The following is a 72,089-nucleotide window of genomic DNA, read 5'->3' on the forward strand; positions in this document are numbered from 1 at the left end:
GCGATTTTGTTCAGTTTAAAATATATACGGAGCACTTGTGCCCAAATAAGAAAAAAAAAGTAATCATTTTTTTTCTACTAAAAAACACCAAAACCAACCATCCGGCTCTTAACAGCTACCATAAATCAAACAGTACTGATACTTTCAACAGACCCAAGCTCACATGAAGGCGTAGCTGCCGCTTTGTCCCAGGTGGTTTACTGATTTGAATTGGACAACCGATTTACATCAAAGATCTGAGCACATCGGTCTGCAAGCACTGGATCGGTAAATGTAACACAAATCGATCAATGCAGCAGCTTTAGTGTCAGAAATCAGTTCACTGAGGCTCTGCTGCTTGTTAGCCTAGCTTGTTCTGCCATGCTCTGGTTTCAATCTTGCGCAGCCCAACTGCATTATCCCGTCAAAATAGGCTCACAGCACCTCAAAAAGGTTTGATAGTCAACTTTTGTTTCCCAGGACCACAGTTTTCTATTAAGTCCTTCAGTCATGTCCAAAGGGGAGGTACTGATTGCACCATGGTTTTATCTGAGACAGTGGAATTTTGGTGCTTGAATATGTGAAGTTTTGAAACTTTGTGCTATCTTTAGCTAAATCTCTGTTCTCATTGCCATGTAAATTAGCAATACAGCGATCCCACTGAAAACTGAAACTTGCACTGCACTTGTAAAGGCATTTGGGAGTAGGTGCACTACAACAGCAAGGGCTTACGTAAAAGTGCTGTTTGTGCCACTCACTCCCAGTTGATATTTTCTTGAAATTGGTTACTAATTAATGGCATGTTACCATTTAAATGGGTGTTTTCTGTGTTTTCTGGCAGTGAAACATCATGACTACCCTCCTGGACCTGAAGAGTAGTGTGCTGAGACAGGTGCAGAGGAGCCAGTCACTGAGAAGCAGAAGGGAGGCTCCGCCCACTGCCAGCAGTCCACTCACACACACTCCTGAGCCTTTACCTCGCAGGTGAGTCACTTTTTCTCACACGCGCAGTTCAACATGATGTGAAGTTCTGTACCTTTTTGTCAGTCAGTTTTCTTGACAGTAAGAGAGATTCATCTATTCATGATATTTTTAGTCAGGTTATAATGCAGCTCTCTGCTCTGGCTTTTGATTTCCTACAAGTAGAAACAAAAAAGGCCATGCATGAGCAAGCTGTGAATATATTACTGTTTCTAGAAACACAGTTCATTGCTGGAGTTAGGATTTGCTTGCTTATTACAGTTGAGCACAAGTAGAGCTTGGGAAATTAGACTGCAGTCAGCGTAGCTGCTGAAAGATAATAACAGCCTGTTGGACAACAGCAGCACACACTTACAAGCAATAATTCATATGTGTTTTTGTGTTTGTTTTCCACTGGTCAACCAGCTGAAGCCACAGGTCATCATTTCTTGTCAACTTGGTGTTTTAATGCGGTTGGCATTTATTCCAGAGCTGTGACTTCCTTCGAGCCAGCCATGCACAAGCTGCGTTACCCCCAAAGGACACATCAACCGCACTATTACATGCACAGTCAGGCTCGGCCTCGGATCACAAATTCTGCTTTCTTGTACTACAGTTTGCACCTCATGACTCCGTCTTCACAGGAGTGTCCATTTATTCCAGTCCATTTATTTGCTGTTTGTCTGAACTTGTTAAAAAATTTAATGGGTTATGTTGTGTGTGTTTGTATATGTATTTATATGTGCGTGTACATGTACGTTTTTGTGTCATTAAATGTGCTTATGTTTTCAGTCATACATAAACAAATATCAAAACATCACTTTTACAAAAATAAGAAATCAAACTACAGTAAATAAATCTTTTCTTCAAGCCTACTTTGGGGATTCCCTCCACCAGTCGTAAGATGCATTTTCAATTTAGGTGATAAAAGAACTCTGTGGAAATGCTGCAAAAACCTTCAACATAGTAAAAATATTTGATTTTTTAATTCTCGGATGAAGTGGTACAACTTTGATATAAGGAACAGCCAAAAGGAGAGATGTACCGTGTGCTCTTGTTGTGTGTTATTGTTATTCCAGAAAATTATTTTTTTTTTAAAAACCCATACAGACATTGATAATTATAAAGTTATTGGGAGGTGAACCCCAGTCCCATAAATGATAGCCAGCTATTTTACCACTGAACTATTGGACAAGCTGATGGCATAGACATAGCTTACATACAAACCTAAGACGACAGTAAATAATGTCTGCCTGTGTATAGCTGAGGCAGAAACAGTCAGGATGCTTCATGGGAGTTTGTTATTTTCTTGTCAGCACCAGTAGCTTATCTTAGTCTTGTTAAGGTGGTTATGTTATCCTGGAGTCTAATGCTAAAGCTAATGCACCAACACACTTATAATGATGTCATTAAATCCCATCAGGGAAGGGCCCATTCACTGGACTTTTCAAAGGCCCAGCCTTTTCTTTGGACAGGCCCGGTTATGGATGGAAACTAGTAATGTGCCATATCATACCATCCATGGTGATACTGTACCTGCTTAAATGCACTGTATGTAAAATTCTGCTGCCTGGGGACTCTCAGTCAAAACAATAACACCCTGTGAAGAATGCAAACCAGCGTTGCCCATCTCAATGGTTTACTTTTTGTACTAAACTGAGGACTCAATTCATAAAAATGGGACCTCATGATGCATTTTTACTAAACAGAGAACTGATGTTCTGTTTTGATTCATACATTTCCCAGAAGAAGAAAGAAATGCACTTAAAAGTGAGCCCAATGGGGGGGGGGGGGGGGGTGGCGCTGAGCAACACTGACCTCAACTTGCTGTAAATACAGAGTGGCGGGGGTTTCCATGTTACGGAGGTGAGTTTGAGTGGTGCTCACTGTGGTAACAGCCTCATCTCATATGCACATTTAGACTCACTAATCTATTAACTGTAAATTAAATCACTACAGATGAATACCTCACCTCATATGCACATTTGCACTTAACAATCTACTTACTGTACTAATTACTACTTTTATCTATTAACTGTACTCAAACGTATTTAATGTATCCGATGTAACTTAAACTCTGTAAGAAGGCTGTCTGTGGTAAAATGCCTCACTTCTTATAAAAACATTTGCACTAATTCATCTAGTTACCGTACTAATTACTAATTTCATTAATTTTCCATACTCAAATGTTGTAATGAATCTATTCACTGTAAACCAATGCTGTAAAGCTCTCTGTGGTAAAATACTTTATCTCATGTTGTGTTGCCTTAATTAACCTACTTAAAGTACTACTACTACTACTACTAATACATTTTATTTATAAAGCACTTTTCAAAACACTAAGACACTGCACAATAATAATAACAAGATATTACACAAAAAAGGACATCCCTCCCAAACAAACAAGCAAGCAAGCAATTAAAGTGACAAGACAGCAACATTAAAAGCCGGTTTAAAAAGGTGAGTTTTCAGCTTTGATTTGAATGAGATATGTTTAGGGACTGAGTTCCAGAGGGAGGGGGCAGCTTTGGAGAAGGCTCTGCCCCCCCAGGTTCAGCGCTGGGTTCTTATTGGTGGAGAGAGGAGATTAAGAACACTAACTAATAACTAACTTAATCAATTTACCATATTCAAATAATGGAAATTAATTTTTACACAGGGCCCCCTTAACCTGTTGGCCAAGCAACAAATGTTTTACGAATATATATGCATTTTAATGTATTTTGAACCAGAATTTTCCCATTTGTGAACAGTATTTTTACTATGGTTAAATTAAATCTACTTGCATTATTTTGCAGTGCTGGACTACACCATTTGGACATTTTAAAGGGATACTTCAACATTTTGGCAAATTTGCCCATTGCAGTAATTCCTATAGTCTTAGTAATAGGTTTGTTTCCTTTAGTTGTTGGTGCAAGCTTTTTCTAGATCTGGGGGGACCGATATACCAGCTGCACAGCTAATGCTATGTAAGCAGACAGTATTTTTTTGCTTTCCCTCGTCAAACTCATCAAATACACAATCCAACAACTCCAAAACACTCTCGTGGACAAGTTGTGACCTGTACATTCACCATGCTATGAAATAATAACATATAATTATGTAACATTACGACTCATGAAGCAAATACTCTGAACTACTTTCTTGAGTAAACCACTGGGCGGAGTGACACAGTGCAGCAGCCATGTCTGGAGTGTAGTTCTGGCTTTGCATTTAACTTTAAAACATCTCTGTCTCGTGATGTTCCATGATTATTTCATAGCATGGTGAATGTACAGGTCACAACTTGTCCACGAGAGTGTTTTGGAGTTGTTGGATTGTGTATTTGATGAGTTTGATGAGGGAAAGCAAAAAATACTGTCTGCTTACATAGCATTAGCTGTGCAGCTGGTATATCGGTCCCCCCAGATCTAGAAAAAGCTTGCACCGACAACTAACAGAAACAAACCTATTACTAAGACTATATGAATTATGGCAATGGGCAAATTTGCCAAAATGTTGAAGTATCCTTTTAAAGGAGGAGCAGGGGCCCCTGGGTATTCTATTTTACTCTATTTGATACAAATGTCAGTCTGTCAACTGATTCGTTAAGTTGATTTGATTCAATAATCACACTAATTACTAAATAAATAAATAAAAACACACTTTTCATTGCAGGCTTCTCAAGGGCCCCTCCCTACTGTCAGTATTCTTTTTTCCCATTGTGCTACACCCATGCTCTGATCAAGTTTAGACAGCATCCTTTCATCCTTTGCACACCTTGCAACCATACTATCAATGCACATGAACTTGTTAGAAAAAATACCGACAAGAGCTTATACATATTTGAATCGTAATTTTTATACTTTTTCAGTTGATTCCTTTTTTGTATTTAATGTTTATTTCCTGTACACTGAAAACAAAGCTAACCAGAGTCAGATTCCTTGTTGCGTAAGCATTCTTGGTCAATAAAGCTGATTTGCTGTTGGTGAAAACTGTACCCAAATCACTCTTTCAAATTCAATTTGGGTCAAAAAACCCTCTATGATGAAATAAACTTTATGTAAGGTCTTAACAGTGGCTTTATCTCAGAATTTTTTGACCTCATTACAACATCATTATCTATCAGATGTGGAAAAAGTACAGTAAAAAAAATATACTTTTAATCATCTAGCCATAGTTTTCATGTAATAAAATACAAATCTACTGAGGATATAAAGTTGTACCCCTCTAAGATTAATGATAACAAACAGAATTCTGTTTATATTTTATTATAATGAATGCCCATGGTTAATGAACACCAGATGTTTCCCTAAGCTGGCATCTGTACTTGTGTCGACATTAATTCTTAAAATACCAAACATGACCTTTATTCCTATTTTCATAGATTATGTGTTAATTTGATGTTATTGAATATTCTTTGTAAATAAATGTTAATACATATGTTTGTATGTTTTGTCATCATGCTCTGTATCTTATTTACTCTATGTATGTGTGTGTACATGTTTGTATGTAGCTTCAGTATGAATACAATCTATGTGTATAGTTTAAAGTCTTGTTCTCTGTTGTACTGTCTTTATTCGTCTTTAGATGTCTGATGTCGAGAATAAACAAAGTCTTTGTGGATTTCTGTCTTCACAGCTGCTCTTTTTGCCTTTTTCTCTCCTTTGAACACCGCACTGAAAAGTGTATGTATGTGGGTTTTCCTTTTGTTTTTCATGTTTTTCTAGTTTTCCTCGCCTGCTTCAAAGAAACTAATAAAGTTGCACAGGTAAAATCAGACATTTTCCCCCGCTTGGCTTGAAGCTTCATCTGGAGCCAAAAGTAATAGTATGAACCTGAGGTTTCTATAGCAACCTAAACACAGGCGGCAGCCACTGTGTGAACTTATACTTGTAATGACGATGGAGTCTATTTTTAACGTGAAAGATAACCTCAGATGTTGTTTTGAACACTGACCGATTTTGAAAATCCGACCTAAAGACATTTTCTCTGAGTTTATTTTGACGCGTATTCTTTAATGCTATCCATCTTTTTGCATTTTTGTGATATTCATTAAAGAGTGATCTTGTCTGTCAGAATCTCACCTTTTCCTCATTCCCTATGCCAGCTCCCTGGTGTTAAAGCCCCCCCGATGAGCAGTGCACACACCCGTAGTGCTCATCATTAGAGGCAGGCTGTTGATCTTTGTTATCCATTCACACTGCTGCCGGCCTGCCTGCACTCTCGCTTTAATTGAGAATTTGCAAATGAGGCCAGGTGGATTTGGGCTGCTCCGTCCCCAGTTGTTGACCCAGTGGCACAGTCGGCAGATCAGTCGCTGCATATTGGAGATGAACCTTTTAATTAAGTCAAGTAAATTATGCTTTTGCCTCTTTGTGAGGTGGCTGTAGTGCTCAAGACACTGAGCTGAGCTTGACTGGGTGGTGTACTGCCTAAAAACCCACAGGGACACTGAATTAAATTAGCCTTTTGCCTTGTTATTATTTGTTAATTCTCTTCTTGTCATCAGCAGAACACTCCACTGTGTTTTCACAAGTGAGCTCGCTACTGTGCCTTTAATGAATTTGACTCCTGTGGCACTATATCACATCCTCTTTTTTTAATTAATTGAGAATAACACAATCCATTTTGAATAGCATTAAAAGAGACCTATAATGTCAAGTAATTATATATCTAGATTATATATGTGCTCCACATTTAAAGGAGTAGTGTGTTGTTTTCTTTCACACCAAATGAGGGCTTCTTTTAAAACTTTTTCTATAAAAGGCTCCATATTTAACCAAAAAAACTAGAACACTTTGGCTTTATGCAAATGAAACATTTACTTGGGACTATTTTTAGTAGTAATGCCCAGTGTTTTTGCCACTTAACCCTTCATGGAGCAAGGAACCGTATATGGTTGCTTTGGTCAACTTCCTACATGGCCTTCCCCCAACTCTTTGTGGTACTATAGAGAGGTGCAGGAATGAGTCTGAAAACACACAAGTGAGTTGGCATTTTAGCACTTCTGGTCCTCGTCTGAAAGTCTATGGGATTTTTGAAAATATAAATGCCTGAAATAAGGTCTGTGGTGAACACAAGCTCAATAGAGTTTAAAGTTTTATCCTACAACATAAAATACATCTGAAACAGGCCCCACCTTTGAATTGTGTATCTTTTCACGTCTTAATAAAGGCGGTTGCTAAAAGACAGCTAACAACGACTAAAGCGTGTTTGGGGGAAGACTGTACGTCATCATCCAAAGCACGGCAAATGAGCCTGCGATTTGCTTGTATCCGCGGGTGATGACGTTAAATTCAGTTGACCGCGTTGTAGTTCAATATAGCATTACATTAGCTTTTTACTTTCATCAGTTAGATTAACAAACCAGATATGATGCTTATATTATCAATTTATGAAGAGTATCTTTATGAACAAAACATGTAAGTTTCATAAACTTTATTAGGCACAGATCTTACTTTTAGCAATAATCCAAAAACCCATTGAAAAATCCCACAGGCTTGACGCCGAGGGAACCCATGTGATGCTAACTTCCAGGTTTGCCTACAAAATTATGTCACGACTACATCACCCTATAGAACCAGAATGATTTTTCTTAGGCAATCAGTAGAGATCAGTCAACATCACAGAAAGTGACATTGCACAAGCCGACCTATCAGAGGTGGCTCAGAGCGTCTCAAACTTCCTGTTTCTTCCAGAACTTGAAAAATGCAGTTTTACATCCCTTTTGGTCCCAAAAAAATGGCTCTAAAATTATAACTAACCACACACAACTACACATTTTAAAGTTGAATGTAAAGACTAAATGTCATGATATGTTTTGTTAACAATTACTGACATTTTTTTTTACATGAAAATCGGAGGAACTCTATTGGACATATGCCTACAATACCTATGGCCAACTCATTTAGCAACCATACAAAGGGTATTTTCTTGACAAATAACTTATAATAATGTAGGATAACAGTACTCTACAGTGTTGGTGGAAGCGGTCAATTATTTAATGGCCATTTTTACTAATCTATAGAAATTTTATGGTATAAATGGGAGAATAGGTGTGAGTTTTGGTCATTTTTATAACTTTATAACTTGATTACAGTTTTATTATACTCATGTGGTTTATATCAGTTTATATTTTCACTGTGAGCAATATTTCTGCTTGGATTATTGCAAACATGTACTAATGATGATTTTTCATACATTTTATGGGAAAGTTATAAAGAAAAATAAATCGTATGAATAGTGAAATGCATGTGATTTTTGTCTGTTTACAACAATAAACTGATTAAGACTGATTTTATTATGCTTAAATGGAATGAATCTTTTTTTTATTGTGAGCCTCATCGCTGCTTCAATTTGCTTAAAGATAAAACTGGTGGTGCCACCATTACTTATACAGTAATCTGAAGCTTGTCATGTCTTACCTTTAAAAGAGGTCAAAATCTAAAGATATGTCTTGTAAAATGAATATTTTCTATTTAAATAAATTTTAAATGTGCAAGTAAATACTCATCAGACTCTATATAAGTCTATTAAAGAGATCCTTGATGAGATTTTTCCCCTAAACATATAAAGCATATAAAAACATCCTTCAAACACAAGGATTGATTTTTTTGTTGCATAACTTTGCTGTTTCATTTGTTTACCACCTTGTAACTCAGTGAGATCCATTATTATGTCACTGGCTGACAACAGAAACCTAAGAGCATTTTTTCAAGAAGAATGGTGCATGTGTTGCTGACTTTGAGTCAACAATAGTTCCCATGTTAATTGTGACAAACGAAACCATCTGTAAGTTCAATTGTGGCTCATTTATGTTGTTCTTTATGGATGTTGCACAGCAGTAGAGCTCAGGGGAATAAGCAACAATCGCCTTTGATTACATGGAAAGCATGGATCAATTCATTGTTCTGTCATTTCATTATTAACCTCATGCACTTACAGTTCTGGTCATCAATGATAGATCTGCTTTACATCTGTTCCCTGTGGAAGGAATACCCATAATGCTCCGACAACAGCTCTTTCCCTGTAGATCAGGTCAAATATTCCTTCTTTAATGAATCAAATCAAAGGAATTCCTCTGCGCTGACTTATCTGTCTTACAGTCTGTAATGATGTGGGAGCTTCTGAGCATTTGAGCTGCCCTTTGCCTCTTTATTAAAACCTTCCTCAGCTATTGACCCGCACAGTGAGGAAGCAAAAACTGTGAAACACAATTGTGAAGCCCCCAAGAAGACCCGATCTGGATGTCATTTCACACCAGGCTGCTGCTCTGTCTGCCGGTTGCTGGAGCTGGGAGACTGCTGTTTCACGGGTTATTGAATGGGGAGATTGTATCAGAGCTGTTGTACTCATATCTCCACGTTTGATCCTTTTCACATGTGACGTTTTGTAGCTTAATCGAATGTGTGATTAGTGTAAAACAAACAGTGCAGTGTTGGTATTAAGGGGCTGAATATATGCACTGACAATTGTGACGAACCTCATTTAAAAAGCAGTGACTTCCATTAGAATGCATAGGTATCACATTGTCTTTAACGCTGCAGACAACAGCAATGTCTGCACTATTAATTACCATGCATGCAACGCCATATTACATTGAAGTTTGAAGTGTGGGCTGCAGTAACCTTCACACTCCCAATTAGTCATGTTTAAACACATACTGTGGCAGATGGAAGAAGTTCAGAGTGTTCATGCTGTTATTTATGTTTTCCTCCTGATTTACTCTCCAGACAGGAAATTGCAATTGAATGAATTCTGAAAATAAATTAGGATAAAATGACAGTGTAAAAAATGGACCTGTTTCCTAGCAACATCAAATCAGTTTGTTATTCTTCCCGCGCATGTGTGTGTGTGTGTGTGTGTGTGTGTGAGCATGTCTGTGTGAAAGAAAGGGAAAGGTTAAAAGACATGAGAATTTTTCCTAGGATGTAACAAACCATTTAATTTGATTTGCATCTTTTGGGGAATTAACTCTGCTCAAAAACATGCAGTCCCAAAGCTCAAAACAAAAAGATCCCAAACTGTCTTGACAAATCCTCAAGCTGTGTGACTGACAGAGGAAGAGACAGATTTCTGGATATGAGAAAGCCCTGGATGATTGAAGATGAATGTGGAGAGAATTGAGTGTCTCACATGTATCACGATCAAATAAAGCCTGTTTGTACTATGTGAGCAAACTGTAAAAGTAAAGCCTCCCTTGCCTTGTCATTGGAACGGGATTTGTTTGGGGAGGCATTCATAGATTGTAGACTTAATTTGTAGTGAATTCTCACACGTGATAGTGAGGCTAAAAGCATCAGATTGACTTTGTTACCTAAAAATTCTACTACCAAATAATGAAATATTTGGTGTGCATAAATATTCACCCTATTTAGAGGGACTGACCTCATTCAACAGAGGTCCAACCAACTGGGGCTCACAGTCCCACAGTTAGTGAAAAGGGGATCACCTGTGCGGTGAATGTGTCTCAAATGATTGTAGTATAAAGACGCCTTTGTCTAGGTCCAGTCAGTGGTTAAACAGTATTCCTGGCCACCATTACACCATGAAGACAAAAGAACACTTCAAGCAACTCAGAGAAAAGGGTATTGAAAAGTAAAGTCAGGGGATGTATACAAAAGTTTCCAAGGCACTGAACAACCCCCAGAGTTCAGTCAAATCCATCATCAAGAAATGGTGGAAATATAGCGTATGTGTAAATCTGCCTCGATCAGGCCATCACACATGACTACTCTGAAGGAGTCACAAGCTTCAGCAGGTGAAGTTAGAGAGACTCTGCATACAGCTACTGTTGCCCAGGTTCTTCACCTATCAAAGCGTTATGGGAGGGACTAAAACTCTCATTGAATCTCAGCTCGAGTTTGTCAAAAGGCATGTGGGAGATTCCATGGTCTAGCAGAAGAAAGTTCTTTGGTCTGATGAGACCAAAATGGTGCTTTTTGGCCATCAGACACAACGCTATGTCTTGAAAACACCAAACACACCATCACCACTGTGAAGCACCATGGTGGCAGCATCATGCTGTGGGAATGCTTTTCAGCCCGGCCCAGGAAGGCTTGTAAAGTAGAGAGTAAAATAAATGTACAAAAAACTATTGGAAAATCCTGGAGTAAAATGTATTCAGTGTGCAAGAGAACTGCAGTTTGGGAGAAAATGTATTTTCCATCAAGACAACGACCCAAAGACTCTGAAAGCCACTGAGAAATGGTTTAAAAACAACAAGGTGAATGTTCTGGAGTGGCCAAGTCAAAGCCCAGACCTGAATTCAAGAGAGAATTTGTGGCTAGACTTGAAAAGGGCTGTTTATGCCTGATCCCCGTGCTACCTGACAGACATAGACAGACATATTTTTATTTTATTGACATTACTTTGTAGAAATTTGTTTACTTTGACATTTAAGAGGTTCTTTTTGTATTTTTGAGGAAAAGCTACCAGTCACTAGACAAAAAAAAGTCTTTATAAACCAATACACCTGGAACATAGAAAATACTGGAGAAACAAAGCCAACAGTGCTGATCTGAGCTGACCTGTGGGATTTATATTTATTATATTGGTTTTGTGCTTAGAAAAATCACTATATTTACTGCCTGAGAATTATCTTCCAGTAACAGCTTACACATACAAATACATGTATTATACTGTCATGCATAATATTGCATTATTTTGTGTTATATTGTAGGAAAACAGGCAAAGGGTCCATTTCAAAATTAAATTAAATGTTAGTTGCAACAGTTCCTTCAATCTGATTTGTTTGTAAAAACCTGTGTGTTGTGGGATATGGTTGCCTTTTTTCATAGAATAGTCAATGTTTAACAGTTAGTCAGCGTTTATAAAAGATTTTAACCTTTTTATTTACTGAATATGTCATAATTTCATTTTTGCAAAGTTTGATTTTGCTGTAAACTCAGCAAGACTGTCATTAGTCCCCATCAATATCTCAGGGGTTTGCCATCTACTCCCCACCACGTTGAGAGTCAGTGGGTGCTGGGATGTGCTGCCACATGCCTGCTGCGATGTGATGACGCTAATAAAGGAGCGTGACGGGGGCCTCTGCGGACGGCTCTTCTGCATAATGTGACAAGGGATGGCTGGGAAATGAGGAGGAAGACGGAAGCTGGAGATGCTGGGGTTACAGGCAGACAGCATGGCTGTTCCCAACGGCTCCGCTACAGCTCACATCAGAGCTGCTGCCTGCTCCACTGATTTCCATACAGGCCAGGAGAAAGATGCCCACTGAGAGATTTGAAAGGGGGGGTGGGGGTGAGAGGTGGTGGGGATTCCCAAGGTGTTCAGCCAGTTACTTCCCTTGTGAGTGTGCCTATATCACCATGACAACTGAGACCAGCAAGAGACCGGGGGTTTCACTCACACCTGTAGGAAACAGAGAACATAATTTGCATTTTTTCATGCAGCCAAGCTCATCATAGTAGATTAACATGCTTCATACAGAGTGCAGACATGTTGTTTCCCTGAGAACTAGGGTCTGCCCTTGCTAAGATAACATGGTGCCTAACTGTAGCTGATGGAGTCAAGTAGTTCAATGTTAATAGGAAGATTATTTTGATTTGCAACAAGGGTATAAGTGTGGCTAGTGGCATCATTCTGCTGCCATTTCCACGCTAGGGGGCTTAAATGCTGTAATTATCATGGCAAGGAATTTAAACATTTCATATCATAATATGGAATACCACCAACACAATATTGTGTGGTGTAACACAAAAACGATAAAGCTTAATCTACCACTTCTTAGCTAACATTACAGTAGCAATTTTACACCTTTCCTATGGAATCATGTTAGTTTACTACCAAAACAGAAGCTTTTTGCCACTTAGCAATCAAACACTATAGGTTATATTACATCAGACATTTATTGATGCCTTTCCTATCGTGTTATTGCGAAAACTATAAGCTTACCTACTGTGTGGTACAACACCAAAACGATAAAAAAAAATACACCACTTCTTAGCCAACATTAGCAAGGTATTGATAAATTAGTATTGATTCATGTTACTAGCAAAAAATATAAGCTTTTACCTACTGTGTGGAGTAACAACAAAATTATATAAGCTACCATTACTTAGCTAGCATTACATTAGCAATTTCTTACACCCTTCCTATTGATTTATGATAAAATGATATGGGCATTCTGCCACAAATGAATAGCTAATATTTTCATGGCAAGGAATTTACACGTTTCACATGATAATACTGAATTTTACCGAAACAATATAAGCTTATACCTACTGTGTGGTGTAACACCAAAATGATAAAGCCAAACTTTTAAGCCCATGACCACCCAAAAAACAGCATCAGAGATCGGGGACCCCCATCTTCCCTTGAGGGGGATAAAGAGCACCATATTGCACAAAGCATCATGTACATAACTTGCATTAGTTTTTATAACTTTTACAACCACAATTATCACTTAATAACTACATTTTGATTTTAATTTGAACTCATTTTAACAATATTTTGTAAAATGATAGATACAATTTATGTTTTTTAATCATATGAAATTTCTCTGAGTTTTATGGAAAGCATAAAACCCCCCTTCACCGTCTCACGACCCCCACTTTGGGAACCACTGGCCTAAGGACCACTTCTTAGCTAACATTACAGCAGCAATTTATTGACACCTTTTCTATTAATTGATGGTAGCCTACTACTTTTAAAATATAGCTTTCTACTACTTAGCAAACAAAGACTTAGCTAAAGGTTATATTACATTAGCAATTTAATGACACCTTCCCTATTTATTTATGCTATTACCAAATTGATATAAGCTTTTACCCTCTGTATGGAGTAGAACCAAAATGATATGTTACCTCTTCTTAGCTAACAGTACATTAGCAATTTTTACATCTTTGCTACTAATTTATACTACTACCAAAATTACACAGGCTTTCTGACACATATTACTTGCTATTAATATTATGTCAAGGAATTTACACATTTTACTTTATAATAAGGAAAACTGCAAGAATAATAGGCCTGTAAGATCTCTGCTAATTCTTACTACTTGAGCTATTCATTTATACCTTCCTACTGGGTTAGGTAGGCTAATATGTACCATGTTTTTTGTCCAGTTCCTTGCTAGAGTTGACATTAGCTTGTGAATACCTGATGCTGATGACAGCCATTGTCTTCCCAAGCTTACCAAATGTTGTCCTAGTTGTGATGTTAACAGTTTTTCTATTATTGAAACACTCCAATGACTTATACTCTGATAGTTAGTCTGAAATTCTCTTGTGACAGAATAATGGTCGCCCCTCAACAGATATGATCAATTTCTAAATATTTTTGTTCTTTTCATAAAACAAATGTATTCACCCAAGTTTCAGCATCATTATAGAAATTATTTTTTATCTGTTTCCTCGTCTCGGCAGGATTTCTGAGGAGAGCATGGAGTTCTTTGAGCGAGTGAATGCCATCCTGCAGAAACAGGAGAACATGCTACGGGCTGCCCGGGCTGAGGTAACCTACTCACCTTCTACTTTTCCATCTGCTGCCCCTCTTTACGTGTTCAGAAGGACTCAGCGCTGTTACTCAGCCCTCCGTTGTGGCCAGTGTGACGTTTGTAGACAGAAGGGCCGTGTTGAGTAAGGTGATCAGAAGAATGTAAGCTCTGCTCTGACAAGCTGGTGTTCTGCTTCTGCTGCTGCCATTACTAATGAGGCAATCATGCTTTTCAGATCTTTATGATGAGCAATTTAATGTTTGTCGCAGAAAGAGAGAATGCACAGTATATATTTAAGGATATAAAGAAAGAGAGCGACAACAGTATCAGCTGCTGTTAGCCATACATTTTTTCACAGTGCCAGTAGTAATTGTAATCTCTATTATTAGCAGGAACAGCAATGTAATTATGATAAACTGATCATAATAATAAAGACAGCAGGTCTAAAATTAATGTTATCACAGTTATGATAATAGGAGTAGGACTAAGAATAAATTATAGCAGTTGGAGCAGCTTGTATAACCACAGTAGCATTATAATTGAAGTAAGACTAGTTGTTAGAGCCAGGCAGGTTCACAGCAGAGGACCATTTGTAGCAACAATCCACTGGGACTATTGAGACAAAGGAGCCAAAAAAAGCTCCCAGAAGATACATGGCTAGTGACATAAATGGGACATTAAGATTTAAAGTTACTAATATACAGACACTAAGAAAGAGAGAGAGAGAGAAAAGCTCACTGTGCCAGGTCCCCTGGCAGTCTAGGCAATATCAACATAAGTCAAGGGTGGACCCAGAGGCTGGTGTGCCCTAGTGCCCTAATATTTGAAAAAACACCACAATGTGCCCTCTTGGATGCCTGTATGGTACATGAAACATGATGAAGTGGCTTCCAGGGTGTCCTTCAAGCACACAAAATATGACAGAGTACAGTGGGCAATACATAATAAAGTGTCCTCCAGCGTGCCCTACCAGTGGGCAATAATTCATCACATGCCCTCTAGGATGCCCTTTCAATGTACAAAATGTGATAAAGTTCCCTCTAGGGTGCTATTCTAGTGGACAAAGTATGTTATAGTACCCTTCTAGGTAGCCTTCCAGTGGTCGAAAAGGAGATAAAGTACCCTCTTGTCAGAAACAATGAGCTGTCATTCTTCAAACTGGACTAATAAAGTAGAACTGTAAAAGCCAGTTAGTAAACCTTACTTAAAAAATCATGCAAACTGATTGCCTTAAAAAACTAAGTTAATTAACTTTTTGACCAGCAAAGTTCATTAGATATTGTGTGTTGCATTTACACATTTTTTAGAACGGTGTCCTTTCACTTGAGTTTAAATAACTCAAGATAATTGAATTATATCACTGAAAAACATGTCTTAAGTAGCAGATGCTAAGCTATGTTAAGTTACATATAATTTTTACACATTTAGGTTTCTACCTTACCTGTGTCATCCATTGTAATTTTCACTTAAATCTTTCACACATCTTAATTTCAAATATTAGCGCCAGTCAAATTAGTTTAACTACTGTTTCTTGAAAGGTGCTCACTAAACCAGAAAATGCTTTTCCATGATGTTTAGTACACCAGCCCCACCATATTGGTGTCTCTAACCAAGTTGGTAACTTCACTCATGGTGCAAAAGTGTTTCATGTCCAAAGGCATTCTGAGAAAAGCCTACTTGTCCTCTTTTAGTTTGAAATTATGATTGAAAAGTGCACTTTAAATCAGAATGAATTCTCACATCAGGCCTACTGTTACTTCATCCATGGTGCAAAAGTGTCTAATGTACAAAGGAATTCTGGGAAAACAGATGATTATCAAACAATTTAATTTAAATGACACAAAATACTTACCCACCCCTGTATCTAGGCCTCAACTTATAATTTAAAAAACATCAGTAGAGTCACACAAAAGTTGAACTTGCAGAAATTTTGTGTTTTCCTCATTTCCTTTTACAGTGCTCAAGCACATGCTCAGATGGCTCAGACTAATACATTTCTTCTTTTTCCCTTTGTTTGAGTGTTGCTTTGTTTTGGTTACTGCCACCTACTGGACACTGGTGTAAATCAGCAGATTGGCAGACCAGCCATGCTTGTTTACTTTTTGTTGACTTTACTTGAAACAACAGTAAAATGGTTTCCCTCACCCTGCAATTAAACATACTCGATTAAAGCTAGTAACGAGTACATACACTTGCCACAACTTTTCTTTGGATACTTTGGTTTTGCTTTGCTTGTTGTACCTCCATCTTTAATTTAGGTCCTGAAACTGAAGGGGTTTTTACATTATTGATTGTCAGAGTCTACAGAGAGGGAGTCTTTGTTTGGGATTAGGTTCTTCTGTTCTCTTGCAGTGCCAAAGAGGAGCCTGCACGGTGCCGCCGCCCCAAGAGCATGTGGACCAGTCCTTCATCCTCGACAGAATCAGCAGAACAGAGGTGTGTCAGCTCTGCTTTTATCCAATTTCTGCAGGGACCAGAAAAATGTAAAAGTCGCCAAAGCAGAAGGGTGTTTTTTTATTTCTTTCTTTTATCTCTCCCCTGATGTGCACCAGAGCAGAAAGCATGAAGGAAAAGAAACACAAGACTTGTTATTAAGTGGAGTGTTTTTTTCTGTAGCTGGACCTGCTTTATGAGGAAGCAGTGTACACGGTGGTCAACCGGGTGGGAGTGCCTCAACAGGAGCATGTGAAAAGTGATGAAGAACTATTTGATTATCTTCGAAAGGTATCTATCTATCCATCTATGAAAAACAGACTCTAAGCTCCATTAAATCTCTGTTAGTAACACCGCTGCAGCCTCATAAAAGGTGTTATTGTTATTATTTGTAGTGTTATGTGTTGTGAGCAGGCTGTTAGAATGGGAGCAGATGCTCTTGGCTCAAATCTGATTAAACATCAAAGCCCTTACGCTGCGTGCTGAAATTCATCTGTGATATTACATCCATTCAGATGATCCAATGCCAATGACTCAAGCTTCTTTAGTTCAGATGGTTTTATAGCTTTGCTGTCTTTTTTAGCTCAAGTGCTGGACACTCTAAATGATCCAAATGTTTTCTAGAGGAATTTAGTAGTAGTAGTAGTTTAGAAGTGGTATTTACTGTCAGGTAAAGAGGGTATTGATTAAGTCAATTCAGTTTTATTCTCTATTGCAGCTGGGATTTAGGATGTTTATGTAGAAATATAGACCATATTATTAAGTCTAGTTATTTTTATTTTATACTTTGTTTTTTTTGTCTCTTCAAGGTGTTTGATATGGGTGAGGAAGAGCATGACATCATTCTCCAAAAGGTTCAAGAATCCAAGGTGAGACCGTCTCCAGTCAAACATTTTTTGTAACAGTATCCCTCAAGTATTTTGTACTACTCAAGTAAAAGTAAAAGTTTTTAACTGAAAGTTTACTTTAAGTGCTGAGTACTGAGTAAATACTGAGGATTTTATAGTGAAATATGATCTTTGCTTATTGGCAGTAACAAAAGAATACTAGTACATCTTAACCCAGGTTGTTCAGGTAAAGTCACACCTCTATAACAAAGTAAAATTCAAAGCAAAATTGGTACCGTCAATTTAACTAATATGGAGTTAAATTAAAAACCGTAAAAATGTCTTTGTTGGACTGTCCTTTAGGAACACGTAAAATCACAAGGTGGAACTCTTACTTGGTGGATAACTTCACTCATGGTGCAACTGTGTGTCTTACATTTAAAACATCAATTCGCCATAAACATGAGCAAATGAACCCCAGCATGGATCAATGTACAACAGGCATCCACAACATCCAAAAACAATGTAAACATTTAGAACACATCTTAACACTGCCCAAGGGCATGACAGAGAACTCCGCTGTCAAATAACTCCATCACTGAAGATAAAAATGCTATTATAGGCTGTCATATGATTAACCCTCTGAGACCAGCATTGTTGTATACAGGAGAGACACATATTATACAAAGTTAAATCACTTTTGAACCATAAAGGGTATCCACGTACTTCCATGTCTTCCTAGCAATTACAAAACATCCTTAAAGATTAAATCCACATTAGTAATTCTGGTATTGAATGTCTTTTATCCATTTTACAATCCATTTTGATTGTTTCTGCAGCTAGCAGCTATTGCTGTCCCCCATTTTGTTTGTTTCTCACAATACATTGTGACTGGGCTGTGACAACCAGCAAGCTGTCTTGTCCTCACATCATTGCCAAACAGCTCATGTGCACACTTAGAAACTGAGAAGCTGTAATGTGTCCCTCTGTGTCAGTGCAGACGGAAATTACTTTGAATATTGAGTCAAATTCCCAAAAGATTACACAAGGACTTTTTTTTATTAAAAATGTGAATATTTTCAAGACTTTTTGACACAGATTGATTATCTTTTTTCACTTTTTGGTTCCGAAGAGATGGGAGAAAATGTTTGTGCAAAAAAAAGCCTTAGTAATTCTTGTTTAGTGTTTTAAATCTATAAAAATCGTTGAGCTTTAATTACTGTATTGTTTTTTTTTTTTTTCTTTTGCCTTTATAGTCCTAACACTTTTTAAAATGTAGGTTGCATTGATGCAGCACACATATTCTTAAAACCCAGGTTGTCCTGAATAGATCTTGACTGTGCAACACAGGGTTGATGTTTGACAAACTGTTTTGGACAGCAAGTCCAAGAAACACAAAACAGTAAATTAAATAATAATAATGATAATAATAATAATAATAATAATAATAATAATAATAATAATAATAATAGTTATAGTATATAGTTATATATAGTTATGAGGAACTTGAAGTAGATCAAAACTTAAACACAGTGGATTTTAAGAGGAAATCAGGGGCAATAATGAGTGAAATGTCTGATAACACAGGGTGCAGATGGGTTTTGACTTGTTCACTGAGCAGAAACAAGACATTTAGCCTTAGTGGTGCTCCTATATTCATCACTGACTATTGAGACAAAAAATGTTCCAAATTTGAGTTTTTATTTCACTACATTAATTTGAAGTGGATGTTTGTGTAGGTGAAGGATCAAATTTTAATCAAAAAATGCTTTTTTACCCATCATTTCTTGATTTTCCACTCCCTCAGACACACCAAAATGTATTTAATTTTAATTCTACTTATTCGAGATGAGTGTCATGTTTTCTGTTATCTAGTATTATATTCAGTAATGATGTTTAGAAATAGTATGCATTATTTTCACTTTTTAATTTATTTACTATCTGAAGTATCTCATCTCTGAATTTTGTTATTTTGTAATAGATTCATTTAGCTTGATGATTAACACTGGTGTAATCTTGGCATTGTAAGTGTATAAAACAGCTTGCAAAATGCACTCATCAGTGAGAATTTGGATTTAAAGGTACTACTAGAAAGGTATTGCATCAGTGCTTTTACTGACATTTTCTAGTGCTTAAAGTTAGATTAGAGAAAGCCCGACCTGCAGAGACACGGCTGGAGTGCCCTGCTGCCTTGGAGAGTCGTGGGATGAAAGACCTTCACATTTTTAAAGCCTTATTTGGACAGCTTTCTGTCGTCCTTGACTGTGAGGGACCTTTAAAATACCTGATGATCGACTCCTGCTCTCATGCTGTGACCACGGGGCAAAGATTTTGCTAAATTAAAGTATTCACAGTTGTTTTTCCTTCTGTTGAGCATTGAGCTTTCTGCCCTGTGAATCATGAAGAAGTGAGGAACTGATGAAGCATAAGGGGATTCGTTTTTCACAGTCTTACACAATGATGCATGCCAATGTTTATTCAAGTAGGAGAGTCACGTAAAGAAAAATAGTTTGTCATGATCTTAACATATAACCTTGTTGTTTTGTGTTGACAGTCTTGTACAGAGCTGATTGTAAACCATTGTTTTCATTTTCCACAGCGAGCCAGTTTTTCATTAAGGGTGTCTGTCATGAAAGCAAAGAATCTGATGGCAAAGGATGCAAATGGTGAGAGTGAATTGTTTAGATGAGCAAACGATGATAAGAAAAAATGAAATTCACATGTTCACTTTCTTCCATCTTGTTCACTGTTTTCATGGCACTGTGAGGACTGCTATCATGTTTTTATTATGTGTAATTTGAATGTGAATATTTCCTTATTGAGTAATTGGAAAAAGCTCCAGCAAGGCTTACATGAAGCTGTTATTGGGAAAGTTTTAACCAAATGTCTTTATATTAATCTGACAAATACATGTATACAGCAAAATACACAGTAGTTTTACATACTGTGGCACAAAAAATACGTTTTCTTGTCTGACATTTTAACATGATTATCCACGAAAGATTCATAGTTGAATCATGTTTCAATATTTTTGCCCAGAAAACACTAAACAGAGTTAATAAAAACAGCCTGTCCACAGAGGGCGCCAAAATTGACATGAATTGACAAAAAAGGAGTTTCAGTTTGAACTCCAAAAAAGACTACTGATTCGTTTCTAAATAAAAGCACCAAAAATTTTCTTCTTAGTGCTTTTACAGTGTCCCGTAACTATTCCAAATCTTTTTTCATCCTTGTTTACCTTTTCTGTGCCTTACCATTTGGTCAATCAGGGTACAGTGACCCCTACTGCATGCTGGGAATCCTGCTGGGCCAGAGCCCACGGGAACAGGACGACAAGAAGGAAAGGAAGTTCAGCTTCAGGAAGAGAAAGGAGAAGCTGGAGAAACGCTCCAGCACCAAGGAGGCATTACCCGCTCGGTGTATTCAAGTGACTGAGGTCAAACCAGAGACTCTAAACCCGGTGTGGGACGAGCACTTTGTATTGTGAGTACAGAATTTTAGCCTTTATCAGAGAAGCAAACATGGTGACATGGATTTCTAGAGCTGTTTGTAATATGAGCACTGCAGCACATTTTCATCTTGTATCAGAATCATTGAAAAATCCAACTTTCTATCGCTATTTGTATTCATAAAGTAAAATCAAGGGAATTATTTCTTTTAATTATTCATTTGTTTTATCCACAGTGAAATAGATGATGTTCACAATGACCTCCTACATCTTGACATATGGTAAGATCAGTAGGCATCAACTACTTTTTAAATTTATTTAATAGTGATTGCATCATAGGAAACACAATCACCAGTTAAACAAATCACAATTACACAGTGCATTCTGAAAGTATTCAGACCCCCTTTACTTCTTTCAACAATTACAGCCTCAAGTCTTTTTCAACATGACACAACAACAGCTGGACTGGGAGATTTTCTGCCATTCTTCTTTGCAAATCCTTCAAAAATGCAGTCATGTTAGGAGGCTGTTGGTGGACAGCAATTTTCAGGTCTCTCCAGAGACGTTAAATCGGGTTCAAGTCAGGGCTCTGGCTGGGCCACTCTAGGACATTCACAGAGTTGTCCCTAAGCCACTCCTGTTTTGTCTTGGCTGTTTGCTTTGGCTCATTGTCATGTTAGAAGGTAAACCTGAGCACTGCAGAAAATGTCTCATTGAGGATATCGCTGTACTCTGCTCCATTCAGCTTTCCATCAATCCTGATTAGTCTCCCAGTCCCTGCTGGTGCACCCCCACAGCATGTTGCTGCCACCATACTTCACTGTTGGGATAGTACTGGGCAGGTGATGACTGGTGCCTGGCTCCCCCCAGACATAACATTTAGAATTGAGGCCAAGTTCAGGCTTGGTTTCATCAGACCACAGAATCTTGCTTAGAACAGTGAAGGCCTGAAATTATGGTTGTCCTTATGAAACTTTGTCCCATCTCCACACAGGACCTCTGGAGTTTACTCAGAGGGACCATTAGGTTCTTGGTCACCTCTTTTGCTAAGGCCCTTTTCCAATTGCTCAGTTTAACCGGGTGACCAGCTCTTTAAAGAGTCCTGGTTGTGCAAAACTTCTTCCATTTGAGAAATATGGAGGCCACTGTGCTCATTGGACCCTTCAGTGCAGCAGAATGTTCTTTGTAACTTTTCCAAGATCTGTGCCTTGCAGCAATCCTGACTCAGAGCTCTGCAGGCGGTTCCTTGCACTTCATGGCTTTGTTTTTGCTCTGATAGGCATTGTCAGCTGTGAGGCCCTCTAAAGATGTGTGTGCCTTTCCAAATCATACCCAGTCAATTTAATTTACCACAAGTGGACTCCAATCAAGGCGTAGAAACATCTCAGCAAAGTTGAGAGCAATGGGAGGCACCTGAGGAAACTTGGAAGTGTTATAAATTTCCAAAAAATCCTAAATTCTGTTTTTATTTTGTCATTATGGGGTACTGAGTGTAGCTTAATGAGAGAAAATTATGAATTTAAATAACTGTAGCATCAGGATGCAGTGTAACAAAATTGAACAATAGTGAAGGGGGTGTGGGTATTTTTTGGATACACTGAAGGAAGCAGTTTGCAGTAGATTCGCAAATTTACACAAAAAAAAAAAACGCTGAGGATATGTACATGTAGTGCTAGATGGTGTGGTACAAAATTCTCAACTGTACATGCTTTGGATTTTTCTTTGTCATCACTGTGCTCATAAACCATATTTTTTTCCTGTAGGGATCATGATGATGATGTGTCTGTTGCTGAAGCCTGCAAAAAGCTCAACGAAGTCAGCGGACTACGAGGAATGGGAAGGTAGAAGAAGATGTTGTGTAATCTTTAATTAACATGGACGCATCAAAGTGTGATGATGGTACTTACTGAGCCACATCTGAGGTTGAAAATTCCCTTTTCTGCAGGGAAGATAAATGACATTGCAATTTTGGGCAAAATTGGCCATGTATTTCATAGCAGGGAAGCTCATATGGTGTCATTTTTGTCTCTCCTGGATTGATATTGTGTAAGCTTAAGCTATTGATGATCAATGCTTACACTGCATTTGAACTGATTAGAAAATCTGACTGTAAATCTATTCACTCCATAGGACAGGTATGTAATGACAGCATCCTTCCTAAGCTTGAAAGGTCTACAAATGGCACCCAAGCTGAATCCCCAGCTTCTGCAGTCTCATGCCAAGACACTGAACTTAAAATTCCCAAGTAGTATCGACAGTGGTGTTCAATGTGTTTCAATAGGATTAGGTAGCACTGATGGACACTCTGCAGTGCAGCCTAGCTCTCAGTGTGTGATTGTGGTATAAATGAATGAAGGTGACATGTAGCATAAAAGTTTGTTTTGCTTCATGTGGTCAAGGGACTGGAAAATCACTGTACAAGTTAAAGAACATTTATCAAGATAAGACTTTGGTGTAAGCCAATATAATCTGCCATCTTTAAGCATCAACCACTAGCATTGAAATGAAAAGCCAACGTAGAAGTACAAAGGACTGCAGTTCCTTGGGTGACCACTTGAGGCTGGCTGCAAAAAATGCTGATGTCCCATATCACCCATTCAAAATGCCCACACCGACAGCAGGGATAAATCTTATTTAAAGCCTGACAAGAAAACCAATTTTGGTTTGAATGGCTCATTTCTTTGGTACGAACTGTATGAATGGTTTCTTTCAACTCATCTGTTTTAATTATATTACAAGAGTTAATCATTATTAGAGGCTTGGCTGATCTGACTGATATGCAGATGAGTTGTAACTGTTCACCCTGGTTTATACTTCTTCATTCAAACTATGCTGTAGCTACACCAAAGTGTACTTAAGTAGATTTGATGATGTAATTTGTACTATGTAGCCATTTATCTCACATAAGAATATCCTTTTACATTATTCAGAGACTTGCATTCACCTAATGCTAACCTGTGGACCAACCACAGGGCTTGAGGTCTGCATTTTTCCAAAACTTGTGAGGAGTTGCACATCGGGCTATGTGCACAGTCTTCTGCCTGGATTTATGGCTACCTACAGTGTATAGTGTGGTGTAAATTCTATGCAGATGAATAAATTAGGCTTTCTTTGGGAGGCTTAGGGCCTGCCTAAGCTCCACCTCTTTGTCTGCTACTACATTGACAGAATCTTAGTTCAAGACAACTCTTCAAGTACAGTGGTGATTATTGATAGGCCTCAACACTATGCTTCCTATGGGGGGGGGGGGGGGGGGGGTAAGACCAACTGTGTAAGTTTTGCTACCTGTTGTCTTTCCTGTTGTTAAATATGCAACTGCTATGAAAAAAAGCAACATTTTAACAGTGTTTCAGCTTCCCAATCTGAGCGTGACATTATGTTAAAGTGTGCACAAGCAGTAAATAGTTCATTCATCCAGTGGCAGTAGATAGCCTGTCCATCAAAATCACATTTTCAACTATACATAAGTGTTTGTCTGCATTTATGAAAAAAGTTGATACCAACTGGTTTTTAATTACTAGACATCATTTGGGATTTTTAACCTTTACACGACTGACATAAAGAAATCCCAGTGCCAATAAAGCTGTGCACACATAAAGTTCAGCTGCAAAAGAGAGTAAATTGTAGACATGTTTTAATGAAAGCCTGGAAATGTCAGTCATAACCCAGGAACAAGAGAAGAGGTGCAATTTGAAGGATGTGAATAATGGACAAGTTTCAAACTCTGCTGGTGCTGTAATTATAATGTAAATCACAGTGGATGGAGGTTTTGGCATAACACACTTTAATTGAAAATGTTAGATAACAGCTCCAACTGCATTCAACATTTTATAAGAGAGGCTCATTTTTCTGTGTTTTCTTGCCAGGTATTTCAAACAGATTGCAAAGTCAGTGCGGGCCAATGGATCAGCATCTTCTGGCTCTGAGGAGAACGCGGATGACTTCCTCGGATGCATCAACATCCCTTTGAATGTGAGCAAGTTTGACTTTACAGTACATGTATAAACTGGATAACAGGGGCAGTGAACTGTGAAGTGTCATTCGGTGATGTCCAGATTTGGATTTTGCTGATAAGGCTCTGATCCTTACAGAGGATATATATGTCCATTTGGGGGCTCTTAACTTGCTGAGTTAGGAGGTTGAAACATTTGGAATGTACGTCTCCTGGGTCAATACAAAGATCCAGGCATTTTGGGATGTCTCAGATGCTGCAGTTAAATCTATGTCTATGAACAGTGAGAGTGTGGATGTTGAGGTGTAGTTTACCTACCTTGGCAGCGTAATCCATCAAATCTGATTACAAGGCTGAGACCAACTGCAGATTTGGACTGTGATATTAGGCAATTGGTTCATTAGGCAAGGCGATGTGGTGCTCCCAGTATCTGAGCATGCAGACGAGAGTCTTTCGCTCCTTGGTCCCCCCTGTCTTACTGTACTCATGTGATGTTGACTGATGGCCTGAGGAGCCAGTTGGACTCCTTTGTGATGACTTCTCTTCAGCACGTTTTGGATATCGTTGGTAAGACCATGTGTCTAATGCTTATGTGCCAAAGAGAGTGGGGATGGGAAGGGTTAGCTTCTGGATACAGGAACGGCAGCTGCACCTCTAGAGAAGCACTTTCTGGGGCACTTTCGCAGGCCTAATCCATTTCACCGGATGCTGGGTGCCCGGAACCCTGTGGGCTGGACCAGACATCATCTGCGTGCATTATGGAGGGGCTAGCTGGGAAGATACCTGAGATGGGGGAAGGGCCTGGTGCAAGCCTGGACGGTGGCCATCAGGCGGCAAGAGCAGTACAGGGCCAAGGTTAACATGGAGAATTGCTGAACCTGCTCCCATACGTGACCTGAGCTGAAGTTTCAAACATTTAACCAAACTCTTCGCAGTCAGAGGTGAACAGCTGAACGGATGAACTAAACACAAACTCTCTTAGATTTCTCAGTATTTTTTTTAGGTATTTCTCTGGAAGTTAGTCAACATTGTTCATTTTTGGATGTTTTATTGTTTTTCAGGAGATTCCAGTCGCTGGCTATGACACCTGGTTCAAGCTTGAGCCTAGGTCTAGTACATCCAAAGTTACAGGGGATTGCCACCTGATACTGAAGCTCTTTACCTGCCAGGTTGGAAATGTAAAACAGTTATTCAGAAAACAAAGAAACACCTGATGAATTAAACCTCTGAGTATCGTTTTTGTCTTGCAGAGAGACACAGACATGTCCAGAAAAGACTCAAATGTCTCCATTCACAAGAAATTGCTGGGACAGATTGTGGAATATGAGCATACCCATGTCAAGGTGACTTTCTTACAAATGTTTAGTACCACTTACAGTACCACTGTTATGCCAGCGACACTGAACTGTATGTTGCTCTTTTTGGATCTTCAGCTCCAGTCTATCATTTGACACTCAGATATCCATCCTGCCATCAGACCCTTTCTTTCATTTTCAGACCTAGAAAAGGTCATCCACTAATGTATTACCTCCAGACTAGATCATTGCATTATTCTGTACTCTGGAAACAGAACAAAATGACAAAACAAAATGTCTCTGCAAAGAGTTTGACCAGTTCCAGAAAATTTGAGCACAACATTCCTGCTAACCTTCACTGGTTACCAGTTACTTTTAGCATCAATATTTAAAATGTAAATACTAGTTTTAAAAGCCTTATATGGGCAGGCCCAAAATTATGGGTGACTGTATATTGGGGGCTACCGAGGCTCATTTGCTAGAATCAGTCGTCTTGCAATCGAAGGGATGTGGGTCCCATCCCCAGCTCCTGCAGTCGCGTGCAGATGTGAGCCAGGCACTTAACCCCAGTTTGCTTCTACTGCTTTGTTGGTGGTGTGTAAATGGTTATGGATACAGTTTAATGGGATTAGCTAAATCAGATGGCCAGATGACTAAATTGTAAGTGGACTTGAGCTTGTCTAGCGCTTGCCTATTCATCTAACTACTCAAAGCGCTTTTACACCGCTGGTCACACCTACCCGTCCATACCCTTTCACGCCACTCATTCTACATTCACACTAGCTAATGTTCAAATGCATCCATACCCACTTACACACCTTTGACAAAGAAGTGGGAGCACAGACTTAAGGTGAAGTGTCTTGCTCAACATGTGACTGCAGGAGTTGGGGATCAAACCCACAACCTTCCGATTGTGAGACGATGAACTCTACCTTCTGAGCTACTAAAATAGTGTTTAACAAACTGACGTACATTTACCAATTTTATTTGTTTTTTTGTTTGTTTGTTTGTTTTTTTACTTTTTACTGACCTGACAAGAGTTGCAGATCTTCTGGCAAGAACTGTGAGTTTAGACTTCTGACTCAAGTTAATCAGGTCTTTGCTGTTGGGTCCTGGAGCTTTGGGAATCCCTACAGACATATCCGATTAGCCAACTCTGTGTCCACTTTTATTAGTGAAAATGTCCGTTTATCCTGGGCCTTCTCTTAACCTTTGGGACATTTTAATTTCTTTGTCCATTTACATTTATTTCCTTGTTTACTTTTACACATCTGATCTAATTTAGCTAAATATGATTTAACAGAAGCAGCATTTAATTATCATGTTGCCAGATATAAGCTGATACATGTCAGGAGGGTGGATAGAGCAGGAACTGCAGAGAGAGCAGGGAATGACATGCTGGAAAAGAGCCCACCTGGAGGAGTGGTGTGAACTGACCACTAGACCATCAGTACCCCATCAGAGACTGTTCATTAAAATGGGCAAAACACCTCCCTCTTTTGCAAAATCAAAGTTAAAATACCCCTGTTAAGGGACTACTTTGATGTTATTTCTGATTCTGTCAGATTAAGCAAACACTTTTGTGAATGGAAAGCTTAATGATGAACCCTGCAAGGAGCTGCATTTATCAACAGCGCTGTCAGTACATTCACTCTTTATTTGCATTGAGTGAATAATACAAACTTTTCAGTAAAAGTGAACACAAGAGCATAAATCAGTACAATAAAAACTTTCAATTATTACAGAATCCAGAAAAATCGTTTGACTTGTATTTAACTTTTTAGTCTAAGCCATGTCCCATCTGTTAACATGGAAAAGGCAGGAATAATTTTCTCTTTAACACACCATTTATGATCTTCAAAATGTTCCTAGATGTCATTTCAACTGAAATAAAATGTTCCTCTTTTTCATATAATTCCAGAGAGAGCCGTATAACTGGACTGGGCAGGTATGTCCTGCAGCATGGACTGTGCTCACTCACCATGCTGTGCAAACTGATCTCTCACCTCTGCAGCAGGCCATTATGTGAGTATTAATGGAAGGATAAAATTGATCAAATCAAGCATGAAAGCTTTAGAATCAGGTAAAAGGTACATTTCTGGTCTTAAATTACAGTCGCTGGCAGTGCTACAGCAGCCACCATCGGACTCAGAGGGTGTGCTACTCCCTGCTGCTGCGCCTACTGCGGACCATCGATGCAGAGTGGGACCCTGTGGCTGTGAGGGGGGACCTGGTAGGTGCTCAGTAGAAATAAAGTGTAAAACTTTCATCATCTGGAAACAGTCACCTCATTATTTCAGCTCTTCACTGACATACATCAAGGTTTTTGGTTCAGCCAAAAATGTCTCCCAGCCGGTGTACTTGAAGCTATAACTGAGCGCCCTTCCTGTGTCCAGGAGAGGCAGCTGTCAGACAGCTTCAGGCTGTACACAGAGCACTGCCTGTGCCTGATGAAGAACATGCGTCAGGTTTTCCCCTGCTCCAGCGCCGCTGCCATTACACGCTACGAGCTCATGCTGAGGTAAAGTCACACTGCCATCACATCACATCACCTGTGGTGCCCATACTCAGTACACTGTCAACATCTCACCCCAACACACACACACAAAGACTTCAAGCAGCCGGTCACACTCTGTGGAGGAGGCAGTGTTGGATCTCTTACCGTGCATTGATATAAAAATATCCTAATCATTGTTCATTACTCATTTCAGCATGACATTTTGACAAAATAATCATGTTTCTTGTGGAGCAAAAGTTGGAAAAATATTTTTGCTCTGAAAGTGTTGTACTCACCAAAATCAATCTGATTTTAAGCCTTATGTTTGGGAAAGAAAAGTTAGAAGTATAGAACAAGAAGTACACCAGTTTGGGATCCATGAATCCAAAGCAGCAGCCAGTATAGTCAGCCAATTATAAAACTTTATATTGTCGAGTCAAACTAATTTGTTTCCCTGAAACCCCCCTGTGAGAAGTCCAGCTTTCAACACTTTCAAAGGAGAGCCTTTCTACTCTTCAAGAATGTGCACATAAACTCACACACTCATAATGACTCACTGAACGGTTAAAGGTTCAACCTTTCTCTGCTGCAGAGATAATACAGGTTTGTGCTATTACAGTGAAATGAACAAAGAGATTGTAAATTTTGTCTTCAAAGGAGAATGTGTGTTATTTTAAAATGGAAAAAAACAGCTTTTATGTGACCTGAAAGTAGAATTGTTAAGTAATTGTTCTCCCTTTCTGTGTATGCCAGGGGGATTGGCTACATACAAAACATGCGGGCGTTTAAGACTGTATGCCCTCTTCGAAATGAGCTGCATTTAGACATAACCACTGCTGTCAAGGTAAGGGTAAAAAAATATATAATAGTTCTATTAATTGAGTTGTGATTGAGCTTAGTCACAGTAGGGACTGCTAATCACTATTCAAAATATACAGTATGTAGGTTACATTTTCAGATTTCAAAATACTAACAGTTACATGCAATCTGTGGGTCAGTTAACAAATACTGTGCCTTTAGAAAATATTCACTCCCTTGGATGTTTTACACTTTTATTGATATTATGAACCAATCATGGTCAATATAACTGGACTCTTGACTGAAAACAACACCAGCAAAAATATTACAAAAAAGGGAAAACAGATTTCTACAAAGTGATGTCAATTTAACAAAACATGTAATGCAAAGTAAGTGACTGCATGAACATTCACCACCTTCAAGTCAGTATTTAGTAGAGACAAATGTGTCACAGCTATTTCACCTCTACCTTTACCAGCCTTTCAGTGCCGGCTCCAGAGAAGCATCCCCACAGCATGACACTGCCACTACTGTGCATCACAGTGATGATGGCGTGTCTGTGGTGATGTGCAGTGTTTGGTGTTTGCTAAACATAGCCTCTTCTCTGATAGCCAAAAAACACATGGTCTCATCAGACCAGGCAGCAGTTGTTGTATGGAGAGTCTCTCCCATCTCAGCTGGAAGCTTGTAGGCACCAGAGTAGTCATTGGTGTCTTGGTGGTCTCTCTCACTAGTCTCCTTCTTGCATGGTCACTCAATCTGTGAGGATGGCCTGATCTATGCAGATTTACACATGTTCCATATTTATTCCATTTCTTGACAAAGGGTTTAACTGAACTCTGGGCGATATTCAGTGCCTTGGAAATTGTTTTTGTATCCATCCCCTGACTTATACTTTTCAATAACCCTTTCTCTGAGTTGCTTGGAGTGTTCCTTTGTCTTCATGGTGTAATGATAGCCAGGAATACTAATAAACCAGTGACTGGACCTTCCAGACACAGGTGTTTTTTATGGTAATCACATGGGACACATTCATTGCGCACAGGTGATTTCCATTTCACTAATTGTGAGACTACTAGCACTAACTGTCTGGACCTCTGTTCAACTAGGTCAGTCACTTTAAAGAGGGTGAATATTTATACAGTCACTCAATGTACCTAACATGAAAATGGGGAAAATGTAGGTTCTTACATTTAGGAGGTACCATGTTATACTAACTTCTATGGGTGCTCTCCCTCTGCTGGGCCTGTAAAACTTTCCTCTTGTTCCTACCCTTGAGGTCAGCCCTGGCTAGCATGTTTAAACTGACTGTCCCATTGTTTAGAAATGAGGATCTTTTTTTCTAAAATTAAACTCACCAAAAAAAAAAAATGTAATGGAAAATGAAAAGTTTTTTTTGTTTGTTTGTTTGGGTTTTTTTTGTTCTTTTTTTTTTTTTTTTTTTTGATTATTTTTGTACATTAAGGTTTTTTAAGGGACCCATTGGGATTTTAGACCACTAGTGGTGCTGCACTGCATAGGTCCTTGTTAAAAAATGTATTCCATAAAGTATGTGCACATAGAAATACATAAAAATTATGAAAAAGTGGAGCATAATGCACATTTATGCTAAATATAAAGTGCAATTATGTATCACACAGCTTTTGAGGTTAATACTGGTTTTAAAGACTGAAGGCTAGAAAGTACTCAACTGTAATTGAAGCTCTTAATGCAGTGGAAAATGTCTTCAAGGTTGCATAACTTAAAAAACCATGCAAAGCTAAATGTAAACAACACTGAATAATCAGAAGAGCACCTTCCATTAAGCCATGTGCTCCCCTGGATTTCCTCATTATTTCAACAGAAAGGAAGTGCGGAGTGGTACGAGAGCTTAATTGCACAATATAAACCTGAGGAAGGGGTGAGTTTAACTCATTTTAAGGGCTCATAATAGAAGTAACTATATTTAATATGGTACAATTCTAGCTTACTGAGCGATGTCATTTGTTGTGATTGATTTGTAGACTCTGGAAGATCAGCTGAAGAAGCTGGTCCAGGTGGTCGATGCTGTTATCGTAGACGTGCAGAGAGCCCAGAACATCTACAACAAACTCTTCTACAGGTGTGTATCAGTGCTCTACAGCAAATCAAGAAAAAAAAGCTTACATAATGTTGTCTGACTTCTTTGGTTTTATCTTTTTCTCCTTATCACAGTGCAGTGAAAGTTGATTTCTTCAGCATTTCATACAGACAACTGGAGAAACTGGTTAGTCATCAAAGAATGGTTAAAGTTATTTTTGCCAATGTTGAATATTGAACACATTGTTTTGTCCTTCAGGTAGCAGATGATGTTAACGTAGCAATGGAGCGTGTTTGTGGGACACTGGAGCAGGAGAGCTCCAGACTGACTCAGGCTATGGGAGAGACCGTCTTTGAGCTCTTCATGTCCTTGAAAATCCTCAAAGGCTTCCGGGAGTTTCTTCCTCTGAAGTTGGTTATCAGTCTGTCTCTAATCACTATTCATATAGCAGCTTTAAAACTCTCTCTGAACAATTTCATTATGCTATTAAAACTTGATTTCTTCAGCATTAAATGCATTAAAACATCTTGTCTCCAACAGGGATGCTAAAATGTTGGCCTTGACAGGCTTTCATAACTGGTTCAAGTCCTCGATTCACAAGTGGCTGCAGATCATTCACGACAGATCCTGTGACAGGATTTGTAAAGCAGTGGAAATAGACAAGGTAAGAAGTTTCTGTTCTTAAAATGATGTAAGGAATATTAATTATTGTAAGAAAATAAAAAGAGCCTGACAGCATTCAGGTAAAAGACGACTAATGTTTACGACCTGGTGCAGCTGGATCAAGCTTAAACAGGAATTAAGAGAAACATACATACAGCATGTTACTTCCCCTGTCTGGGATTAATTGCTCCTTTTTTCCCATAATGTAGATATAATGACTAACAATGATTGTCAGTCCGAGGTGAGGTTTTATTTTGAAATTGATCAGATGCTCCATGTCTGATTTCCTGTATGGGTCAAACTGCTCTGCTGAGACTGACGCATGCTGGCAGCGGCTCTGCTGTCACTAGACTTTGCCCACTTCTGGAGTGAAGAAGTGCTGAGGGGCATTTCTGATAATCACATACACTATAAAAAACGGCATGTAGATATAAGCAGATTCAAAGCTTCTTAATATTTTAGTATGGCTATTTAGGGCTTCTGTTATGTTTATTTCAATCATGGAAGACTTAAAATAAGTTATACAGCGATTAGACCCCCCTGTGATGAATTCATGTACTTGAAGGGGTTGTGAGGCAAACTGCAGGATATGAAGTCTAGACACTGGTGGTGGTGTTAATGAGGGATGCAGGATCAGATTAGGAGTAGATTTCTGAGAAGCTAGACCAGACCTCAGGTATGCAGGATAAGATGAGCAGAAGGCCTGTGAGTATCTGGACTAGATGATAATGTAATGAATGGAGGTGGCTGGGGTGGAGGAGGGCTGCAGCGTCCATACTGAAACAAAAGGATTTCAAAAATAACAGGTGCATGATGATGGTCAAAGGTCGTGGCAGAATCTGATTAGCCTAGTACATAAGAGAGTGAATACCTATAATTAGCTGATAATCACAGCAGGAAGAGAGATATAAATGAGTGGTGACTAATGAACAAGCAGAAACAGTCTCCCTGCTTGAACTTCCTCTGAGCTCCATTTCTTAAATGTATAGGTAAACAGTTTTTAGTAATTTTATTTCAAGCTTTATAATATGCAGTGTGGTGAACAGAATTTACTCCATTTTAAAGCTGATGTGAGCTGACTAACATTAATAGTGACATCTTTTTATGACCTACAAAGGCGTAATGGAGTATGTATATTAATCTTAAATGCTTGAAAATTCTTCCAGGGAGATTGTTATCACATGACGTGATTTGCTACATGGAAAATAAAAAGATATTTGAAACTGAATTTTTATTTCAGCAAGGTCAGCTCAGAAATAAGACTTGTTACTAAGTCAACACAAATGGTAAAGTTCCTCACGTAGCTTTAATTTTTGTGATAAGGTGGAAGAAAAATTTTTCTCAGCTTGTCAGTGGAGATAAGTCACCATCACAGAAAGTGACATCACAGCATCTGACCAGTGAGCAGTGGTCTTGGGCGTCTCAAAGTCCTCCAGAACAAAAAAAAATTGCAGTATTTCATCTTTTTTGGTCTCAAACAAATGGCACTAAAACCAAAGCTTATCATAACTGATAAGTCAATGAAACCTACACATTGTAAAGGTAAATTATTGCAGCAAATGTCAGGATAGGTTTTGTTTGAGTAGGATTTCTACCAGGTACTGAAATATTAGTGTGAAAATTAAGAGGAATCATATTTGGAAATATGCCAATTTCAAGATGTAAAATGTTGTTTATATTAAGATGTGGGGCCATTTCATCTCGCAACCATACTAAGGGTATTTTCTTGACAAATAACCCATTTTAATCTAGGATAACAGTACTCTATAGTTTAGTTAGATGTTGTCACAGGTTTGTGAGAGAGATGAAGTGGTGAATTTGACTGATTTATTGATATTTTCAAGGTATAAACAATAAAATAGGTGTGAATTTTGTCATTTAAATCACCTTATAACAGTTTTATTATACTTGTGTGGTTCAAATCAGATTTTTTTTTTTTTTTAACAGTAAGCCATATTACTACTAAAATTAATTGCGACATTTAATACATGTTGTTTTTCTTACATTGTCTGATGCAATTATAAGTAACCAAGTGGTATAAATAGTAAAATGTATGATTTTACTTATTTTACTTATTACATTGATTTTACTCCTTAGATATTTCATAATGTGATTATGATAGGTGTTCTGTTGGAATTTTAAGATGAAACTGGCACCATCATGACTTAAACAGTATTCTGAAGCTACTCATGTCTTGCCACTAAAGAGGTCAAAATCTAAAGAAAACCTCACCACAGTGTTAATTTTGACATCTATTTCTGATAGTCTCTGTCTTCTTTAGACTACCTTTAGATGCCTTTTAGTTTTAGTCACATTTTAGTCATTTCGACCCTCTATAGTTTTAGTCGAGTATTAGTCAACACAAGTCCTCACGCTTTAGTCCTGAGTCCTTTTGGACCAAGCATTTATTCTTTCGCCAGAATCTGGTACCAAATCATGAGTGTTATATGCCCCCTGCCAAATCTGGGGTCCCTTCTTTCTACAGCTGAGAGGCAGAATTGGTATATGCATTTTTGCATTATAATAAAAAAAATATCTAAGTGACAAAAAAAAAAAAAAAAAAAAAAAAAAAAAAAGTCTTGGGATGTCAAACAATAATGAACAAACAAAAATATATGTGCTCTATAGACACACAACAAAAATCTGACAAAAATCTCACTGTGCTAGGCATGACCATAAGGTACCAAACTGTGTGAATCAAGGGAACTGTATGACTTGAATTTTTGGGGGTTTCTATACAAGGTAAACAAAGATACTGTAACTTTGGCTGTTGAGTTGGATCTTCCAGTCACAGATTGGATTTTAGCCGACAGCAAGTAAGGCCAAGGGAACCTCACACATTGCTAAGGGTTAGCTCATCACTGTGAGACAATTTGTCTTTTACTGCCTAACAATGAGAATAATTAGAAATAGTTGGAAAAGTCATGGCTGTGTATAAACATTTGGAAAAAAATTCTATAAAGAGCATGATGCAAAAACTGTTGTTTTTATTTGACATTTCCCACAGCAAATGTTCTCAATTGGTGGTGTTTGTTTTAGTTATAAACACTACTGACTCATACAGATTAAAATCTACAAAAAGATAGTGGAACGTTGTCTATGGGGAGCCACTTTCAAAACAAATGAGGTTCCTCACAGCAGCTTTACAGAAAAGCTAATGATCTACAGGAATTAGAAGCCTACGACAAAATATTTCTGAATTTTAATATTTGCAAATGATGCATGTAGCATGTTGTGTTTCGTGTGTTTTGAGAGCAGCTGGGGCCTGTGCAGCAGGCCAAACACAGCTCCTCAGCAGTGGAAGTGACAGCATGCTTCACCCAGGTACGAGAGATCTGGCTCCAGCTGGGCTGGCCCGACTCCGCAGGAGCCTTCATCTTTATCACCCGTTTGACAGACGTGAGTACCACCTCCAGTGTCACCACTCTCCTGTGCACAAATCCAGCACACATAAACACACATAAACACTGTATCTGAGCAGAGTCCATGCACATCACAATACTGATGTTATGTTTTTTTAATGTTTTTTGGTATAAGACTCCAATTCAAAATTGGAAACTGAATTGAAAAACACAGGACTTGCTTTTCATGTGTTACAGAATTTCTGCAGCGAGGCTGTGTGCTACTCGGAAATGATAACTCGCAAGATTGAAAGGAACCAGCTGGGCCGAGACCACAAGAGCTTCACAGTGCAGGTAACGCCTGTGGCAAGACAGATCTGGGAACCGGGGGGTGGGCGTGCGATGACGAAGGAAGTAAATGTCAGCAAGTGTTCTCCCTGGCAACACAAAGGGCTCAGCAGGAGATCAAATATGTTTACACTATAAAAAACATTGCCGCCTCTTGTCATCAGTTATTCACACTTGCACCCGGATCCTTCACTTCTCTGTAGCCCTGCTTGTTTTCCTTCTCTGTTTCCCCACTTCTGCCCCTGTTTATCCTCTTCTGCACCTCCTGGCTTTCCACTAGCTGTGTATCGCTCTGAACAACGTGGAGCACATTCGTGTTTTCCTGGGTCATCTGCCTCGTGACCTGGACTGGCAAGGCGTGGAGCGGGCCATGGAGGAGTCATGCGGTGTGGACGGGAAGGAGCAGGTTTACAAGGCGCTCAACGGGCAGTTGTTTAACTTGGACCTGGACCTGCAGAGAGAGGCTAAACGTCTCATTACACTGCTCACTGACAAGGTACCCTGCACACAATTTTACTATCTGCTGTGAGACTACATTCAAAGTAATTAGCCATGGTAAACATACATAAGAAAATGTCAGTGCTTGTTTCATCACTTGATACAAGACTGTTATGCTAGCATCAAGCTAATAAACCAAGGTGGTTCAATCTGTGAGAAATGGTGATCCCACCTGGAGAATCATGCACTGCAGAGCCATGCTTTATACGAGCTTTTTCTATCATTTCCTCCTACATCTTAACTTAGCACACCTGAAAACACATGTAAACATATGCACCTGCATGCACACCTATGAGACAATATGTTCTTATGCAGATGCTTCCTGAGCTGAGGAGGTACATCCAGCACATCAGCCTGTCCCCAGACTCCATCAACAATGACGATGTGAGGCCCAGTAGTTGTTATATTCACAATTTATCCTTGCATTAGTCATGTTTGCTGCTCCAGTGCTTGTGTGACATGTGTTAATGTCCCCCAGGCTGTGTCTCCCCTGATGAAGTACTTACAAGACACTATGAACGTCCTCAACGAAAACCTAGTGAAGGAGAATCTGACTCGGTAATTATTTTCTCCCTCCCTGTCGGTAAATATGAATTCATTAATCATCTTTTTTTATTTAAAATGAGCAATAAATTTAACGACCAGCCCAAATAAAAAACGTAACACAATCTGCCAAATGGTTTATTTTCATGGTTTATTACCATCTGGTGAGTCTGTGCATGGCATGATAAGAGTTTTAAGGGAAATAATCACTGCCTAATTCTGAAGCTAATCAAGCATAAAGTTATGACTGCAAACTTAAGACCGAACACCTAGAGTGAGTCACGCATGAGTCATCTTGAAATGATCCAAATGTTGATGTCCAGTTAGTTTCCTTTTTCATGCATACTAATAAAACACAGCATCATCAGCAAAAAAAATTACTTGGAAGACAGGAAAGTTTATATTTTGACATTTAGGTTGAATTTTTTACAACTCCAATTCCAAAAAAGTTGGTGCGCTGTGTAAAATGTATGTTAAAACAGAATGCAATGGTTTGCAAAACACATTATACCTATATTTTATTCACAATTGAACAGTGGTTCCCATATTTTTTCCTTGGGGCCCCGAGAAAAGCTAAGCTCCCTTAAACACACTTTTAGTTGTTTTTATTGACAAAATCCCAACATAATAGGCGTAATTATTTAACAGGTTCTCTCCAGAAGTTCTATGTTTAAACTTTCCATTGATAGTATAGCATATGAGGGCCACTCTAAAAAGTGAGTATCTGGAAATTTTTAAGAAAATACTCAACATGTCGATGTTTAAAAAGTAGTAAATTTACACAATTGTTTTTTTGTTTTTTGTTTTTTTTTGTACTTTGAAAGCAGTTTATTTATGTGAACCATAACTTGGAGCTTTTGGATCATAAAGTCAAAATTAAGTCATTGGGAGGAATGAAATCAGACCAAATGAAGGCATTTTCCTGTAGTTGAGAACATAATCAACTATTTTTTGTTACTGGGACACACTATCATAATCATCTGGACTTAGAGAGACATTTCAGTAAATGGGGGTTATCCAACAGCTGTTTTCAGTTTGACTTTTAAAAACTTCGAATTATGAGGTTCATAATCTCAGAATTTACAACCTTTTAAACTTGGAAACTTGGAAATATACAACTGAAAAATTCCTTTTTTCTCTAAAATTTTTCAACTTTTTTTTCTAAAATATTTGCAGATTTTTGAGTTAAAAAAAAAAAAAAAGCATTAACAGCAGTCTGCAAATGTCTGGGAAATGAGGAGACCAGTTTCTAGAGTTTTTAGAGAGAGGAATGTTGTTGCATTTTTGTCTGATGTAGGATTGTAGCTGATCAACAGTCCTGGAGGTTCTTTAGGAGATTTCTCATTTTATCACGGGCCAAATGTTTTCTATTGACTGCAGGCAGGCTTGTTTAGCACCCCAGCCATGCTGTATTGATTGATGTTGTATGTAGTTTAACATCGTCTTGCTGAAATATTCAAGGCCCTCCATGAAGAGACATTGGCTGGATAGGAGCATATGTTGCTCTGAAACTTTTAAACTGTTCGTTGATAATAAGTTGGATGGTCATTCTCTTCGTTGGTGGGAAGGACAGAGTGTCTGTTCTTTCCTAAAAGAATTTCTGATTTTAATTAGTCTGACCGCAGAATAGTTTTCCATTTTAAATAAGTTTTGACCAAGAGAAGACAGTTGACTTATGGCTTCTTCTTTGCATGATACAGCTTGAACTGCATTTGTGGATGGCACAGCTGTTGGGATTTTAATGCTAGATTTTGGTTATTGTTAAACTCGTAATCATTATTGTTAGAATTATTCAAAAAAGTAGAGAAAAATAATCAAGATCAATAATTAACGGGGCACCACCTTGGAAAAAAGGAAAAACTACATAAACAGGCCTTTGCAGGGGCTGCTAGGCCTGAGTGTTTTTTCACATGGCTGATTCCCAACACACCAACTGTGTTGGCAGACAATGATTTGAGTCCATGCAGTGATTTCCACTGCAGGATAATGCCTGTTTTTAATGCAGTGCTGCCTGAGGGACTGCACTGTAAATGATGGGATATTCACAATTCTATGCTGAGGATTTTTTGGCTGAAATTGTTCCACAAATTTTAGACATATTTCTTCAGATTGGTGAACCTCTGCCCATCTTTATGACTGACAAACTCACCATTCCTTCTGTAAAGACCACGGCCAACATGACAAACACGAACAACAAAGTCATTCAATTTTCCACAATCGCTAATGTCTGATTCAAACCGACACAAGACTCTCCTCTGATGTACAATGTACTGATCTAAGGGAAGGTAAAACAGTAAGTTTATTATGTGCTTTGGTTAGCTGAAGGGTTGAGGTGCCCAATCCATGCTATATCTGAGAGCAAAAGTCTTGGCTTTAAATGAAGTCACCAGTGCCATATGTTAGCAAGAGGTACCATGGAATAAATTTGCTCAATAGAATCAGATGGCTTCCTATTCTCCTATTTAGCATTCCCTCTTCTTAAAATTAAGTTTAGTTTGCTACACAAGAGGAAAAACCGCAGCTACTTTGATGGGTTTTATGCTCAAACCCATCCTCATTATGCTATTATCAATGAAACATATGAGGCTAAGTGAGGGCACAGGAGTGTAATTAGAAGTGCTGCTGAACACAAATGTGTGGGCGTCTCATTCTTTCAGAGTTCGCCAAAGCATGTGGGAGCTTCTGCTGCGGATGATCCTGGACGCAGTAGCAGAGAACAGGGGGGTTCAGGTGGAGTTCTACAACCGCTTTCAGTACACAGTAGAGGTGATTACTGAATCTAGTCTCATGATTCTCTGTCTTCTCTGTAAAGATTTACATGTGCACTGTTTTCATCAGGCTTCAATCAGTGCTGCATGCTTGCTTTTCTGCAATCATTAGCATAAATTAGATATTTATGAAGCCACCAGATAGTGCTCCTTCATGAATGACAATATGTTAAACTGCATGTATACTGTATCACTACGCCAATTTGACCAGCTGGCACTGGATGTGACTGGTAAAAAGTCTTTGCATGCTGCACAAGTGGGCTAAGGCAGATAATATGTTTTCCTGTCAGAGGTTTCACGCTGTTTTGATGAACAACACATCTATTTATGATTCTGTGACTTCCTTCTATCAGAATTTGAAGGATGAGTGTACTGACTCCAAGCTTGATTGTTAATTATTTCTATAATTTTTGAATGCTTTAGACGCTGTTGCAGTTTTTTCATGCAAAAGGAGAGGGTCTTTTACTGGAAGACATGAAGAGTGGAGACTACAAGGTGAGGCTTCTTACAATTAACAATATAATAGATGTAATTTTTTTATGTTTTCCTTTCTTACACTACCCCTGCTGCTGCAGGCCCTGGATGAGGAGCTCAGGCTGAACAAATGTTCCTCATTTGAGCTGATTGAACAGTACTATCTGGAGAAGATTTCCCTACAGGTGCGTTTCAACTCCCCAGGCTGACAATTTCATTTTAGCTCCAAAGTGGACAGAGATGTATTGATTGGACAGCAAGACACTCTGTCTTCTTGTGTTTTACCCTGATTGAAAATCTGTTGTCTCACAGACACCTGAAAAACAAGATGCTGTCTGTCAAAGTAACCTTTATAATTTAAGAGAGAGCAGTGATAACAATGTGTCTGTGAATGACTTTACTGTGTAATAGTCTGAGATTATTTAATATGACTGCACATTAACATGCTTATTGATAACTAAAGTGATAAAAACTATGTGAAACTTTTCAGAAAACACTCAAACACACCCGTTATGGTCGCATCAGTGTGAAGTGCTACTACGATGCTCCAGAGCAGAGACTGACGGTGGAGATTCTGCACGCTGCAGATATAATGGCCCTGGATGCAAATGGTACACACCATCAGATTAGATGATACAGGTCTTATTCTAAGCAAGTTATGAGTCACTGTATGTGGTCTTCCTCAGGTCTGAGTGACCCATTCGTCATAGTGGAGCTTTGTCCTCACCACCTGTTCCCTTTGGCCAAGAGTCAGCGCACCCAGGTCAAACTGAAGACACTTCACCCTGTGTTCGATGAACTCTTTTATTTGTGAGTCCAACATCTGAATCATCTTCTTCTTACTTAGATTATCATGTGTAATGTTATTGTTGTTACTGTCTATGTTTCCTCTGCCCCTGCCTCTTTCTTAGTCTTGGCATTCCAATTAAGCCTTATGACTGCTCACTAGGGATGTATTAATATAATCTACTCACAGTCTGATACGCATCAAGATACTGGGTTCATGATTAATTTTATCTAGGCTGTCAAACAGTCAAATCTTGATTCATCTCAAAATTTCTGTAGTCAGTCATGGTTAATCTCTTTTTTACTGCCTGTTCGGATGCAGACCTGCTTTTATTTTGAAAGTAAATAAGGAACTTTTTGGTAGTTCGAAGATTCTGACAATAAAAAGGAACTTGTTATGGATTGAAAACGAAATAAGGGGAACAATAAGTAAAAAATATCTGATAACACATGGTTTGACTTGCCTTCTGAGTTTTTGAAGTACAGTGGGGCATTAAGGTGTCGTGACGTAGTTATTTTACATCACTGAGGCTGCAGAGAGACATCAGTGCCTTAACCAAAGTGAGCTGTTTGGTTAATTGATGTTAATTCATGTTAAATGATTTGTTTATTTCAGTTCTGTCATTATAACTGCAAAGTTCCCCTTCCCCTCATTCGTTTTCAATGATATAGGTAACACTTTGTCATGTTGAAGTCATAAAATTACTAATACAGTGGTGCAAATGTAATCAAAAATAGTACTGATAAGTGCTACAGCCTCAGTTATTGATGTAAAACAAAATTATCATTAGGCTGGTAGCGCAAAGCCTTGTAAGGCAAATTGATTGGCCAGACTCCATGACTGTCATCAGGCAAATCTATCTTGCAAAGATCCAATCTAAAACATATGTTCCAGGCCAAAAACAGTTCTGACCAATCGCCGTCATTTAAGAAGAATGAGGCAGTAAATACATCCGGGGTTAAGAAGCTGATAGCAATGGCTGCCACCAGTGTACGATTAGCTCAGATGTAGCCATGGTGTAGCAGCAGTCTCATTTGAACTTGACCACATATTTTTATAAATCAATTCATTTGTCAATGTGAAGACAAAATAAAGTGGCGGCACATCAGCTCTTAAATATGTCGACTCCTCTGTCATATCATAACCTAATTCATGGCCCATAATCTGTAACGATGCGGCCTGATAACACCACTCACAGACGTATAAATACCTTTCCTGCCTCAAAGTCTGATAACAAACTGGGCAGAGGCGTACACAATTACACAAACACTGTAGAATTTGTCCATGCCTGTTCTGGTCAGCATACGACTGGTTAGTACAACACTGTTTACATTGTCAACAGGAAGAAGATTACTTGTTACTCCCTGAAAGGGGACATATTAACACTTGCTGTGGTGAAGGGAGACATCCTCTTTTCTCCTACTGTGCATATTAAGTCAAGTCAACTTCACCATTAGAGTTGGCTTGAAAACCTAAATTGACTAAAGTGCTTCACAGAGTTAAGGTAAAACATGAAGCAAGAATTTATCATGGCGTATCTCCGCCAGATTTTGCCATAACGGTTCATGTTAAACATACCGACTGTTGCCAAGTGTAATAGTCCGTAAATATTTTTGTCATTTGAATGAATATGTCATAAAGTACCACCTATTTCTGCTTTTTATCTAAAGTGTCACAAGGTGACAGATTTGGCACTGCATAAAGAAAAACAGACTTGTGTCTTATTTTGTTTTGTTATTGTCTCTTCCAGCCATGTGAGTCCTGAGCAGTACAGACACAGGTATGCCTGTTTGACCTTCACTGTGATGGATTATGACTGGCTCTCCACCAACGACTTCGCCGGGGAAGCCGTGGCTCCTCTCAGTGACTTCTGCTGGCCTGGGAGGCCGAACGCCTCTGCAGCCGGCAAGAGCGTCCAGCCTGTCATCCTCCACCTTTCTCGTAGTAAACCCAGCGGTACATAATAGCTCCTGGCTGTACCTTTTTTTTTCTTTAGCAGACATAATATCCGCTTCCTGAGAGACCTCAGGGTATAGTACTAGGTTTCCAATTACTTCACCAATGCGATATGAAAAGCCATTCAGTCTAGATATATTTGTGTCAGGTGCTGGAGCTGCTCTCATCTGTTTGCTCTCCCCTCCAGAGAAGCCAATCATGAGGATGCTGAACGCTCGCATCGGAGACAGGGAGGCTCAGGAGTTTGTCCGCAGGCTGAAAGAGATTGAGAAGTCAATGGAGGAGGAGTAAAAAGCTGTCAGCGCTCACCTGTGATGATGTTTGCTGACCACGTCTTGTGACATGTGCTTTTGAACTGGTACAATGTTTACACTGTTTGACCTTTTTATTCTTTTGTTATTGTTTGTTCAGTAATGATACCAAAATGAAAAAGATAAGGAAGAAATAGTGAAGCTAACCACTGTTTCTAACTGAGAGATAAACATCCTGTCACTGTGCCACCATACTCTGTCTCAGTCAGAATATATTTTAATGGGTAGTTTATTCTAAATGGTACTAGTCTATATTTTTAGTAATGAGGTAATAGTTATATTTGTTGTATAATCTTTGATATGATAGATTTATCAGTAAAAAAAATATTTTGTGGAAGTAGCTTATGTAACCAGTTCAGTCGCAGTCTAGATCTTCTATACGTATACCTCGGATATGCTCATTTGTTGCAGGAGATAGTTCAATGGTTTTAAGATTTTTCATACTCACTGAGATAAATTGCATGAAAGCTTTTTAGGGAGCTGACCCCACATTAATGTTCCTGATAATACAGAGACTAAAAAAAAAGCATCCACAGATAAAAACACCAATGTCAAGAAGAAAATACAAAATGCAGAGCTTTGGGGAACATCTTTGAGTTTTAAGGCTGGTCACACAGCAGCTGCCGAACACTCCCCTGAGGCGACACACCACAGCACAGGTTAATTTGACTTTTCAGATTGCTCTTCACAAACCTCCTGATGGGTCATTGAAGAGGCCAAAAACCATGCAGCTGGAAGACAAATTCTTTCAATTCTGTTTCTTTAGGTTGTCTTGCAACCTTGAGTCAGCTTCACTGCAGAAATTGATGTGACAGTTTGTTGGCTGTGTGCTAATTTTGTACAAACTCCCAGAAGCAGACTGGCTGTAAACATTCTTCTGTCATATGCAGTAGTAGAAAGTGTGTCTCAGAAGTGCCAGAATAATTTAGAGAACTGTTGAGGAAATAATTGACACTTTAATACTTTTGTGAAATAATGTGGATGTCACTATTAATGAGCTTCTAATCCTCCTGCTAGCAATTAAAATTAAACAGCTATGAAGCAGTAGTTTAAAATTCAGACACATTTGGGTATCATTACACAAAGGCAGATTCTTGACGTTATTTAATACTGGTTATCTTAGCATGCAAATGTGTAGCAGATAGCCTGCTGCTGCTGTACATGGTAATGTTGAAGATACGACACGTGACTTTCAGAGTATGTTGCACATCAGTGCCAGTCTCTGAGAGGAAAACAAAGCTTTTCTTTGGCCAAACTTCCACTTTCCCTAAACCCAACACTACCCCTCCTCGTTCATCTCTTCCCTCACGCCAGTTTCAGACTGACAGCTTTTTTTATTTTTTTGCTGCGTACAGCTACTGCACAACTTAACTCATATAAAAACATCTAAACACTCTGCCCAATGGCATGATGGGAAACTCCGCCCACACATCCCCCAGATTTGAAATCCCAGTGGGTGCAGCTTAGATAAATTGACTCTCTACAGAGTTGAACTAACACTGGTGAATCAACACTGTCAAATAACTCTAACACTGACAACAATTTCACTCAGAATGGAGTTCAAATTATACTTGGGAGTTAAAATCAACTCTAAAATGCTTAACCATTAGATATCAACTCACCTGTTTTTGTTGTGTGCCTGCCTTTCATACCAGTTGTGTGTGTGCCTGACTGTCTCCCTGCTGTCACAGCCCCGCATTTCTTCTTATTACCAGCATCAGGCCAAAACCTTGTAAATCCAAAATCACTTCTTTTCAGGGAATAAAAAATGCTGTATTTTTTGCAATGAATTTAACACAGAATGGTGATAGTTGGCATCTGACACTTCATTGCTTCAAAACCAGAATCAGCTTCATTCCCAAGTATGCTTACTTAACAAGGAATTTGACTCCAGTTTTTCCAGACTCAAGAATATTTTGACTTCAAGTCATTTTTGAGTCAAAGAAGTTAGAGTTGACTTTATTTGTTAAAGAAGCTAATACAGGTCTGGCTCTGTCTTTAAGGTCCCTATGAAGTGAAAACCAGACTTTGTGTCTAAACACAGAGATATATGATATGAGATAGATGTTGGAATAAGGTTGCTGTGAACATGTGAAAACACTGAGATCTATGTGTGAGGGGATTTTTGATTTGGACCATTAGAATATTCACCTCTTTCCTGGCTTGGTTTAATTTGGGCAGGGCAAATATCTGAGCCATGACAACACCAGTCTTGATGGGGAATTACCCCGCCCCCTTAATGCTACAGTGATATAAAATCACAGAGCAGTTCATCTCAGTACAGTCTGTTGTTAACTGATATCATCATAAAGGGGAGATTTGTACCAGAAAACAGTAAATTTAATCCCTGACTTCTGTCTCTGCTCTGGCACAGAGTCAGGCAGCTGAGCTCTGATCAGAAGCATTTTCTAACCAACCCGCCCACACCATCCTAGAGCAGATTTTACTTCCTAATTTTTCATGATTTTGAAGCTTAATTTTATAAAGTTAGAGATGTTTTTCATGACTCTTGACCTGGTGTTTCAAAACCCAGTGGCCTGTCATACAACAAACCTAAATTACGGATTTTTATTAACTTTACAGGGACTTTAACCAATGTAACTAGAGAGATACTGTTGAAGTAGGAGCTAGCGTGTCTGCTGAGGTGCACCACCCACAATCTTAAAAATGTGTTTCTATTAAAAATTCCAATACAGTCGATGTAAACAAGTCAAAAATTTGACATATTCCATTTATTCATTTAGCTATATGTATGCTTGATTTGTGAGATGAATTTTCACTCACTTTTCTTCTCTAAGAGATGAGGGTTTATGTAGAACCACTTATACCATCTTGATTAGAGAAAAAACAGCAGGGGACCCCGATTTCTGTTAATTTGACAACAGAAAAGTCACCCTGTCCCAAAGATGACGCAATTTGCGGCACAGTGGGTGGCTTAATGTCCAGATGGTAGAGCTTCGAAAACATTTATCAGGTGAAACCGAGCTAATTGCAGTTAATGAGCTCATGTAGCGTTCAGAAGCTTCTGGAAACCGCCAACAAACACTACAAAGTATTTTATCCTGGCATTTAATTCATTCAGGCTCATCTCAGGCTTGTAAGGAATAAAATTTGAGTTTGAATCTCAGTGTGAGACTTAATCTCTTGAGTTAAAGAGAAAGGAAAGCATAATGAATCTGTGCAGCAGCACAATTATACCTAAGGGGAAGGCTGACTGCTGTAGCTTTTAATGGTCTGACTGGCAGAGTTTCATTCTAGCTCTTTACAGTTCTTTAAACCATCTGTGAGTAGGAAATAAAAGTTTTGGCGATTTTTTTCAGTAAAGAGGGCTCAGGCTACAATCTCCAATCTAGCTACAGTCAAGGAGAGAATAAGAAGTTCTTATGCAATCTCTAAAGAAGATATAATGAGCAAATTCTGGCCACACCTTTTTAATGTAGTAGCCAATATTTTAGTGTAGTAGCTGTGACTTAGCATGCTAATATTTTGTAGCAGGCCCTAAAGCCCAGTCTCCTGGGAAAGCATTTGAACTGATTGTTATAACCTTCTTACCTTCTTACGTTCTGGTTTTACAAGTGCAACTTTTAATTTATTATGGCAAGAATCAGACTTAAACTTAAACGAATATGTGCTTACTTATGATAGCTGTCGTACTTCCCTTCATCTATTTGCTGTGTCGGCTGTGTGCGTCCTCAAAAATTAAGGCTGCAATCAATTTTGCTGTTTAACCTTGCATTTGCATGTACATCCTACTGTGACATGAGCACACTTGTGAATAAATTGACCGTTATGTGATGGGTGCTAGTGGAAGGAGAACAAACTCAAGATCTCTCCTTTTTGCTCATAGTACAAAATAGAACAGGGCCACAGTAGGGAACGTTTCCTCCACTATATATGCCACTCAAGCCTTTTTATCTCTGCTTTGTGATTACCTGTGGCTGATGTTGAAAGTGGAGCTTTTGCTGCCTGGTAGTTGTCGGTATCATGCCGTTTTTCTTGAACTTCACTTTGGCTCCGGGGGTCTTTAGCTTCTAGCTTTGTGTTAATAAGATGCCATTGCAGGTGTTTGGAAAGATTTGATTTTTTTTTGGACCGCACTGCCCATTTTCCTCTTTCTCCTTCATGGACTCCAGCTAATGTGTCATTCACCTGAACTAGCGAGTGTCCCATGACTAAAAGGGACACAAATAACAAGATTATTATTTAACAGTAAAGGTAATGTGAACTCTAAGTTTGCAATAGTAACAGATTACATTACTGATTCAAATGTAATGCGTTTCTTTGCTCTGTGTTACACCCAACACTGCTCATGACAAAGCCAGACAGAAAAGGTTAAACAGCAAGTTTGATTCCTTAGTCCTCCATGTGTGCCTTGTGCACCCAGTTCTCACTAATGAGGATAAAATGGATCACCTTTGTCCCCCTTGTCAGTGTTGTACCTAGGACTATGGCATCAGTACTGTGGCACAATAAAAAATATGTAGCAACGCTGGCTGGGATCAATAGGAAATAATGGCACAAATTTTCAAAGAGAACTAATATACTGAGCATGTTTTTACATAATAATAAAATCTTTGTTTATGTGATACTTTTTACAAAACAAGTTACAAAGTGCTTTGGAATTAATACAGGGTATAAGGGTAAAGACATACACGTTAATCGGCAATTAGTAAAACAAATATATTTAGGCAACAAATAATAAATAAAACCCAAAAATCACTGAAATTATATAAATAAAAACAGAAGAAGTACAGGACATTGCAAACACTAGTAAATGAGTATTATAAAGAGATTTAAAAAGAATCAGGTTAAACACTTTACTGAGTTGGTGTTATATCTATAGAGTGCTGTATTTTTAATGATACTATGAACATATTTCCACAGTACAACTCATTTATTCCAGTATGACCTTGTGCTTGTCATCATCATAATGTAAACTGAACCTAACTCCATCAAACTTCACTGTTTATTTAAACAGGTAATATATTCTCTTGAAATGCTACAAAATGTCAGATTTTACTGTGTTTCTACGTTCATGTGTGTCATGCATTGCCAAGTAGTGAAAAATCTACTAAAAGCTGCTAAAGCTTTGCACAGCAATGCATGGTGGTATATAATGCTTGGTTTGTGACCATCGGTTGTACAATAATTTTCATATTGCATTATGGGACAAAAGGAGTCGACTACCGGGTATGATAATGCTCACTCATGATTTGATCAATGCTACAAAGTAGTGCATGCACTATACAGTGAGAAGTAGGTGATTTTGCATGCAGCCATTGATTTTCAGTGTTATATCCTAGGAGTATATTAGTTTTGACTCCATGGTCTGGCAATTAATCTGAATGTATTAACTGAATTTCAAACTAGCTGCATCAATACCAACTGTTAATTACAGTGCCTATACAAAGTACTCATCTTCTTGGACTGATTTATAAATCAATAATGGGCGATATATTTAGCCTTTGTTGACAAAAAAAAAATTACAATGAAAACATTTAATTTCAAAGTTAAAATAGATTTCTACTAAGTAATTTTAGTTAAACAAAAAATCTGTTAGTGATTGCATAAATATTTACCATCTCCCAGTCAGTATTTAGTAGATGAACTCATAACTGCAATCAGCACTGAGTCTGTGTGGATAGGTCTCAATCAAGCTTGAGCTCTGTCAAGCTCTATCAGGTTGCATAGAGATATGGCTTAAACAGCCTTTTTCAAGTCCCCTTATACTCTATTGGATTGAGGAATGGGCTTTGACTTGGCCACTCCAGAACATACACCTTGTTGTATTTAACCATTCCTGTGTAGTTTTGCTGTATGCTTTGGGTCATTGTCTTGCAGGAAAATAGTTTTTGTCCCAAGCCGTAGTTCTCTTGCAGACTGAATAAGATTGCCCTCCAGGATTTTCCTATATTTTACTGCATCATTTTACCCTTTACCTTTATCAGCCCTCTAGTGCTGGCAGCTAAGAAGCATCCCCATAGCATGATGACACCACCGCTGTGCTACAAAGTCATTATTGTGTTTGTGGTGATGTGCAGTGTTTGGTGTCCTCCAAACATAGCATCTTGTCTGATGGCTAAAAAGCACCATTTTGCTCACATCAGACCAAAGAACTTTCTTCCACTTGACCATTGAGTCTCCCAAATTCCTACACAATAAAGCTTTTACAGTTGTTGTAATGAGAGTGTCTCCCATCTCAGCTGCTGAAGCTTGTAACTCCTTCAGAGTAGTCATAGATGTCTTGGTGGCCTCTCTCACTAGTCTCCTTTTTGCACAGTCGCTCGGTTTGTGAGGATGGCCTCATCTAGGCAGATATACACATGTGCCATAGTCCTTCCATTTCTTAATGATGGATTTAACTGAACTCTGAGGGATGTTCAGTGTCTTGGAACATTTTTTGCATCCATCAGGTCAGGTCAGGTCCGGTATGGTAGTATATGCCAGTTTGACACGTTGCCACATCAACCTTGGTCCTGTACTGATCCGGCCTCTGTAAGCCATTCTCCAGGCCTGTACCAGGCCCATGCCCCGTCTCTCCAGGTATATTCCCAGCTGCCCGCTCTATGACGCACGCAAATGCCACCAGCGTCAAGACCAGCCCACCGGGTCCCGGGCATCCAGTATGCGGTGAGCTGTATCAGGCCCAGGAAAGCGCGCCAGGTGCCCATAAAACCACAGCTGTTGTTCTCATAACAGGCAGCTGACCCTTTCCATCCCCACTCTCCTGATGTCGTCAGCATTAGACACACAGTCTTGCCAATTTGTATCCATCCCCTGTCTTATACTTGTCAGTAACCTTTTCTCTGAGTTGCTTGGGTGTTCTTTTGTCTTCATGGTTTAATGGTAGTCAGGAATACTGATTAACCAGTGATTGGACCCTAGGAGGTTTTTTTTTTTGTAATTTTTTTTTTGTCAGAAAGTTAAATTTCGACATTGGCACTGATTGATTTATAAACTCAATAGGGAGTGAATACTTTTAATAGGCACTGTATATGGTTTATAACTTACTTTGTTTAGAGAACTACTTGTGAAGAATTATAGTGTATTATTTAAAGGCAGTAGTTTACACATACTTATTGTCTAAACTTACTGTCACAAATGTGGATTAAAGTTTAAGATGAAGCAGTCTTTATGTGGACCTCTCATCTCCTCAAAGAAAAAAATCTAAACAAATAAAATCCATTACCAGGAGGTTGAGTCAATGTTGCATGTTTAAAGCCTTTGTAGACTTGTACACAGCGAAGGCCTTCATGAGTTGTTAATGAATGTTGTAAGTTTAAACTTTAAACTTTTATTAGAGCAGCAGGATAACACAATAGTAACGTGTTGTAATAACAATAACATTGTAGCAAATAGCGAGCACTTAGTACCAAAATGTTCACACCGACAGCATTTTGATAGTGATGTAATACAGCAGTAGCTGCTCGTGTAGTGCTTTGTTGCTACTCCGTGAGGATGAGGCACACAAAAAAAAATCACGTCTATGCCTGTGAGTGTGCAGCATTTACAGCAATCGTTCAGGTGTTCGTAAACCTGCCTTACATAACAGGAGCAGGGAGTCCAACTGCTTGTTTTTTTAAATTAATTTATATCTTTATTTATTTATTTTGTGATTTTGTGTTGGCAAGGTATCAAACCAAAAACACAGATTCTGTATGATGGCTGAAATGTTAAAGCTCCTGTGAGGAAATGTCATTTTGAGTTGATTTTAGCACCCCCTGTAGACAAAGCAGTATCTCTTACCTCTTAACTAATTTAGTTATTTTTTACAAAAAGAAAAAAATCATATCGCAGTCTTCTAACATACCATTTTGCCATAGAACCTGAAAAAAATGCCTGACATCTTACCCAACCCCAGCAGTTTCAGTCACTACTATTTACAATATAGACACAAATTGTGAGGCCATGAAGAGGCATCACTATTCATTTCAGCCTGTAATATTATCACCTAAAACTTCTCACAGGAGCTTTAATGGATCCATTAACTTAAATTTTATTTATCATAATTGTTTATCTATTTTTCAAGTCATATTTTCTTTTAAACCTGGGTATTGTGGTCACATGTTTACAAAGAAACAACCTCACTTTTCACTCTGCAATACATCTATGATATATATTTATATAAACATACCAAGCTATGACAGTATTTATTCCAGGACAACAATGAAACTTTAATGACGTTTACAGATTTCTAACTTTGTTGGAGGTCAAATTAAATCAAACAGGGACAATTTAAATAAAACAGATATTTTCCTGATGTCTTATCCCATCACATTCACTTGTCTCTGTTCAGCCACAGTATAAAAAATCCTAATTTAGCCTTTAGAAAGGTGATCTGGTCTGTATTAGTTGAGTAAATAGACTAATGTGGCGATATGTAAATTAAAATAACTAAGATACTTTAGCCTGTTAATGTTCTGTAAAATCAAATTGTATTACAATATTTATTTATTTTAAAGTTTATATCATAAAAGACACTTAAGGGCCATAAATAAAAAAGAAAATACAAAGTTTTAAAATATTGCAAAGGACATCATACTGTGAATTCTCAAAATATTGTCATGATTCCATTTCATAACCTTTAATGCTGACATATTTATTTAAGGTACTATTATAGGAATATTGTTAAATTGTATTTGGTTTGTCGTCTGCTGTTTAAATTGGAAGGTAACAGCTAGTGAAATGTATCTTTAAAAGACAAAACTTCTTCAATTTGTTCTTGTAAAAGTGAATTATTTGTCCTTGAACTTGAAATGCCTGTGTTACTGTTTATTGGATTATACCTTAAAGAGATGTCTATGACCCTGAATAAAGATTGTATTTAAATTTAAATAATGTGTCTTCACTGGTGTGAGATTAAAACATGGATTTATTTATGACTGTTTCAAATATTTCTAAACCAAAGGTTTATTTTCCGGTGATGTCAAGAAATAAACATATTGCCATGGAAAACCAGCTTTGTTATTCTAAGTCAGGGGTGTCCAAACTTTTTCCATCAAGGGCCACATACAGAAATGTATAAGGATGGTGGGGCCACTTCCATATACCTCTTCTTCATGGAATTGCAGTTAGTAAAATCAATCAAATGTAAGTTAAGATATGCATAGTGACTGAGTATGCTGAAATGACTTGTTAATAGCTGACAAGGCAAAAAAAGACTATCATTTTAAGGATTTTGGGGAGGGCTTGTGGGCCCTGGCTACCACTGGCAATCAATAAGGGTATTATAAATCTGATTTTTTGTAATTATTTTAGTTGCCAATATGTAAACCATTTGCAGTGTTGTCTCAATTTAGTCGCAAAAAATACATCAATAAATTGTTCTTATCAAAATGTTTGTTTACAGAATTAGCATGGTAGCACCACCTTGTGCTGACACTTAGAAGTGCAGTACAGTCTAGAGGCTTTTTAACTTTTTCAATACAGTGTGCCTTAGTTTTTTTTTATGGTTATGACTCTTTTTACCCTCAACAAAATACAAGTCTGACCTTCCCCCCTTTTTTGGTATCATGAACTTTTCCTTGAGACTTAAGGGCACCTGTGTTTGATACTTACAAATACATGAAAGCAGCCCTCCTAAGCCATACTATTGGCTTTTTTATCAACAGTCTAGTGTCATGTTCTAATGTGGGCTATATTTCATTTTATTAGAGTGTGCTGCAGACCATTAAAAGATGGACTGCAGGCCGCATTTTGCCCCCGGGCCATCGTTGGACACCCCTATCCTAAGTGAACAATACATTAAGAAAAGAACCAAGCTTTGCACATTGGCATGGCAAAACACATAATTTTTTAAAGATATATTTTTGGCCTTTTTTTTTTTGCTTTTAATGCAATTGCTTATTACCACTTGGCAAAATAAGCTGTTTGGCATTGGCAGAGAAGATTTGGCACATTCTTCTTGGGCACAACTCACATACTCAGCTCTGCTGCTCATCCCACAAATGTATGTTCCTTAAACATGTGGCACCATTTAAAAGGGTAATAAACCGGCATTCCAACAATATAGGATTTATTGCCAAGAAGCATTGTTACAATGAAGAAATAATTTACCAAACAGAAATGTCCTTACTTTTTTGTGCTAAGTTTACAAAAGTATTAGATCAGTGCATAAATACAAGCACTCGCTGATACCAGTATCTTCTTTTCAGCATATACTGGTATGTTTACAGTACTGGTATCAGAATTGGGACAATGCTAATAATCACCTGGGGTACAATGTCCAAGACCTAGTATTGAAGTCTGGGTAGAACCCTAATAGGCCTAACGAAGTCCTCTTATCTTAAGGAGAAGAAGAAAACTGCTACATTACTATTAGTAAGTATAATGTTACTTTTTTCTGGGTTAACTATAAGATTTTGAGGAATGGGTGGCCAAACCAAAGTTTGTCATAGGGCACAAGAACAGCGGGGGCCGGCTCTGGCTTTCCTGATTCAAAAGTGTGCATTTATTGTTAAGTGTTATCAGATATTTGTATTGATATATGGCAGAACTAAAATAAAAATCATATTTATTCTGCTACTATGGGTCAGTGTTTGAGTCTATCACTTCTCAACCAGTTCAGGCTTCAAACCAAAGCTCAGGGGCTGGGATGCATGTCCCACTTCATTGCTTCATCAGTGGCATGTAAATGCATATGACAGGGATTAGTTATTACTGATGGCCACTTGTTACCAGTGTGTGAATGGTTGTGGATGTGTAAGTGTAGCCTGTGGATTGGACAAGCTCAAGTCCTATGACATTTTTACAAACCATGATAAAAATCATATCCTGAGCCTGTGAATCATGAGTCTGTATTATGAGTTAAGTGTTGCTGCATCTCTACTGACTCAAGAAGAAAAAGTGACTCATTTTCTCTCAAATGTCATCATTCACTTGATGTACACTCGCTGCTGTCTCTCCTCGACCTTTAATATACCTTACCTCGTCTCTGCCGCACATACCTGCAGATCAAACACATCCTGTCTCCTTGAAGACACAGGACCAGTGAGAAACAAAGTTTGTGTTCATGATGTCTTGAGTGAGATCACAGGGTTAGAGGACAAACACTCCACTGTTTATGTTCGTCATGATAGCAGATCAGAGTGGCAAGGATTTCTCATAGCTGGAGGACATGAGTGCCTGTGAGTGCTTGTACTCTATTGAATGCAAGTCAATGGGTTTCAAATTAGAAGGCCTGTGATGACTGACCGGTATTGAGTTTTGCGCCGGCTCAGGTGTGGAGAGGACCTTGTCATCTAAAACGGACATCATGCCCTCAGGTCAGTCCTTTCACACACTGTGCATGTGCCATTATAACCTGACAGCTCTTCAATGTCCCTCACTCTCATACATTCAGAACTTCACATACAGGCTGCTTCCTGTAAATGTGTGTTTTCATTTTGGGCTTCTTACTTCAACCACTAGATGTCCTCACAAATTTACAAATCTGCTAATGAGCTTGCTGGTTGTGATATGCATCCTGTTACAGTGCAACTTTGACCCCATCTGAGCTCTCATGTCCATCATCCTCTTTTATAAAGGTTGTCATCTGCAATTTTGAAGATTATTTGGAGCCTTGAAACAAGCTGGGTGTTGTGCTGATTGGCTCCATGAAGGCAAATACACACATCTAAAGCACCAAAGAGTCACTCCCATCCATATAAAATGACTTATCTTGTCAGTGTGTGCACTTTCAGATCTTTTAATGGGCCAAATTTGAAAGATTTTAAAGGAGCCTACTTTATTTTTAAAGTCTACCCATCTCAGATACTCAATGCCATGGTTAATGGGTGTTAGAGGCTACATAAGAGCCTCCCCTATCTGATATTCTTGAAGTTTTTGGCAGCAGGAGCAGAGAGATGGGAGCTTTCAGCCGGTGCTGATCTCCAGGAATGTTGGCAGAGTCTCCCTCCCAGTCGCTGCTGCTCCTGTGCTGGCTCTGGCAGATACATTTAACAGCGCTGTGATCTCGCTGCGTCTTATCTCCCCTCAAACAACCCTAATCCCTCCACACGATAATGTTACACCACAGAGCCTGCCCCACTCCCAATGAAGCACCTGAACCTGTAGCCTCCCCCTCCACACGCTGACACTCCTCCACTCTTCCATCTGAGATTTGAGATTACACACCTGCAGAGTCTGTTACGTGGCACTGCTTCCCTGTGAAGTTGGGGAAACTCCACCAGATACAGTCATGTTTGCCTGGAGGGAGGCTATCATGTGCTAACCTGCATGCAAGGTTATTTTGATGTATTTAGATAGCATTAAGAAATCAAAAGAATAGATTTGAAATAAAGTTACATAGACATACCTCATAATAAATGCCTGTAGCCAAGTTTCCTTTGAAGAGCGGAGGTACCTCAAGAAGATGGATTAAACACCTGTCATCTGCAGGTGCATCCTTTGACTCTGTGGCGTCAGCATAATCAGACACTTCTGAACTTGGTCTCTCGTCTCCAGCGAATATGATGAGGTGCGGGTGAAGAGAGGCCAACACAGTGATTCTTTTGTGGCTTCAGAGGCCTCGGTCCAAGTGAGCAGAGATAACATTGGACAGCTTGCCCCTGAGGAATGCAACTGGGACAGCGGTCAACTCCACCGAGCCTTTTAACAGAACCAGGCATAGAATTATCTTTCCAGTTTACACAGACATGTTCGGCAGACCACAATACTGTCAGTGACTGGTCCACACAGGCCTGGATGAGCTCTTATTCATTTCTCCCATTGTAAAACTGGTGAGTGCTTGAGGGCTTCCTCAACAATTATTAGCATTGTCACTTTATAAAGAGGGGAAATCCACTCTATCACACTCAGCAAGAACAAGTTGATCTACATGACCAATCATCGTCCTGGTTGTATAATGTATTTTTACAGCATATTAAACACAGGCTCCTTCAGTGTCTTCAGAAATGTTTTTAATGCCTTCCAATAACTGTATATCAATATGGACAATCTCCTTCTGTCTTCTTCTGTTGTATTTAAGTGAAGCCAAAACACCCCCGCAGACAGTGACACACTCATCTGGAGCCAAATTATATATAAATGAGCTAGCTGGTTGATCTGTGTAATTGACACGGGTCCCTTATACCAACTGAAGCACCCATTTAACACACCTATAAACCAGCGATACTCAGCGTGTGGCTCTTGAGCCTTATGTGGCTCTTTTGTGATGATTTGTGGCTCCTTTATGTCTCAATTTAAAATGTTATTCCCCAGAAAAATCTTTAAAAGAGAAGCTTTGACCTCAGAAATCATCTATTGCAAGTCACATTAATCAGTTTGTTTCACACACTTCAATTTTTTGCCACTTTTGATACATTCTCACTGCTTTAAGTCTGCTTCTGTCACTTCTTTTTGCCACTTTTTGTCCATTTTTGCCACTTTCTCACCAATTTTTTGCCTCTTTTGTCTTGCTTTTTGCATTCTTTTCTGTTTTTTTGCCATTTTTTGCCACTTTATACTAAGCTGAATTATCACTCCTTTCTCCCATTTTTTCCACTTTCTCCTTTTTCCCCTGTTTTCCTACCTCTTTGCCCAATTTAGCCCTGTTTTGTTGTTGTTGTTGTTTTTTTTTTTTTACCATTTTAGCCACCCGTTATTCAATTTATTGTTAACTTCTCACCCATTTTTGCCACTTTTTCCTCCCCATTCTTTTTTCACCTTTTACCCATTTTTTTTTTTTTTTTTTTTGCCATTTTTTATATACTTTGCCCCATTTCTGTCTATTTTTACCTCTTTTAGCTGATTTTTGATTATTTTTTCCACCATTTCAATGCCATTTCAACTCTTTTTTGCCACTTTTCACCACTTACATTTTGGCTCTTGCAAAGGCATCTTTCAACAATCTGGCTCTTTGGTTGAGCAGGGCTGAGTAACACTGTTATAAACATTTGTTTATAGGTATGTTTGGAGCAGGCACTGTTTAGTCAAAAGTTGTTTCAATGATTGTATTGTTGTTTTATTTTACATTTTCCCTTATCTCTTAGAATAATGACACCAAAGCTTGCATGGGTCTGTTGAAGGTTGCCATGCTGTTTGGGCTACAATGGCCGTGTGGTATGGTAGGTAAGGCAGAGGATGTCTCTGTGTTGGCATGGTCAGCAGTAAGAGTTATGGAGGGGGTTTGGATCTGGTATGTGGTACAATAGGCGTCATGGGACTAATTTCATCCTACGTATGTGACTGATGTTCATATATCCATAAATGTATGGATAATGCCTCCTTGTGTCCAATGCAAGCAAGTGACTTTTTTACACATGGTTAGAAAACTCATAAATTTAGCTGTGGTGTTGGAGAGAGGATAATCTTGTAAAAATCTTTTCTTGGAATATGTGTTAAAGCCGGGCGAATTTCTTCTGATCCAGCAACGAATTTGAGTTGCATGACTCACTTGGAAGTTATGCTGTCAGATCGGGCGTCATTCGTCTTGCCGTGTACAGGGAGATACGATGGCCGACAACGACCCGACTGATCGGATGGATTTCTGACATGTTTGACATTTTGGTCATATGACTCCAGACACTTTTACACTCAGAGCAACAACTTTGGGGGATTTTTTTTCCTTTGTAAACTGTCAGACAAAGTTCTAAATTACCATGACAACAGCTGGGATTACTTTCTGATGCCCCTCCACTCCCACTATAACAAAGTAAAAAGGCAGGAAACATTGCTACCTGCAGACCTGCGAACCTGCAGCTGACGCAGGTGGTGATGCTGTTTATGATTGTGGGATAGAGAGAGAAAGTGGGAGAGAGAGAGGGAGGATATGACATGAAACTCTTCATCCTCAATGTGTGAGACTTTATCCAAAAGGAAACTCTGCAGATTTCTGTCACAGTCTGTCCAGACTTCACTCGTACAGTGTGGGCACTCAGGTCGGGCACGACCATCAGATGTACAGTGTGAGCACACAAATCGTGCGCGATGGTCGTGCATCATAAGCGATTCAGGTGCACAGTATGAGTTGATATTCTGCAACGACTGTCATAGGGTCAGCTTGAAATGGCACACTGTATGTCCGGCTTAAGGGAATTACTCAGACAAAATACAGAACAAATCAGCATTAGAAACATTATTCATCAAATCGTAGTTTATTTATTAAGACTGAAGAGATAAAACACCTGGTAGAGGAAGCTATGTAGAAATGTGTTTTCTAGTGTCTAGCATCCAAGGAAAACAGAATGCAGTGACTGCAACCTATTTGCATCTTTATCTTAATCTTTTTATGCATGCTTGTTTAAAGTATCCAGGGTGTCCTTGTATTTTATTATGCTGTTAGCCATGATCAGCCTCATGTAATTTTTATATTCAGTGCTGATTTCTTGCATGATTTAAAACTCAAGAGGTCATCATATGAACAGCATCTGATTCCTTCTGGTCTATAATTTCTGCATCAATTACCCAGAGGAGATTCTCTGACTCCACTGAAACCACAAATCTCTGCAGCATTGTCAGCTCTACCATCAAGACAATCCTGTACGTGAATTTATTCCCTTTTAGGCAAACAATGAGTGTTTGAGTCACGGCTGAGAGGGAGGTTCTGCAAAAAAGTAGAGACAAGAGCACACAATGGATGCTAGCCAACACAATAGTTTAACGTCTAAGAAGCAAGCATATTCATTTCTGGACTTAAATGAAAACAGAAGTGCTTCTTCAAAGAGCCCTCTGTGGAGAAGTCATTATTGTGGTAGGGCATATCCACATGAATCCTCTGTTTATCCCCTCAGTAAGGCAAGTATACTAAATGTGGTTCCTGCAGACGCACACAAACATCACTGGCTATTTCTGCAACAATACAACAAACCTACATTCATCATCTGCAGCGTGTCCTCCCATTAAACTCACAAACAAATCACAGTGAAAAAAACAACAAATTAAAAAGGAGAATAATACCTCAAGTTTGTTTCTGGCTTTTTTGGTTTTCATGGCACCAGGATACCTACGGTGGTGACTATCTCTGTACGCTGCTGTTTACAATGATTACAAGACTGCATGTAAGAATTCTAATCCACGCATTCTTTGTAGTCTGTGGAAAGAGTGTACGAGCTGTCAGACTATTTTCTCTTGGCAGTTTTTTTATTTGCATAAAGGGAGACTTACTATTCCTGACTTGGCTGGTGGTGTTGAAACGAACCTCTTACCACACCGTGAATGATGGGACACACTTTTGTTGCAACATGGCGATTGTCTACAAGATGTTGCCACAAAAATTTTATTTGAAGCATGGCACACTTTGTCCAAAAAGCTGCTGTGGAGCTGCTAATGAGTGCACAACTCTGCATCTGAAACATGGAATATGATACTGAGAGAAAATTTAACTGTCTGAGATTGTTTTTGTACCACTGAGGACAACGGATCATGTATTCAAGAATTAATCTCACCCTAAGGAATCCGATCAAACTAGTCACCTAAACAAACAAAGACCAGTAACACCATGTACCGTTAAAAAAGTGCTGTCATCATCATTGTTTTATTTGGCACCGTGAGAGCATAATGGGTGCCGTTGAGGAAAGCAGTGCATCGAGGTCGTGCCAATAATCTGGCCTTGATTAAACAATCACTGTGACTATTTTTCATCACATTAGTCATACACTGTGACACACTTACATTTACTACAAATTTTCCCACTGAAAAAGTGTTAAACAAGTTTCAAGAGTGGAATTTTTTACCAACTAATTTGAATATGTGATTAAATGTCTAAATATAGACTCGATTTCTCCAGGATTTCTGCTTTGTCACAAGATTCATGCTTTTATGCGCACAGTTTTGGCAACACACCTTACATTTGTTGAGGCTGAGAGGCTTGGAGTAGTTAGAACTGTGTAGATGTAAACAACAAATGTTTGTAATGACTCACAGACCAAGCGTCAACCTCTGTAGTTGAAAAACAAAGCCAATGTGGAAGTGCAAAAACTTCAGACCCTGCCTCGACTCCACCTTTTTGTCTGTTTCTTGGTTGATCTGAAGTTCTTTAAGACAGCATTGTCAACATGGCAGCTGCCGTGGATTGACTTCAGAGGCTGCCTTCAGTGAGAAATGGCTGACTTTACTGATGCTCCTTTCAGCATTTTCTACACTATGATGAAAAGCTGTTCTGCCTAAAAGTCAGACACCCTCCACTGCCACCTCTATCTGTCCTACCACACAAGGTCCTGTCAAGTTTCAATATTGTGTCAGATTTCAGAAAATATGCCTTCAGGCCTCAGAAAACAAAGAACTCTACGTGTAGATTTTGGGGTTTCTAAGTTGTATCAGCGGGCGCCATATTGAAGAGGTGCAAAGTGGGACAGGAGGTCACAATGAAAGTGGTCACAGCTCACTGAGAAATGAACTGATTTTCAAGGCATTTGATTTGTATCATCTCAATTGTCAAATTTATAATCCAGGTTACTTAATTAAATGACAGGTTTTATAGTTTCATACTGTAGTTATTTTTAGTGATCCTCTACAGAACAAACAGCAACATGTATTATAGAGGCAATTATATATTGTAAGTATGAATACTTTTGATCTATGGAAGCATTTTGGAATTACCCGAGTAACTATAAATTAATTTTATTTTAGCAGTTTAGGAGACATATGACTTTAAATATTCTGTGTGATGTATCAAATTCTTAAACAAACATTGCCTTTTATTATGTAACAACAACATGGTCAGGTGGTTTAACCGTTTTGTGTCAATTGGTGTAACCACAATTTTTCATCAAAATGTTAAAATATACAGAAAAAAATGAATATGGCATGGAAAGAACTATTCTATCACAAAGGGATCAACTGGCTTTTAACCTTTTTTGCAAAATTTGCCACCAGTTAATTAGAAAATTGAGATGTCTTAGGCACATGTACCCACCTCAGTATTACAAAAATTCATTAAATTTAGATTTAAGGTTCTTGGATAAAATCTATTTTCATGTGATAAGTTGTGATAAGTGTTTTGAGGGTAAGTTACTTGTTTACATGAGTACCTTTTAATACACAATGGTTACACCATTTGACATTTTCACATCATTTTAGTCTAACTTTCTAAATTGTAAAACTGTATTTTAAAGTACCTGAAACCAACCAAAATATAAAATTGACATTCTAACAAACCAAATGCATGCTTTAAAAAATAGTTTTTGGGATTTTTTTTTTTTCATCTTGCCAACCCTTGTTTGTCACTGAACCCCCCCCCCAAACACACACACACACACACACATGCGGGGTGGGTGGGTGAGTGGGTGTCCTTGACACCATATCTAGGATTTATTTTTTTTAAGTAAAATGCATTAAGACACATGTCTCCATGTGGACCATGTGGACCAGATTTCCCCCAGTGATGTAACATAATTTTGGAGAGTTTCTGCCTCAGTTGTCAATGTCCTGTGTACTTCTGGTTCCAAATTAAATAAAAATCAAAGTAAGACAATATTATGTTAAATTTCTAATATATTGATAATGTAATCATGTCATAACTGGTTATAAACAAATTGAAAAGTGAATCCAGTTTGTTGCACTGGGAATTTGAATGAGAGTTTTGTTATTTTTGGCTACCTTAAGAGATATGCTGCACTGTCTTCTCTTCTTAACAGAAATAGTCACATTTTATCCTATCTTATTACACCCAGAGGGTGTGAATGTCACAAAAGGTGAACATGGCAGCAGAGGGAAAAGACTTGTGTTCACTGTTAATCATGGCATGCTCACCGCGGCAGCAGTGACCGTGCTGACATTAAACATGACATTTTGACCAAAGCTGTTCATCCCTATTTCCTATTTATTTCCTGTTGCAGCTGCCCTTTTCAAAGGCGTAAAAAATATCAGAGCCGAAGTCTGGATTCTTCAAAGTAGCAGCCCTGCCACCCAAAGTCAGTATTAATTGAATGTGAAGGACCACCACCCCAGCATTAATCTGCATGTATTCTTCTCTCTCTGAGCTGCAAAGGCTAATAACCTCCGATGTGAATCTCTTTGTTATCCTCCTGACTGATTGCAGCCAGAGTAATCTTTAGTTCATTTCCTATCACAGCACTTCACAAGCGGGAGCGTTCGGGGGTCAAGTGGTCAGTCTGGGAAGCCAGAGTGTTTACAGCCCTCTCTTTGAAGTCTTTGAAGGCCACTAACTAACAAAGACGACTGTAGCCATGGCCACCAGCGCTGAAAGACGGAGAATGTGACCAGTTGCCACAGATAAAAATCTGCTGGTTCATTTCAAGGTCAGCAGACTTTTTGCACTTCCTGAACTTTGTTGGACATATTCTGTACTGAACCGCTTCAGCACCTTTAAGAAACTGTGTTATGATTCACGCAGGAAACTTCAACACAATAAGCTTTCTGACATTCTCCTGAAAGGTTTTTGTATCGGCTGCCAATATATCTTCAAATCTGTGTGAGGGCCACTGCTTGTTTTCGGCTGAAATTTTTCAGTTTTGTTGGAAGATTTCCAGTCATACAGTGGATCACACCACTTTGCACAACAGAGGGATTGCATCTGTATTACACAAACCATTTAAGTTCTTTTTTTTTCAAAGTAAGTCAAGTCAAGAGCATGTTTGGAGTAAAAGCTTTAAAAAGTCAATTTTTGTGGTGGGTTAAAGGAAAGTCTCTACAGTCAAAGTTCACTGGGTGGGAATTAAATGTACTTTCTCTCTCCTGCTTTGACCCTAACATGAAGGCTGTGGGAAAGAACCAAAGGAATCCTCCAAAAGGAGGGAAAATGGTGAGAAACACAAATCCAAAGTGAGCTCTCTGTGGTCACGGGGCCTGTGGGTACTGTATGTGAATCGGAGGAACAGACTCTCATGCCCCTGCAGACCTTCGCATAAGCCACATCAGCTCTCTCTGACAAAGCCTCTGTGTGGCCTGACACCGCCGCTCTCCTCTTCCAGCAGGACATCAGCAGTCCTGGGGGGGTGGGTGTGCAGGGTAGAGGGGTGTGGGGGTCAGTGATGGGGGTGTTGGCACATTCAACTTGTGTTGTTTTTTCAGGACAGGAGCAGCTGTTAAAATGTTATCTGACCATTCTGTCCGAGCACACCGTGTTACACAACTTTGTCAGCTGTCCCATGTTTTGTTTCGCCGTCGCCTGTGATCTTGACTTCAACACTCAGCGGCCTTTAACCTTTTAAAGCAATGAACACAACAACACATTATCAGAGTAGGGGAGAAAATTGGCCATTTAGACTACAAGACTAAAAGATTTGTTTGTCTGTTTGAAAAATCAAGCATGCTAAACTTTTTGTGAGGCCTCTCAGTCAGTATCACTGCTGTTCTGTTGGCTCACTTCACTGGATAAAACCAAACAGTAACCTCCATGGCTGAAATATAAAGAAGAGCAAAAAGCTGCAGTTCCTTAAGTGCCCACTTTAGGCTGGCTGTGGAAAGGTGACCAAACCCAATGGTCATGCTGACTGAGCTCCAGAGATCCTGTGTGGAAATGGGACATAGTTCCAGAAGGACAACCATCACTGCAGCCTTCCACCGCTATGGGTTTTATGGCAGAGTGGCTAGACAGTAGCCACCCACAGTGCAAAATGCATGAAAGCCTTGCTGCACCTGAAAGACTGTGAGAATCAAGACTGAACTGTTTGGCCTCAATCTTAAACATGTCAGGAGGAAACCAGGCCTCCCTCATTGCTGCCCAGTATGGTCCCAACAGTAAAGCATGATGGTGGCAGCATCAAACTGTGGAAGTGTTTTCTGTAGCGCATGACATAGCCTTAAGCACAAAGTCAACAACAACACAGGAGTGGCTTAGGGACGACTTTGTGAATGTCCTAGAGTGGCCCAGGCAGAGCCATTTGAACCCTATCAAACATTCTGGAGACCTGAAATTAGCTGCATACTGACTAATGAAACTGCTTCATTATGTTTTCTATTTCTTGGTATCTTCTCTCCTCTTTCATCCATAATGTGAATATATCATGATCATGAAATAGTCATCATAGTGCCAGGCTCTGTTGCTTAATCCACTGTTTTGGTCTTTTAATGTCATTTGTTGCCTTCTGAGACCCCTCCCTACTATTTATTTGTAAAAATGGCTAAAGAGGCCACTGCAGACAGACTTAATCAAATTAAAGGTGACAGTTTACAGCAAAGCAAACCATATGATCATAAACACATCCAGAATCTCTACACCTCACCAGGTTTCAGCCAAATTCCACATTCAGGCTCTCGATTCTGCTCATGTCCTGATTGATGGTGTCATTCAGTCTCCTAGACCACCATGGCAGCTGCTGGGACTAAAACTCAATGTGGGTTAGCGAGTTTTTGTATCATACGGACATCATGTGGTGAGTTTTTCAAAGAAACCTGCCATCCTGTGTTCTGGCAGAACAGTAGCTCAGTGTGGCCCCCATCTCTCTTTGCAAAGGTCCCAGAAATTAATGCTTGGCAATTCTGGGGACACTCAGTCTGGATGAAAAGAAGAGACTATTAGGAGTATGAGAGCCACCTTGCAGCGAGGCAACATCTCACTCTTGTACTTGTTTGTTCTCACTGGCAGACGTGATGGAGATGTTTTACTTCACTTCAACTGTTTGCACAACACCATCTGGCCCAAATTTTTCCTGCTAACTTTCAAACTAATTGGTTGCCTCTGTTCCCTACTATGGACCTGAATTTCACTTCCAAACAGAGCACTTTCTCCTTGAAGTTAACAGAAAGAGAAAGATGTACTTTTGATCAATCGTCACTTGCTTTCACAGTAAATGAAGCTTTTCCTTCCCCGACCACAAAGCCATGTGGAAGCTCTCTTCTCCCCTGAGGTACACGTTATAAAAACTGGACTTTTGACAAGCATGCATGCAACGTAGATGTGAGCTCCGCCCCTCTGCTTTTAATTAATCAGAGTTGTATTGCTTGTTTGGAGAGCACCATCTGCAGAAGACCCCCGGCCCCTGTGGGGTGAAACTCAATCCAGATGCCTGCTTTTTGGCAACACATGCACTGTCTGATCGTGTGCTCATGAATGGCTTCCACAAACAAACATGGCAGACTCCCCTGCATGAACGTTACTTAAAACAATCTGACAGTCTTACAAAACCTGAGAAATCTAACAAAGAAGTGATCCAGATGGATCCACAAAGTGTAAGCTTCAGTTGTGGTTGTAAAAAGGCTGACTTATTAGTAGCAAGCTTGAATAACAATATTTGGTGGAAAACTGAAGCTTCTTCAAGACCGAATACTTGTTTTTTAAGTGCATTTGTAGCAGACAAAGTGGAGGAGGAGGGCCGTATGTGCCTGGGCTCACCCTCTTTAGAACTGACATTCTAAATAATAGAGAAATAATACACTTCTTTTTGCATTTATGATTTTATTGATTCATATTTGACTTTTGAGAATTGTTTGTTGCCTGTACACAGTTTCCCCTTAATAAGGAAAGCGTTTGCAATTTAGTGACTTAATTCATACATTTCATTGAAAATAGTAAATCTCATTCTCCTACGTTTTTCATCACTGGGGTCTAAGTTTGCCCTAAAGTGAGGGAGCAAAAACTCCATGTAAAGTCCAAAATGGCAACCACATTCTATCTTTAACCTTTGTTTTAATTTGATTTAATAAAAGCTACTGATGATACAGTAAGCAGTGTAGTAATAAGGTAAGCTGGAGCCAGGACATTAATAAGTATTACATCACTGAGACATGCAATAAACCATGGTGAACATTAGTGTGATGCATTTGTTTCAACTTAAAGTCCCAGTAAAGTGAAATCGAACTTTGTGTCTAAACACCCTATATACGTTGGGTTAAGGTGGCTTTAAACATGGGAGAAGACTGAGATCTATGTGTGACTGAATTTTGGAGTGAGACAATTAGACAGTTGCTCACCTCTTTCCTGGCTTGGCTCTATTTGTGCAGGGCCTATGACATCACCAGTCTTGATGGGGAATTACCCAGCCCCCTTAATGCTATAATGATATAAATTCACTCCATGTCAATACAGTCTATTGTTAGATGATGTCACTACCTTCATTGAAAGTTAAAAGCCATTTACAGGCAATGTTTTTGTTCATTTTGAAAAAAAAAATTAAAAAATCTATCAGCCCCAGTGGACTACGGGTCATTAAAAGTGTCATAACAGAGAGATTTGTCCAAGGAAACAGTAAATTTAATCCCCAACTCCTGTCTCTCTGCTCCGGCACAGCTGTGCTCTGATCAGATACAATTTGTTTAAATTTTGGAGAATCATATTTTTCATTAGTAGGTGTGGCTGCAGCTTATTCAACCCACACGCCCAGACTATCCTGGAGCAGTTGTCTCATTATTCATGGTTTTGAAGCTTATTTTAATAGACTTAGAGATATTTTTAATGCATGAAATTTGGCCAGGTGGTTCATTACACAGTTGTCTGTCATACAATAAAGCTAAAGTAAAGATTTTTTGTATCACTTTACAACGATTTTAAGCCACCGCATTATCTCCCTTCAGCCCCAATAAGTCCACCACTGCTCCTTGAGGTCTCATTCCACTTTAGAAAATTAGCAGATGACGAAAAGTCATCCAAACCATGTTTTATTTAAAATTTACTATTTTGTTGTTCCCTTATTTTCATTCAAATCTGCAAAGAGATCCTTTTCTGTGGGGAAGTTCCTTATAGTCTTCCAAAAGTAGGTCTGTATCCAACAGGAAGTCAACTACCCTTAGTCTAAAAAAGCACAAATATCCAAAATTAAACCAAATTGTTTTAAATGCAATAGAATGAAATTTTAACATGGGGCGGGGGTCTGGAACAAGAGTCTTCCTAGGGCCTCACTTTGGCCAGAGACGGCCCTGCATATATCCGCCAAACTTTCTTGAAATTGCCACACAGATTTTCAGCAGACAGACTGCCCTTAATCATATAAAGTACATTCACACACTCCCACCCACACACAGAATCCCTTTTGCTCAAATCCTAGAAACACCCCTCGGTTGTTACGCAACAGCAAAATCCTCTAGTTTGCCCCAGAATGCACTTCTGTCTTTGAAGTGTGGAGTGATGGGTTAAAGGCAATGTCAGAGAGATATGCTGTTTTCTTTTCTCTGTTCATCTACATTCATATATTCATTTACTTCAAACCTTTTTCCTCCACCATTTTTATCTGTGGCCTTTTCAGGAGCAGATGTCAGGAGGCAGATGACAAATAGAATCTGTTTCTTCACTCTGTGTCGGTTTATTCACAAACAGCCTCCAAACAGTCGGATATCGATATATTCTTTCCACAAGTGTCACTAATACTTATTTACCGTACAGAGAGACAAACACATGGAAAAGTGTGCAGGCTTCCTTTGCTTTGTATTTGCATTGTAGACTATTTATAAAATAATCTTCATCATAAATCTTTGTCCATGTGGTGCAGTGGCTGGATTACAGTTTAGTATACACACTTTAAACAGTCATACATCAAGCTCTGCACAGGCTGAATGTAGTAAACAAGCCATTAGACATAATTGCATATTATTTATGGTAGGTCTAACACTAAAGGAAAAAAGAAAGAAATGCCAGCATAATGACATCAGATATTAATGGGATGGAAACAGTTTTCATGCCGATTTAATCCAACAGCCAGACCTCAGGAGTTCAACAATGTACAGGGAAAAAGGTTGAAGCAATTTGTTTTCTTCAAAAGTCAAACTGGTGACTTTCAGTTTTGAGGGTAGAGCCAAAAAATGCACATTTGAAAATATCATATGATTATCAGCTGCAAGACCGCACATAAGGAAGGATAAAGGGGAGAGCTCTCTGGGGTCCGGCCAAATGGGGGCCAATGGAGATCAGCCAAATCAAGGTCCACTGTGATTACCAAATTTTATTTTTAACCTGAATAATAATCACTATCAAAACTGAAGATATTTTCTTTATTTATTTGTACATATAACCTTTTTCAAAATGTAAACCTTTTATTCATTATACAAAATTACCATTCTTTGGTAATGTTAACAATGTGGATAGGTACATTAAACAAAACCATTTGGAAAGTGAAGTCAGACTTCATAGCTAAGCCATGGTGTGCACAAATGTATGGATGTCATAAATAAAGAAGAAACTGAGACAAATTTAGGGGAAAATATTAATATACAAAAAGGAAAAGTGCAACAAAATTGGCAAACAGGGCTTTAAAAGTTTTAAAAAGGGGGTTACAAGTAGCAAAAAGGGCCCTACTGGGGAGGGCTGATCACAACTGCCCCAATTTGTGGGCAGACCTGATCAGCTGAGTTTCCTCTAATTACGAAGTGCAGTCTTTAATGAGATATGGCAGAATTGAGAAAATTTCTGCAGTTTCTAACCAGTTACAAAGATTTAAGGAACATATATTGTCCAAATGTTCAAAGCAAAATTTGCATTAAGTGATAGTTTAGGCCATAGACTGTATATTAGGATGGATAAAGGAAAACCATCCAAAATATCTAGAGCTTCAGTCATACATTTCACTTCCTCCATGTTAACAGATGAGGCACTGGTTGAACTACAGTTTGAAGCTAAAAAGAAAAAAGAAAAAAAATCAAATAATTTGTAGTCAAACCCAGATTTTGTTGTAATGAGCATCTTGATTAATTTCCAAGTTCATTCTCTCAGTATGAGTTTTGTTTGAATTTACTGTTTGATGCAAAAGAGTATGCAGTTTAATTAATGACTGATTGAGTAGAGAAGGAAAGGCCAGCGAAAATGTAATAAAAAACTAGCAATACAGTTATAAAACTTGCCTTAAAACATGAGAGTCTGCTCTAAATAGACTCAAGAATGTGTCATCTTAGAAATTAGCCTGATGTGATTTACTGTTACTGGAAGTGTCAGTTCAACAGTTTCACCAGAGAGCTCCTTTCATGGTGTCTTTGAACCCTCTACCAATTACACACAAAGCAAATATGTGATTTATGTAGACAAAATGAAATGTGGTGAAATTTGGCCTTTGCAGATAAAGGATTTTAACCAATGTTACTAGATTGAATTTGAAGAAACCACACTTTGATAGAATTTTTGCGTCATTTCTTCAACTCTTAAATAATGAAATAGCAAAATTACAAGACAAAACTGTTTCTGACATGTCGATATTGCAAACAATTTTTTTACCATTTAAAACAAAAGGTCGACAAAAGAGTTCTTGGACACAACAGTACCCTGCTTTCAACATCATTTCAACATTGAAGTCCTGATTAGTTCACTGAGAATTCACTGCCAAATAAAGCTGTCAACATCTTCAATACTTTTCAGTGGCACATGCTTTAAACAAAACAATATCTATCATTTTTATGTTTGGCACTGAAAGTACCATAGTTTCGTTAGAAGAAACAGATACATAGTCATATTTTCAACCCACAGTTTGTGGCAGTGGGTGATCAAAAGAGAGTGAGAGTTGCAAAAGACAAACAAAGCAGTGATACAGAGAAATAAGATGTGATCTCCTCATCGTTTCATGGTGGTTACGCCCTACAGAATTGGAACACGGCAAGATGCTGACATGAATAAAGGCTCAAGATTTTGATTGATTACCGAAGAAACATGCTTATTCCTTCTGCCTCTCTGCTCCATCCACTGACACAGCTTCTGCCCCATGAACTGTTTAATTCATTGGTCACTAAGTATGTTTCATCTAGCCTGTTTATAATCAAAGATGCATATAGGGAGAGCCAAGGAGAGAGACAGTGATGTCTCCTGGTCCCTAAAGCGAGGTGTACACTGTACAATTCCAAGCCAGGTCTTTAACAGCCTTCTGGAAATGTCAGCTCACACTTTTCACGTGTATCTAATATGACCTATATCTATTTTTTGCATGATTTATGTGTGCATAATAATACCCAATAAATGTCAGAAGTAAAATAATAATAATGATGTAAAAAAAAACTGTAGGCATAGGAGAATCTCTGCATACACTTCCTCTGGATTTAGAAGAATTATATGTTGTGACTGAGCACACAGGGCTCTTTCTTAACAACCAGTTTTCATGCCAGACTGAAGAGAAGCTTCACTTTAACTTCTTCTAGCCTTGTGAGCCTAAATTGCATGGAATATGGCATAAAACATGCACAGTTATCAAACTGTTTTAAACTGTACATCCGAAAACCTCTAGATTCAGGATCATCCAGAGGATTGCTGATGTGTGTTAAGCTGTATTTTAGCCACTGTTAACCAATGCCCACAAGGAGAAGCAATTGCAGTGGGCTAAGAAATATATAAAGACTAATTTTAAAGCTGTTTTATTCACTGATGAATGCCGTGCCACACTGGATGATCCAGATGGATGGAGTTCTGGATGGTTGGTGGATGGCCACCATGTCCCAACAAGATTGCAACGTCAGCAAGGAAGTGGTGGAGTCATGTTTGAGGCTGGAATCATAGGAGGTGAGTTGACAGGCTCCTTCGAGGGGCTCCTAGCTGTTCATTTCCTGCCATGGTATAAAAGAAGAACCATGCTTTCCAGAGTAGAATCATTTTCATGCAAGCACCATCTCATGCTGTAAAAATATCACTAAGGCCTTGGCTTCTGTGGGCATAAAGGGATAAAAAAAAATCGACCAAACCTGTGGAGCATCCATTAAAGGAAGCTCTGAGGGTGGAATGAATTTTTTTTCATGAATTTTACAACCAGATTTTTAAAAATAAAGTTGGATTTATAAAAAAATATCTAAAACTGGAAATTCAATTTACAGGCAAATAATGTCACTTCACCAGATATGGTTTTTCACAGTAACAGTCTGTGAGAGGGGGCGTCTGAGATCTATGATCTGCAGCCAGACTGTCTTGAGACAGGTAGCAGTATGTTTGATTTTTTTCTATCATGTTAAAATTCAAATTCAAACTCACATTGCTCTGTCATCTTTTTTCTAATTCAGTTTCACATCTTTTATCAGAAATAGCTTATTCTGATGGAGTGCATGTCACAACCAGATCCAGAAATCAGCTTTTCCTGTCAGGTAGCATTCTTACTTCAAATTTAAAATATATAGATGTAAAAAGTCAAGAAAATTGCCCCCAGACGGATTCTTATATAATGAAAGCTTTTCTCTGAGTCCCTGCAGAGACTATTAACCTGCACTTGAATGGTGCGCTGCAAATCAGCAGATTCAAAAGCAGCTAGGGCAACATTGTAAACATGCATTCAAACATTAACTATATGTGCCTTTTAATGTCATATACAACACCTGGGTGGCCCATTTTGTACAGTAGATTCAGGCTCTAATCGTATCATCTTTCCATGTGATCCAGTGAGGAACAAGTGACTAAAAGGCTTCTACATCTAATAAACAGCATTCAGCCTACATTGCCAGTGGAATAAGAGGCTGCAGATATGGAGAGCAGACAAAAGCAGCCTTGTGTGCCGCAGCAGAAGAATGTTCAGGGAAGTCCATGCCTGCTCCCTCTACTTACCCTTATCTGATTGAAAGCACAGGGAGGCCCAAGCATTTATTCAGGCTTTTCTTATACAAGCAGGTTAAGCCCGAAGTCTGCTTCTCTTGCACAGCTGCAAGCAGCAGAGCGAGTTCAAGATATCACCAGGTCGAGCCCAGGAGGACTTTGTGGTGATGTTTTAAGCAGTCAGTCCATCTACGTGTTTCTGGACAGAACAGAGACATGTTCTTTGTTCGCACTGCAGTCATGTGTTTTTGGGTGTGAGGGAAATGTGGCTGATGTAAGAAAAACTGTGTAATGACACCCTTGTGGTTCGGTGATCCTAACTGTGGTCCTCCATGTGTCGGCTATAAACACAGAGTCCCACCTCTGTGTGACCTCAGCCCCACTCATACCACCTTAAATACATAAATAATGTGC

The 72,089-nt window shown here is 38.8% G+C and overlaps 1 protein-coding gene across 1 annotated transcript; it reads left to right on the top strand.

The window, feature by feature from the left end:
* The first annotated feature begins 829 nt into the window (after nucleotides 1-829).
* Nucleotides 830-43,392, top strand: baiap3 (BAI1 associated protein 3). The gene is made up of 33 exons (XM_041778196.1): nucleotides 830-963; nucleotides 14,310-14,397; nucleotides 16,733-16,816; nucleotides 16,997-17,104; nucleotides 17,623-17,682; nucleotides 20,240-20,306; nucleotides 20,910-21,123; nucleotides 21,325-21,369; nucleotides 22,852-22,929; nucleotides 24,955-25,060; nucleotides 26,102-26,209; nucleotides 26,291-26,383; nucleotides 28,257-28,360; nucleotides 28,451-28,568; nucleotides 28,732-28,856; nucleotides 29,586-29,676; nucleotides 31,474-31,530; nucleotides 31,634-31,731; nucleotides 31,824-31,875; nucleotides 31,948-32,099; nucleotides 32,230-32,353; nucleotides 35,611-35,751; nucleotides 35,952-36,047; nucleotides 36,322-36,537; nucleotides 36,855-36,923; nucleotides 37,018-37,097; nucleotides 39,740-39,848; nucleotides 40,274-40,345; nucleotides 40,426-40,509; nucleotides 40,815-40,935; nucleotides 41,011-41,134; nucleotides 42,862-43,067; nucleotides 43,255-43,392. The coding sequence occupies exons 1-33, from the start codon at nucleotides 830-832 to the stop codon at nucleotides 43,356-43,358; spliced, it is 3,528 nt and encodes a 1,175-aa protein (XP_041634130.1). The 3' UTR covers nucleotides 43,359-43,392.
* The last annotated feature ends 28,697 nt before the right edge of the window (nucleotides 43,393-72,089 follow it).

The sequence above is a fragment of the Cheilinus undulatus genome, linkage group 21, assembly GCF_018320785.1.
Source record: "Cheilinus undulatus linkage group 21, ASM1832078v1, whole genome shotgun sequence".
NCBI classification, from domain to species: Eukaryota; Metazoa; Chordata; class Actinopteri; order Labriformes; family Labridae; genus Cheilinus; species Cheilinus undulatus.

What these genes read in the sequence shown, in the direction of transcription:
- baiap3 (XM_041778196.1), top strand. Translation starts at nt 830, where the DNA reads ATGACTACCCTCCTGGACCTGAAGAGTAGTGTGCTGAGACAGGTGCAG. An exon ending in CTCCTACATCTTGACATATG is followed by an intron (nt 21,370 to 22,851) that starts GTAAGATCAGTA and finishes TTTTTCCTGTAG; the next exon opens with GGATCATGATGATGATGTGT. An exon ending in TTCTCGTAGTAAACCCAGCG is followed by an intron (nt 43,068 to 43,254) that starts GTACATAATAGC and finishes TCTCCCCTCCAG; the next exon opens with AGAAGCCAATCATGAGGATG.